The following is a 72,089-nucleotide window of genomic DNA, read 5'->3' on the forward strand; positions in this document are numbered from 1 at the left end:
TGAACTAGAATGTATCGGCCTGAACGTTACACTGTCTCCCCAAATGTCTTTTACCCTCATTGGAATGTATAGGCCACCTTCCACCAAAAGTGTGTTTTTTGATCAGTTTAATACCATGCTTAGGGAATGTGATTTTGGGAAAGAGGTCATCTTAATGGGAGATTTTAACATTAATTATGAAGACAAGTGTTGTAGGAAAACCCTCAAACGGATCACTAATACCTTTGACCTTACACAGCTAGTTAAAGGGCCAACCAGGGTGACTTGTTGCTCTAAAACACAGATTGATTTGGTGTTCAGTAATAAACCAGAGAGAGTGACTAAATCATTCAATATGGTTACTGGGCTGTCTGATCATAATCTGACACTTATAGCCAGAAAGCTGTCTAAGAGCAGGTTTAACCTCTCTACTGTTAGAAAGCCGGATCAACTCAGAATACCTAAGAGTGAATTAAATAATTTTGAAAAAGCAATTAAGGGAATAAACTGGAATGATCTCTTGTCCTATACAGACGTGGAAGCTGATAGTCAGGTTTTTCTATCCACAATCCAGACTACAGTAAATGGCTTCCTAAAGAAAATTTAATCCAAACCTGGCCAAAAGAGCACTCTTCCTTGGCTAAATGGAGAAATCTGGAAATTGATGAAAGAACGAGATTATGCTCTAAAAATAGCCCTAAAATCTAAATTAGAGCATGACAGACGTAGGTTTACCATGTTGAGAAATAAGGTGATGAAAGAAATCAGACAGGCCAAGGCAAACTTTTTTATTAACATAATTGGTGAAGCAAAGGGAAATTCTAAATTGATATGGGAGAATATAAAAAAGTTAACAGGGAAAGACCATAGTAACACTGCAAAAAGACTAGAAATCATGGTGAATAACAATCTAACACAGGATGCAGTCGAAACAGCAATAGCCTTCAATTCCTACTTTATTGACTCTGTCAGGGTACTGACACAGAACCCCTCCACTTGTTTCTTGGGCTCAGTGCTAGTGAATGACACTCAACCTGTCTTCATCATAAGGGAGGTTTCTGAGTCAAAGGTGAACAAGGTGATTAGCTCACTAAAGAACTCTAAAGCCAAAGATGTGTTTGGGATGGACTCTACCTTTCTTAAAAACTACAAAGAGTCACTCATTGGCCCCATTACTAAGGTCACCAACACATCTATTGGTCTCGGTGTGTTTCCAAGGGTATGGAAGTCGGCCATAATAACGGCCATCTTTAAATCAGGCGACCCTGCTAACGTGAGTAACTACAGGCCCATTAGCATATTACCTGTGGTGTCAAAGGTTGTTGAAAAGTGTGTAGCAGAACAACTGATTGCCCACCTCAACAACAGCCCCTTCACATTACACTCCATGCAGTTTGGCTTCAGAGCGAAACACTCCACAGAAACGGCCAACTGCTTTCTTCTGGAAAATGTGAAGTCCAAGATGGACAAAGGGGGTGCTGTTGGGGCTGTGTTTCTGGACCTAAGGAAGGCTTTTGATACTGTTAACCATGAGATTCTCATCACAAAATTGTCCAAGTTCAACTTTTCCCCTGATGCCTTGAGATGGATGAAATCATACCTTGAAGGCAGAACTCAGTGTGTCAGAGTGAGCAATGAGCTGTCGCCCACTCGTAGCTATGATGTGGGCGTGCCCCAAGGGTCAATACTGGGGCCCCTCCTGTTCAGCCTGTACATTAATGATCTGCCTTCTGTCTGTACTGGGTCTGAAGTTCAAATGTATGCAGATGATACAGTGATATATGTGCATGCAAAGAGCAAACAACAAGCTGCACAAGAACTCACTACTGTAATGGTCCAGGTTACAAAGTGGCTCAGTGACTCGTGTTTGCATCTCAATGTGAAAAAAACTGTTTGCATGTTCTTCACAAAGAGGGCAACAGATGCTACTGAGCCAGATGTCTATGTGTCAGGGGAGAAGCTCCAGGTGGTATCCGATTTTAAGTACCTTGGCATCATACTTGATTCCAACCTCTCTTTTAAAAAGCATGTGAAAAAGGTAATTCAAATAACCAAATTCAACCTAGCTAATTTCCGATTTATACGAAATTGTTTGACTACAGAGGTAGCAAAACTGTACTTCAAATCTATGATACTCCCCCACTTAACATACTGCTTGACTAGTTGGGCCCACGCTTGCTGTACAACATTAAAACCTATTCAGTCTGTCTACAAACAGGCTCTCAAAGTGCTTGATAGGAAGCCCAATAGCCATCATCATTGTCACATCCTTAGAAAGCATGAGCTCTTGAGTTGGGAAAATCTTGTGCAACACACCGACGCATGTCTTGTATTCAAGATCCTCAATGGCCTGGCTCCCCCTCCACTCAATATTTTTGTTAAACAGAAAACCCAGACATATGGCAGCAGATCCACAAGGTCTGCCATGAGAGGTGACTGTATAGTTCCCCTAAGGAAAAGCACCTTTAGTAAATCTGCATTCTCTGTGAGAGCTTCCCATGTCTGGAATACACTGCCATCAGACACACATAACTGCACCAAATATCACACTTTCACAAAATGCTTGAAGACATGGCTAAAGGTCAATCAGATTTGTGAACATGGTCCCTAGCTGTGTGTTGCCACTCTCCATGTTGTCTGTTGTCTGTAGCTTGTGAGGTGTGGAAACACTTTGTTGCTTTTATGAATTTTGTCTTGCTGCTTTTTGTTTTATGCTGCTCTGTCTGTATGCTACGTCTTGCTTGTCCTATGTTGCTCTGTCTGTATGCTATGTCTTGCTTGTCCTATGTTGCTATGTCTTGCTTGTTCTATGTTGCTATTGTCTATATTGTAATTGTTTTTAATAACCTGCCCAGGGACTGCGGTTGAAAATTAGCCGGTTGGCTAAAACCGGCACTTTTACTGAAATGTTGATTAATGTGCACTGTCCCTGTAAAAATAAAAAATAAACTCAAACTCAATGCCGAGCTGTAGTCGATGAACAGCATTCTCACATAGGTATTCCTCTTGTCCAGATGGGTTAGGGCAGTGTGCAGTGTGGTTTAGATTGCATCGTCTGTGGACCTATTTGGGCGGTAAGCAAATTGGAGTGGGTCTAGGGTGTCAGGTAGGGTGGAGGTGATATGGTCCTTGACTAGTCTCTCAAAGCACTTCATGATGACGGAAGTGAGTGCTACGGGGCAGTAAATCAAATAAAATCAAATTTATTTATATAGCCCTTCGTACATCAGCTGATATCTCAAAGTGCTGTACAGAAACCCAGCCTAAAACCCCAAACAGCAAGCAATGCAGGTGTAGAAGCACGGTGGCTAGGAAAAACTCCCTAGAAAGGCCAATACCTAGGAAGAAACCTAGAGAGGAACCAGGCTATGTGGGGTGGCCAGTCCTCTTCTGGCTGTGCCGGGTGGAGATTATAACAGAACATGGCCAAGATGTTCAAATGTTCATAAATGACCAGCATGGTCGAATAATAATAAGGCAGAACAGTTGAAACTGGAGCAGCAGCACAGTCAGGTGGAAGTTGAAACTGGAGCAGCAGCATGGCCAGGTGGACTGGGGACAGCAAGGAGTCATCATGTCAGGTAGTCCTGGGGCATGGTCCTAGGGCTCAGGTCAGTTGAAACTGGAACAGCAGCATGGCCAGGTGGACTGGGGACAGCAAGGAGTCATCATGTCAGGTAGTCCTGGGGCATGGTCCTAGGGCTCAGGTCCTCCGAGAGAGAGAAAGAAAGAGAGAGAAGGAGAGAATTAGAGAACGCACACTTAGATTCACACAGGACACCGAATAGGACAGGAGAAGTACTCCAGATATAACAAACTGACCCCAGCCCCCCGACACATAAACTACTGCAGCATAAATACTGGAGGCTGAGACAGGAGGGGTCAGGAGACACTGTGGCCCCATCCGAGGACACCCCCGGACAGGGCCAAACAGGAAGGATATAACCCCACCCACTTTGCCAAAGCACAGCCCCCACACCACTAAAGGGATATCTTCAACCACCAACTTACCATCCTGAGACAAGGCTGAGTATAGCCCACAAAGATCTCCGCCACGGCACAACCCAAGGGGGGGGCGCCAACCCAGACAGGATGACCACAACAGTGAATCAACCCACTCAGGTGACGCACCCCCTCCAGGGACGGCATGAGAGAGCCCCAGCAAGCCAGTGACTCAGCCCCTGTAATAGGGTTAGAGGCAGAGAATCCCAGTGGAAAGAGGGGAACCGGCCAGGCAGAGACAGCAAGGGCGGTTCGTTGCTCCAGAGCCTTTCCGTTCACCTTCCCACTCCGGGGCCAGACTACACTCAATCATATGACCCACTGAAGAGATGAGTCTTCAGTAAAGACTTAAAGGCTGAGACCGAGTTTGCGTCTCTGACATGGGTAGGCAGACCGTTCCATAAAAATGGAGCTCTATAGGAGAAAGCCCTGCCTCCAGCTGTTTGCTTAGAAATTCTAGGGACAATTAGGAGGCCTGCGTCTTGTGACCATAGCGTACGTGTAGGTATGTACGGCAGGACCAAATCAGAGAGATCGGTAGGAGCAAGCCCATGTAATGCTTTGTAGGTTAGCAGTAAAACCTTGAAATCAGCCCTTGCTTTGACAGGAAGCCAGTGTAGAGAGGCTAGCACTGGAGTAATATGATCAAATTTTTTGGTTCTAGTCGGGATTCTAGCAGCCGTATTTAGCACTAACTGAAGTTTATTTAGTGCTTTATCCGGGTAGCCGGAAAATAGAGCATTGCAGTAGTCTAACCTAGAAGTGACAAAAGCATGGATGAATTTTTCTGCATCATTTTTGGACAGAAAGTTTCAGATTTTTGCAATGTTACGTAGATGGAAAAAAGCTGTCCTCGAAATGGTCTTGATATGTTCTTCAAAAGAGAGATCAGGGTCCAGAGTAACGCCGAGGTCCTTCACAGTTTTATTTGAGACGACTGTACAACCATTAAGATTAATTGTCAGATTCAACAGAAGATCTCTTTGTTTCTTGGGACCTAGAACAAGCATCTCTGTTTTGTCCGAGTTTAATAGTAGAAAGTTTGCAGCCATCCACTTCCTTATGTCTGAAACACATGCTTCTAGCGAGGGCAATTTTGGGGCTTCACCATGTTTCATTGAAATGTACAGCTGTGTGTCATTCGCATAGCAGTGAAAGTTTACATTATGTTTTCGAATAACATCCCCAAGAGGTCAAATATGTAGTGAAAACAATAGTGGTCCTAAAACGGAACCTTGAGGAACACCGAAATTTACAGTTGATTTGTCAGAGGACAAACCATTCACAGAGACAAACTGATATCTTTCCGACAGATAAGATCTAAACCAGGTCAGAACATGTCCGTGTAGACCAATTTGGGTTTCCAATCTCTCCAAAGAATGTGGTGATCGATGGTATCAAAAGCAGCACTAAGGTCTAGGAGCACGAGGACAGATGCAGAGCCTCGGTCCGATGCCATTAAAATGTAATTTACCACCTTCACAAGTGCCGTCTCAGTGCTATGATAGGGTCTAAAACCAGACTGAAGCATTTCGTATACATTGTTTGTCTTCAGGAAGGCAGTGAGTTGCTGCGCAACAGCCTTCTCTAAAATTTTTGAGAGGAATGGAAGATTCGATACAGGCCGATAGTTTTTTTATATTTTCTGGGTCAAGGTCTGGCTTTTTCAAGAGAGGCTTTATTACTGCCACTTTTAGTGAGTTTGGTACACATCCGGTGGATAGAGAGCCGTTTATTATGTTCAACATAGGAGGGCCAAGCACAGGAAGCAGCTCTTTCAGTAGTTTAGTTGGAATAGGGTCCAGTATGCAGCTTGAAGGTTTAGAGGCCATGATTATTTTCATCATTGTGTCAAGAGATATAGTACTAAAACACTTGAGCGTCTCTCTTGATCCTAGGTCCTGGCAGAGTTGTGCAGACTCAGGACAACTGAGGTTTGGAGGAATACGCAGGTTTAAAGAGGAGTCCGTAATTTGCTTTCTAATAATCATAATCTTTTCCTCAAAGAAGTTCATGAATTTATCACTGCTAAAGTGAAAGTCATCCTCTCTTGGGGAATGCTGCTTTTTAGTTAGCTTTGCGACAGTATTAAAAAGGAATTTCGGATTGTTCTTATTTTCCTCAATTAAGTTAGAAAAATAGGATGATCGAGCAGCAGTAAGGGCTCTACGGTACTGCACGGTACCGTCCTTCCAAGCTAGTCGGAAGACTTCCAGTTTGGTGTGGCGCCATTTCCGTTCCAATTTTCTGGAAGCTTGCTTCAGAGCTCGGGTATTTTCTGTGTACCAGGGAGCTAGTTTCTTATGAGACATTTTTTTTGTTTTTAGGGGTGCAACTGCATCTAGGGTATTGCGCAAGGTTAAATTGAGATCCTCAGTTAGGTGGTTAACTGATTTTTGTCCTCTGGCGTCCTTGGGTAGGCAGAGGGAGTCTGGAAGGGCATCAAGGAATCTTTGTGTTGACTTTTGATGTTCCTTGGTTGGGGTCTAAGCAGATTATTTGTTGCAATTGCAAACGTAATAAAATGGTGGTCCTATAGTCCAGGATTATGAGGAAAAACATCAAGATCCACCACATTTATTCCATGGGACAAAACTAGGTCCAGCGTATGACCTAGAGACATGTTGGACAAAACCCACTGAGTCGATGATGGCTCCGAAAGCCTTTTGGAGTGGGTCTGTGGACTTTTCCATGTGAATGTTAAAGTCACCAAAGATTAGAATATTATCTGCTATGACTACAAGGTCCGATAGGAATTCAGGGAACTCAGTGAGAAACGCTATATATGGCCCAGGAGGTCTGTAAACAGTAGCTATAAAAAGTGATTGAGTAGGCTGCATAGATTTCATGACTAGAAGCTCAAAAGACAAAAATGTCTTTTTTTTTTTTTGTAAATTGAAATTTGCTATCGTAAATGTTAGCAACACCTCCGCCTTTGCGGGATGCACGGGGGATATGGTCACTAGTGTAGCCAGGAGGTGAGGCCTCATTTAAAACAGTAAATTCATCAGGCTTAAGCCATGTTTCAGTCAGGCCAATCACATCAAGATTATGATCAGTGAGTAGTTCATTGACTATAATTGCCTTTGAAGTAAGGGATCTAACATTAAGTAGCCCTATTTTGAGATGTGAGGTATCATGATCTCTTTCAGTAATGACAGGAATGGAGGTGGTCTTTATCCTAGTGAGACTGCTAAGGTGAACACCGCCATGTTTAGTTTTGCCCAACCTAGGTCGAGGCACAGACACGGTCTCAATGGTGATAGCTGAGCTGACTACACTGACTGTGCTAATGGCAGACTCCACTATGCTGGCAGGCTGGCTAACAGCCTGCTGCCTGGCCTGCACCCTATTTCATTGTGGAGCTAGAGGAGTTAGAGCCCTGTCTATGTTGGTAGATAAGATGAGAGCACCCCTCCAGCTAGGATGGAGTCTGTCACTCCTCAGCAGGTCAGGCTTGGTCCTGTTTGTGGGTGAGTCCCAGAAAGAGGGCCAATTATCTACAAATTCTAACTTTTTCAACCAGCGATTGAGTTGTGAGACTCTGCTGTAGAGCTCATCACTCCCCCTAACTGGGAGGGGGCCAGAGACAATTACTCGATGCCGACACATCTTTCTAGCTGATATGCACGCAGAAGCTATGTTGCGCTTGGTGATTTCTGACTGTTTCATCCTAACATCGTTGGTGCCGACGTGGATAACAATATCTCTATACTCTCTACACTCGCCAGTTTTAGCTTTAGCCAGCACCATCTTCAGATTAGCCTTAACGTCGGTAGCCCTGCCCCCGGGTAAACAGTGTATGATCGCTGGATGATTCGCTTTAAGTCTAATACTGCGGGTAATGGAGTCGCCAATGACTAGAGTTTTCAATTTGTCAGAGCTAATGGTGGGAAGCTTCGTCGTCTCAGACCCCGTAACGGGAGGAGTAGAGACCAGAGAAGAATCGGCCTCTGACTCCGACCCGCTGCTTAATGGGGAAAACCGGTTGAAAGTTTCTGTCGGCTGAATGAGCGACACCGGTTGAGCGTTCCTACAGCATTTCCTTCCAGAAACCGTGAGAAAGTTGTCCGGCTGCGGGGACTGTGCCAGGGGATTTACACTACTATCTGTACTTACTGGTGCCACAGACGCTGTTTCATCCTTTCCTACACTGAAATTACCCTTGCCTAACGATTGCGTCTGAAGCTGGGCTTGCAGCACAGCTATCCTCGCCGTAAGGCGAGTACAGCGGCTGCAATTAGAAGGCATCATGTTAATGTTACTACTTAGCTTCGGCTGTTGGAGGTCCTGACGAATCGTGTCCAGATAAAGCGTCCGGAGTGAAAAAGTTGAGGAAAAAATAAATAAATATATGAACGGTAATTAAAAAGTGAAAACCGTAAAGTTGTCAGGTAGCAAAACAAGTTGGCAACAAAACGCACAGCAACTCCGTAGTCGTTTAGCTCAGTTACCTTAGCTTTCTCACATATTATTTAGATACTGACTGTTAGCACTTGGTGGCCTATAGCAACACCCCAAAAGAAAAGGCTTTAGATGTGCTAAGTGAACCTGCAACCACAACACTTCAATAACACTTGACATAAGTTATTCTCTAAGCATTACAGGGATATGGCTCTGAATAGATACATCAACTCCTCCCCATAAGCATTTCTGTCTCTTCTTTAGATGTTATATCCTTGTATTGCTACTGATGTATCATCAAATTAATTATCTAAGTGAAATGGCTAATATATGAATGTTATCTGATGTTAGCAAGTTATTGATTTCATGAATCTTATTTCTAAGGCTATATATATTAATATGGGCTATTTTCAGCCCTTTCTTGGGTAGCTTATCAGAGATAGACATAATGTTGAAAAGCGCAGACAAAGCAAGAAAACAAAATATATACATTCAGCAGTCCATTAATCAATTGGTGTGTGTGTGTGCTGCGGGGTTGAGGCTACGAACCCATAGGGTTGGCTCTCTCATCCCTTCCAGGCTTCTGGGAAGGAGGGTGGACAATGAGCCTGTCGTAGCGGACGCATGTCCCCATGCACTCTGGCAGCTTTCATGCCTGGGATCAGTTCTTTCCACTTCTGGCGCACAGGTCCTGGACTCTCTGGTCAGGTCGTCCATTATTTTATTAGTAGAATCCACGAGTATTTGGACAAAACACTATAACCTCTCTGGTACAAGACGGTAGCGTCCCACCTTGGCAACAGCCAGTGAAATTGCAGGGCACCAAATTCAAAACAACAGAAATCCCATAATTAAAATTCCTCAAACATACAAGTATTATACACCATTGTAAAGATAAACTTCTTGTAAATCCAACCACAGTGTCCGATTTCAAAAAGGCTTTACTGTGAAAGCACACCATGCGATTATGTTAGGTCAGCACCTAGTCACAGAAAACCATACAGCCATTTTCCAGCCAAGGAGAGGGCTCACAAAAGTCAGAAATAGCGAATAAATTAATCACTAACCTTTGACGATCTTCATCAGATGGCACTCATAGGACTTCATGTTACACAATACATGTACGTTTTGTTCAATAAAGTTCATATTTATATCCAAAAATCTCAGTTTACATTGGCACGTTATGTTCAGAAATGCATTGTCTTATTAAACAAACTTCCGGTGAAAGTGTAGAGAGCCACATCATATAACTGAAATGCTCATCATAAACATTGGTAAAAGATACAAGTGTTAAAAATATGAATAAAGATAAACTTCTCCTTAATGCAACCGCTGTGTCAGATTTCAAAAAGGCTTTACGGTTAAAGCACACTTTGCGATTATGTTAGGTCAGGGCCTAGCCACAGAAACCCATACAGACATTTTTCAAACAAAGAGAGGTGTCACAAAAGTCAGAAATAGCATTAAAATGAATCACTTACCTTTGATGATCTTCATCTGGTGGCACTCCCAGGTCTCCATGTTAGACAATGAATGTTTGTTTTGTTCGATAATGTCCCTCTTTATGACCAAAAAAACTCATTTTTGTTCGCGCGTTTTGTCCAGTAACCTGAATGCACAAGTCCAGACAAAAAGTCGGGAAAAAAGTTAGTAGAAACATGCCAAACGATGTTTAAAATCAATCCTCCGGTTGTTTTTGTCATAAATAATCAATAATAGTTCAACCGGACAAAAGCTTCGTCAGTAGGAAAGGAGAAACAAGAAAGGTGCGTTCCCGATCAGGCGCATGGCTGATGTCTGGAAATTTCCACTATCCACTGATTGAAAGTGCTGTATCTCCCTCATTTTTCAGAGTAAAAGCCTGAAACAATGCCTAAAGACTGGCCACATGTAGAGGAAGCCACAGAGCTCGTGAACTGGGTTCTTTGTCTTTGTATGGTGCATAGGCTTTCAATGGAAAAACAGCATTTCAAAATAATAGTGCCATATCAGTTCTGTTATACACACAGACATTATTTTAAACAGTTTTGGAAACATTAGAGTGTTTTCTATCCAAATCTACTAATTATATGCATATCCTAGCTTCTGGGCCTAAGTAGGAGGCACGCTTTTCATACGAAATTCTGAATTGCAATTGTTCCCGAATGAGTGAGCATTCATGTGCAAAGAATTAGCATTTCAATTGTTATAATTTTCAACTCTGTAGTGACTTCTCAGCTGACCCCCACTCCCCTTTTGTCTAACAAGCCCCCATGCCGGTTTAGCCCACTAGGGCACATCTGCTATCATTTCTTTGTAAACATATCTATTTTGTTTGTTCGTGTTATGCATTTCTGTGAATTACTTAGTTAGTAAATAAATGTTTTAAGACAATTTATGTATGGATGACTCATAGTGAAGACTGGGTTCGTGCAGATAACCAACCATTTACAACGTTTGGAATGAGACTAACGTGAGGTCAAGAAGAATTCATTCATCAGAAGTCTATTGATCAGATATGAAAATATCTGAAAGTTATATTAGGAAAATTATAACTTTATAATCTGAATATTTTCCTTGGTGCCCCGACTTCCTAGTTAATTACAATTACATGATTAATCAGTTTAATCGCGTAATAGTAATTACAGAGTTATTTGATAAAGATTAATCTTCAGTTTAATGATGCGAAAGACACGACAGTAGCTACCAAGAACTTTCCAATATACTTTTAAAGAACAAACTTTGCAAACAAACAAAACCGAGCTCTTCCTCATTCTGCGTTGAATCTTTTTTTCATCAGACCAGGGAATCTAGTTTGTCATGGTCTCAGAGTTAACCTCTTGAATCTAGGGGGCACTCTTTTCATTTTTGGAAGAATAACATCCCCAAAGTAAACGGGCTATTTTGTCAGGACAAGGTGCTAGAATATGCATATAATTGCTTAGGATAGATAGCTTAGGATAGAAAACACTCTAAAGTTTCCAAAACTGTAAAAATATTGTCTGTGAGTATAACAGAACTGATATTGAAAGAAAAATCCAATCAGGAAGGGACTCTTATTTAGAAAACTCTGCGTTCCTATGCGTCCCTATTGAGCAGTGAATGAGATATCAACCAGATTCCTTTTTCTATGGCTTCCCTAATGTGTCTAGTGTCACAATACATAGTTTCAGGCTTTTATTTTGAAAAATGAGCCTAAAGGTCAACATTGCGTCAGTGGTCAGCTGAAGTCTCTCAGAGTGCGTAAAGGACAAATGCGGCCATTGTTTCTCTCTTTCCTACTAAGAAGCCACCAGTCCCTGTTGATATATTATCGAATAGATATTTGAAAAACACCTTGAGGATTGATTATAAACAACGTTTGCCATGTTTCTGTCGATATTATGAAGCTAATTCGGCGTTGTCGTGACCGCAATTTTCGGTCGATTTCTCAGCCAAATGTGAAGATCAAACTGGAGCTATTTCACCTACAAATATAATATTTTTGGAAAAAGGGAACATTTGCTATCTAATTGGGAGTCTCGTGAGTGAAAACATCCAAAGCTCATCAAAGGTAAACGATTTAATTGGATTGCTTTTCTGATTTTCGTGACCAGGTTGCCTGCTGCTAGCTAGGCATAATGCTATGCAATCAATAAACTTACACAAATGCTTGTCTTGCTTTGGCTGTAAAGCATAATTTCAAAATCTGAGATGACAGGGTGATTAACAAAAGGCTAAGCTGTGTTTCAATATATTTCACTTGTGATATTTCACTAGTAATATTTATGTCCGTTGCGTTATGCTAATTAGTGTCAGTTGATGACAATGCTCCCGGACCCGGGATGGGTAGTATCAAGATTAAGGTGCCTTTTGGCAAACTCCAATTGGGTTGAGGAGTGACTTTGGTCTGGCCACTCTACCATAAATGCCTGATTGGTAGAGTGCTGTAGAGATACTGTAGTCCTTCTGGAAAGTTTTCCCATCTCCACAGAGGAACTCTGGAGCTCTGTTAGAGTGACCATCAGGTTCTTGGTAACTTTCCGGACACTGTGTTCTTGGGGACCTTCAATATTGCAGAAATGTTTTGGTACCCTTCCCCAGATCTGTTCTTTGACATAATCCTGTCTCGGCGCTCTACAGACAATTCCTTTGATCTCATTGCTTGGTTTTTGCTCTGACATGCACTGTTAACTGTGGGACCTTATATAGACAGATGTGTGCCTTTACAAATCATGTCCAATCAATTGAATTTTCCACAGGTGGTAGAAACATCTCAAGGATGATCAATGGAAACAGGATGTACCTGAGCTGAATTTGGAGTCTCACAGGGTCTATATATTTATGTAAATAAGGTATTTCTGTTTTTTATTTTAATGAATTAGCAAAAATGTAAATAACCAGTTATTCCTTTGCCATTATGGGGTATAGTGTATAGATTGCTGAGGATTCTTTCTTTTAAAATACATTTTTGAATAAGGCTGTAACGTAACAAAATGTGGAAAAAGTCAAGGTGTCTGAATACTTTCCAAAGTTAAATTCACTTCAATCATTGTAGATGAAGGGTAGGAGACAGGTAAAAAAAACATGTTTAAACCTTCATACAACTGAGACATGGATTGAGTGTGCCATTCAGAGGGTGAATGCAAGACAAGAAGTGCCTTTGAACGAGGTATGGTAATAGGTGCCAGGTTCACCGGTTTGAGTGTGTCAAGAACTGCAACGCTGCTGGGTTTTTAATGCTCAACAGTTTTGCGTGTTTGTCAAGAATTGTCCACCAACTAAAGGAAATCCAGCAAACTTGACACAACTGTGGGATGCATTGGAGTCAACATGGACCAGCATCCCCGAGGAATGCTTTAGACACCTTGTGGAGTCCATGCCCCGTCAAATTGAGGCTGTTCTCAGGACAAAAGCGGGTGCAACTTAACATTAGGAGCACTTTCTAATGTGTTGTACATTCAGTAGCAGCATTGTATATGATGATTTTATGTAAGTTGGTCTGCGTGTGTCTAGAATCAGAATAAATGCATATTTTGTGTGTGACATTATGGCGTGAGTGTTTGTGTGTGTGTTGGAGTGTCAGTGTGTGTGTGTGTGTGTGTAGGGCCCTGTCAGTGTGCAAAAGTGAAAATAAAATAGAAGGGTCAACACACATAGTCCGTGTAGAAATGTTGTTATTTATTCAGTTAGCTATTTAGCAGTCTTATTGCCTGGGGATAGAAGCTGTTCAGGATCCTGTTGGTGTCAGACTTTATGCACTGGTGCCGCTTGCCATGTGGAGGCAGAGAGAACAGTCTATGGCTTGGGTGGCTGGGTGATATAGTGGTCCTGGGTGGCAGGGAGCTCGGCACCAGCGATGGACTCGGCTGTCCGCACTACTCTCTGTAGCACCATGCGATCGAGTGTTGTTCTATTGCCATACCATGCAGTGATGCAGCCAGTCAAGATGCTTTCAATGGTACAGCTGTATAACCTTTTGAGGATTTGAGGTTGTTGTTCCGGCACCACACTGCCAGGTCACTGATTTCCTCCCTGTAGGCTATCTCATTGTCGCCGGTGATAAGGCCTACCACCTTTGTGACGTCAGAAAACATATTGATGGTGTTGGAGTTGTGCGATGTTGCCTACCCTCACCACCTGGGGTCGGCCCTTAACCTCTAGTGACACCCCATCCCGTGAACGGGACCGTTGTCATCATCTGACACTAATTAGCATAACGCAACGGACATAAATCTTCCTAGAAAATCTTCCTATTCATGAAAATCACAAGTGAAATATATTGGAACACAGCTTAGCCTTTTGTTAATCACCCTGTCATCTCAGATTTGTCAGCCAAAGCTAGACAAGCATTTGTGTACGTTTATCGATAGCCTAGCATAGCATTATGCCTTGCTAGCAGCAGGCAACCTTGTCACGAAAATCAGAAAAGCAATCAAATTAAATCATTTACCTTTGATGAAATTTGGATGTTTTCACTCACGAGACTCCCAGGTAGATAGCCAAAGCTCATTTTCCCCCAAATATTATTTATGTAGGTGAAATAGCTCCACAACTCCAAAAAATATTCCAAAATAGCTCCATAATATGGACAGAAACATGGCAAACATTGTAATCAATCGTCAAGGTGTTTTTCAAATATCTATTCGATAATATATAAACCGGGACAATTGGTTTCTCAGTAGAATTGGAATAATGGCTACCTCTGTATTTTACGCAAGAATTTCTCTGGGAGCATCAGGTGACCACTTGCGCAATGAAGCCGCCTACGGGTATTCTTCAACATAAATGTGTAGAACTACATCACAATGCTGTAGACACCTTGGGGAATACATAGAAAGCATAATCTGGTTGATAGGGCATTCACAGCTCAATAGGGACGCATCGGAACGCAGGGCTTTCAAAAGATGAGTCACTTCCGGATTGGATTTTTCTCAGGCTTTCGCCTGTAACATCAGTTCTGTTATACTCACAGACAATATTTTTACAGTTTTGGAAACTTTAGAGTGTTTTCTATCCTAAGCTGTCAATTATATGCATATTCTAGCATCTTGTCCTGACAAAATATCCTGTTTAATTTGGGAACGTTGTTTTTCCAAAAATGAAAATACTGCCCCCTAGTACCAACAGGTTTTAAGGAAGTCCATGATCCAGTTGCAGAGGGATCCTGGTGTTAAACGCTGAGCTGTAGTCAATGAACACCATTCTCATGTTGAAATGTATTTTATCTAGGTCGGTGAGTGCAATGTGGAGTGCAATTGAGATTGCGTCGTCTATGGATCTGTTGGGCCAGTATGCAATTTGGAGTGGGTCTAGCGTGTCTGGGATGATGTTACCAGCCTCTCAAAGCACTTCATTACTACAGATGTGAGTGCTACAGAGCGGTTGTAATTGTGGCATGAAACCTTAGAGTTATTGGGAAAAGGAATGATGGTGTCACACCCTGATCTGTTTCACCTGTCTTTGTGATTGTCTCCAGCCCTCTCCAGGTGTCGCCCCTCTTTCCCATTATCCCCTGTGTATTTATACCTGTGTTCTCTGTTTGTCTGTTGCCAGTTCGTCTTGTCAAGTCAACAAGCGTTTTTGTGTCTCAGCTCTTACTTTTTCCAGTCTCTTTTTTTCTCGCCCTCCTGGTTTTGACCCTTGCCTGTCCTGACTCTGAGCCCGCCTGCCTGAACACTCTGCCTGACCCTGAGCCTGCCGACCTGCACCTTTGCCCCACCTCTGGATTATTGACCTCTGCCTACCCTGACCCTGAGTCTGCCTGCCGTCCGGTACCGTTGCCCCACCTCTGGTTTACTGACCCCTGCCTGCCTTGACCTGTCTATTGCCTGCCCCTGTTGGATTATTAAACCATTGTTAATTCGACGTTGTCTGCATCTGAGTCTTACCTTCGTACCTGATAGATGGTGGTCATTTTCTGTTCTGCGCATGGTGATGACCTGATAAATGACTTTACTCACATCAGTTCGGACATCGAGATCACCCAATCCTCTGGGTCGGTGGCGGCCCTAACACCAGGCGTGATGTTGTTATTGTCGAAGTATGCATAAAATGCATTGAGTTCATATGGTAGGGACGCATCGTGGGGCAGCTAAAGGCTATGTCTTCTTTTGTAATCCATAATGGATGGTAGTCCCTGCCACATATGGCGGGCGTCGGAGCCTGTGTAATATGATTCCATCTTATTCCTATTTTGTCCTTTTGCTCATTTGATGACTCTGCTGAGGTCATAGTGGGACTTCTTGCACTTGTTCCTGTCCTCAGCTGTAGCCTCACGGTTGTCTGCTATAGTCCTGTGTGCAGTGCCATGTCCTTAAGTTTAGCACCAATGAAGATAATGAAGGAGGTGGTTAGCTCGTCGATGTTATCGGTAGAGTCTTAAAACATATTCCTATCAGCGATAGCAAAGCAGTCCTGTAGTATAATCTCTGATTCTGGTGACCATTTCTCGATGGAGTGAGTCATAAGTACTTCCTGTTTGAGCTTCTGCTTGTAAACAGGAAGCAGGAGTACAGAGTCATGATCTGTTTTGCCAAATGGCAGATGACAGAGGGCCTTGCATGCTTGTTTGTTGTTAGAGTAACAGTGGTCTAGGACTTTATCGTCCATAGTGGCGAGGGAGATGTGTTGAATTAAAATCGCTGGCAACCAGAAAAGCAGCCTCTGTATGTAAGGTTTCCTGCTTGTTTATAGCCTCCTACAGTTCGTTAAGTGCTAGTTTGTTATTGTTATTGTCCTGAGGTGGAATGTATACAACTGTCAATAACAGCTGAAAACTCCCTCTGGAGGTAGAAGGTCGGCATTTGACCATCAGGTATTCCAAGGTGGGTGAACAATGGGTTGACACTTGGGACACAATGGGTTGACCACTTTCGAGTCAGCTCACCAGTTGTTATTGATGAAGAGGCAAACCCCTCCCCATCTAGGTATCCCTGACTCCACTGTCCTGTCCGTGTGTGTGTGTATAGAGTCGACTGTCCCTGTCAGCACGTCTTAATTAGCAGTAGAGGTCTGACAACAGGATCTGTGTGTTTGTTTACAGGATGATCTTCTGACACTGTGTCTGTGATTACACCCTCTACACGCACACACACACATTGTATTTGTTTGAGGAAGAACCCCTCATCCTCCAGAATCTCGCCATCTCACTCCCCTCTTCTCTTGCTCCCTCATTTCTCATCTGCCTTCCTTTCTCCTCAGGCCTGGTGGGTCACTCCAGGTCTGAAGAGAGAGAAGAGAAAAGAGGGAGTGAAGAAGAGAAAAAGAGGGAGCAGAGAAGAGAGTGAAAGAAACAGAAAGGGATGAAGGGTAAGGGTCAGCTTGAGGTCCAGATAATTTATAGCAGATGAAACATGACCTTTGTGTGCATGCACACGCACACACACACACACACACACACACACACACTGCCCTGGTGCCTGCAAATCTGGAGGAAATCAAATGGACCCCTCTGCCCTAGCACCCCTTCTCCGCAATTGAAGCCCAGTTCCAAACCAACCTTTTAAGAATCAAATAAACTTTTGTCACATGCTTCGTAAACAACAGGTGTAGAGTAACAGTGAAATACTTACATGCAGGTCCAACAACGCATAGTAAAGATGACGATACAAAATAAATGACATAGAATGTGCCTGCACCGTTATTAACTCCTAAATGTGGCAGGATGAACTGGATGGTTACAGAGTGCATGTGGAGGAGCTGTTAAGTGGACATTCTTAGCCATATCTTACAGAAACAAAACAAACCAAGGTGCTGAACACTAAATCGTGGAGTCTTAAATGGTTCCAGTGGTATGTAACAGAGCGCTACCAGAGCTCTAATCTCAGTCTAATATCTGAAAGCACACACACACACATGCTTCTATCAGATCGTTAGATTGAACTAATGGAGTTTTACTCAACCCAAAGCATGTGAGTGATCTGTACACATCTGCTTCTAGTTACGAGGGTATGAGGGTGTGTGTGTGTATGTGTGCACGTGTGTGTGTGGTTATGAGAGTGAAAGTCCCTGATTCATTGGCAGGGATTGTTTATTATCATGGAGAGTGACTCTGCGGTTTCTTTCTGAGTAACATTTTTTTTTTATTAGTCATCTACAAAAAGAGAGAGATAAAAATGAAGATGCATAGTGTGTGTATGAGATCGATTATAAAGGAGGCGAGGTGATTCCACAAGTCCCAGGAGATATGGAGGAGAGGAGGTAGTTCATTCTGGTTGAGGATGATGTGTGTCACCCATCAAGACAGAACTGTTTATAGAAGCTGAGATAAACTCTGATACTTTTGCTCATGTGTATCATGCTGTCATCACTGGGACTTATCCACTGATATTCCACTGATATACCTACCCAACGTATTGTTCAACAGTGAGTGAGTGGGGGAGAGGAATAAAGTGGGAGGAGAACTGACAGTGTGTAATATGGCTGGCGCTGAGAGAGAGAGAGAGAGAGAGAGAGGTCCACACAGTGTGTTTCTACTCAGAGGCATCTCTGCTGTAGCTGAGTGAAAATCCCCAGTCTCTTCGTACCGTCGTCTGGACTTTATCGACGGGGGCAATACCTTTACTATTATTGGGATATCATATAGGTAATAGTTTGGATATCGTGAACAGCCTTTGAAACAACCATGTGGATTTACAACATCATTTTTATGCTCTTAATTGTCCACTATTCTGGTAAGTTGAGGAGACAGTCGTAATAGGAATTCAGCCTTGCAGCTTGTTATTGAGATTCAGTATAGTTGTTTAACTTTTCTCCAGCCTGGTCCCACCAAACTTATCTCAGCCTACATTGCATTTGTGATTTAATAAAATCTTATTTTACGAAGGTAGGTCCTGAGCCTAATGTCGAATGGTGGAGTTTATTGATTTTTTTTTTTTTTGCAGCACAGCACAATAACCTGTGTAAAATCTCTTACCTTGCAGTCAGCTGAGCAAGTTTTCCATTCTAACTGAGTACCATCTCTTCGATCTTGCTAATGTAACATGTCAGGGCAGAAGAGCTTTGATTAGATAAAAAAAACTGTCCTCCTACAAAATTAAACTGTAAAAATAAACAACAAAAACATTTTGCGACGCTCTCTGTGGTGAATGGAGAAACTGTGAACCCCATCTCTATAGACTTTCAGTGATGATTCTACAGCAAACTTGCATAACATTATTTTATTTTTGAAAAGCCCAGAGAACCCTGTGTGCTTGGCGGCCCGCCTATTTTTATATATATTAAACTGCGTCTAACGGTCTGTAGCACGAGACGCAGCCTCTCAGGTAGAAGCACGTGCACCATCTCCAGCTCTCATCTCTCCATTCAGCTATAGATGTGCTGGTGGAAATTTAGACGATGTAAATTTGCGGTTTTCTCTCATGATAATCACTCATTCTAAAGCTTCTAGAAGAGTCTGACGTGGACTCTGATCCCCGTGCTTTCACTATTTAGAAGGAAAGTATATCATGTTTGTTACAGGCTATTGATAATACTTGTGTAGACTAGGTATTTGTCCATAATATGGTTCATATTAACTTAGACTTTTTTCTCTATTACTTTTATTGAGGAAGAAAATACAGGCGTTTTAAGAAACATACACATAGCCTGACTGTCTGCTACTGGGCTGTTTATGTATTCACGTATGAGTCAACACAGCATGGTGTGGTGATGAGAAACAACATAATTAGTCTATCAATCCCTGCTGGAGAGAGGAAGGGGGATTGAGAGAAACTGTGTGTGTGTGTGTGTGTGTGTGTGTGTGTGTGTGTGTGTGTGTGTGTGTGTGTGTGAACGTGAGAGAGAGAGAGAGAGAATGCATCCCATTAAGTCATGTGGCAGTGGAACCAGGCTAATTGACACATCATGATGCTGCTGGTTTTGTCTCAGTCCTGATGGGAACATCAACACAGCCTCACTGGCCATGGGACACTACATTCAACACCTTTATTTCATGCTGTGTATGTGTGTGTGTGTGTGTACACTAGAGTGCAGGAGGAATGCATTGCAGGACTACCAGAGAAGCGATAGTGTGCGATTGGTCCAGCTGCCAGACTCTGCCCTCCAGACTATAAGCAGGAAGTTGAGCGTAGTGAAGTGTGCCCGGGGCTGCAGCCGCAACAAGCGACTACTCTTCACCTGCAGGTACGTGTGGTACATCTGTGAAAAAACTCCTGGGGTTCTGTGCCTGTAGCTTCACCTGCTGTGTTTCTATAACTTTCCCATCTCCGTATGATGTTTTGGCTACTCTGGGGATTGTTTTTCACCTGTAGGTAAATATATGTATTGTCCATGCCAGTATGACATCATCCCCTGGCTTTCCTTGGCAGCAGTCCAAACTCTCCATTGTAAATATGGCAGCTCTAACTCTTACTATAGTCTAATACCCTCCCATTCTCCAATGAGAAGTCTGGTTTCTCTTAGTGTCGTTCAGCAGCAGCAAGCTTGAGTCTGGTGTGCAGGACTAGGTTTCCCCTGGCAAACTGAGTCCTCTCTGATATCTCCTCTCAGCAGTAGCAGGCTAAGGGTCAATCCTATTTCAATTCAGGACACATACTGTATAGTCTCAGCCAGATTGCTCAAGATCCACTTCGAAATCTGACGTCCGTCCAGGTAAGCAGGACGTTGAGAGATGACTTCAAAACTGGCCACTAGGGCCAATGGTGAGCACTATTATCATCAAGTAGCTTGGGGTTTGCTACGGTGTTCTGCACGGGGACGGTGGATAGACGCAAGCCATGAGTTCCGGCTCTGAGGTTCGCATGTTCAATCTCAGTGCTAGGCACTCATTTTTTTATTTGTTTGTTTAAAACCTATCCCAAAATGTAACCCTTACCTTTACCATTCCAAATGAATGCCAAAACTTAACCATTATGTCAATTTTTTTTCCTTATCCCAAAACTTAACCCTTAATTTAACCATTCAGAATGAATGCTTAAACTTAGCCTTCGAAATGTGACGTTTCTTCAGTGAGACTGAGACCATGTTAATAGTCTACTATCTGCATGTTAATTGTAAGTTGCTTTGGATAAACATGCCTGTTAAATTATTATATTACGTAAATCGATCAATATCTCTCTCTTTCTCTCTCTGTTTCTCTCTCTAGAGCATTTCTGTACGATCAGAAAAACAGGAAATGCCAGTGGCTTTCATTCGACAGGAACTCACCAGGAATCCATAGCCAACACGACTTCAACTACCAACTCTACCAGAAGAAATGTATTGTACTATATTCTCTCTCTCTCTCTCTCTCTCTCTCTCTCTCTCTCTCTGCGTCAGTAGAAAGGCACTGCAGTGCTTACACTATGTGTCTAAAGCAGGGCTGCATCTCTTTCTCCTTGTATCATCAGAGTTTGGTTGCTGGGTTAGCATTCTCACATATTGGAACAGTGAAATGAAGCATTATGGTAGATGTGAGACCTGTCTTAACATGCTCTGTCAGATGAGTAAAACAGAAAAACATATTTTTCAGATTCTGTTCTTTCAAACACTCACAGTCTGTTTTTCCATTCCTTTGTTGACTCTTTCTCTCTCTCTGTAGCCTATGTGCAGGAGTGCATAGTAGGGACAGGAGTGAACTACAGAGGGAGGAGGTCAGTAACAACCAGTGGAATAAAGTGCCAGGCATGGGCCTCTCCTATCCCTCACGAACACAAGTAAGCTAGAGCATGTGTTTGTGTGTCATGTGTGTGTGTGTGTGTATGTATATATAAGTTGGTGATTAGACCTAAGGGACCAGTTATTCATCAGTACTAGTCCTCTCTGACCTCACTCTAACACTACACAGTCAGGGATCATTTCCTGTTGTAGTCACACTGTTTATATATGTGTGTGAGAGAGAGAGAGTTTACACTGTAGTAAAACCTAATTAATTTAGTGATAAAGTATACAACCTGTGACAAACAGCAGCCCTGATACAGAGATAGTAGCAGAGGATGATGACATGCAGCCTTGTTACGGGAACAGAGAGAGAAAGTGAGTGAGATAGAGAGGGACAGGGAGGAGAGGACAGCGAGAGAGAGATAACAGAGACATCTCGTGCCAGAAGTTCATTAGAGCAGCACAACCAGAGGACAACCAACCATAACAACCCCCGCCTTCCTCATCCTTACTCTTCCTCCCATGTCTTCTCGTGTTCCCCTCTTACCTCCCCATTCTCATCTTTTCTCCTCTTCTCCTTCCTCCTCTCCAGTGAGCTCACACTGGGACAAGCACACACACCTCCATCACACCGTTACCATATGTTGCATTATGTTGCCTAACTCTGTGCCTTCCAAACGGTTTCAGCTGTGACCCATATAAACCAAATGATCATGTGACTCAGCAAACAAAACCACAATCTAGTGAGGACCTCAGTCAGTACGTAGATGTGTATGACTCAGTGTTGTTTAACTACCACATGTTTCACAACACATGGAGCAGGCCTGGTCTACACTACGCAATGGAGATTTCCCTTCTGCTTCTCAACTTTCTGCACCAGATAGAAAGGGAATATTGTCCTGATGTTGGGAGGTATTGATTAACACTAACTGAAGTCCTTCTTTCGCTCCAGTTTCCTACCAAGGAGGAACAGGAAGAAGGACCTGAGAGAGAACTACTGTCGTAACCCTGACAATGCTACCTCAGGACCATGGTGTTTCACTACAGACCCCAATGTCAGACACCAGGACTGTGGAGTACCTCAATGCTCTCAAGGTAGGACACATACACGCATGTCCATTTCCTTTTTCAGAATACCATTTAAGTGTACTGTCAGATATGAGCTCTCCCTTCTCCCTGTGGCACTGGACCATAGCCTGCTGTGGTATCTACAACTGAAGGACACAAACTGTCACAGGATAAATGATCCTCTGTGGATATTTTTTTATGTATGTATAGTGATGTGATTAGGTGTGTATGAGAATATACAAGACTATCAGGGATGTGTGTGTGTGAGTGAGGAATCTACTGGGTTGTTTTCAGTCTGAGGAAATGTAGTGGGTCTGTCCAGAGAGAGTGTGTGTTCTGGTCAAAGGAAAAATGACTGGTTAAGTTGATTTCAAAACAGGTTTCCAGTAATGACGAACACTGGAACATGAGATAACCAAACCCACAAACAGACGGAGAGACGGACGGACGGAGAGACGGACGGACGGACACACACACACACACACTAATTGTTGACTCATTTTACATTACATTCTAAATAGATAGACGGGACAATTATCCGGAAACATTTGTGGTACAGCACCGCATGTTGATTATGTATATTACAGTATATGCAAAAATAATGTCCATGGCATGTGAGAATATTAAAATATCACCCTTGTGTGTGTCCAGTGGAGTGTGTGAGCTGTAACGGGGAGAGCTACAGAGGTCCCATGGATCACACAGAGACAGGATGGGAGTGTCAGCGCTGGGACCTGGAGGAACCACACAAACACCTCTTCCAGCCCAAGAGGTAACACACACATATGCACGCACACACACACAGAAACACACATACTCACTTTCTCTCAGTATGAGGCTCTGGGGCCTTTTCATTACAGAAACAAAGGGATGATTAAAGACGTGTTAACAAGTCTAACACTAATCCACACCACCTGCTGCTGGGGCAGGACACACACAATCACGCACACACGCACACACCCTTCACCTCTGTGATGAAGATGCCCTCAGCACCTCTGAATCTCTGTTAGTATTACATTAAAAAAAAAAATATATATAGATATGTTTTTTCAGGGGAGCCTAATTGAGACCATGGTCTCATTTCCAATGGTGCCCTGAGACCATAAAGTAAAAGAACAAGCACACTACACCAGAACATCACCAACATCACAGCCATCATAAACAAGTTATTACATCAATGTTTCAAAACAAATGCACACCTCGGTGAACTCATTTATCATCAGGGTTTTAAAATGCCCTAGTGGCACCAGGGAATCCAAATGTAATTAATTGTATAAGTGATTCCAAAAATGTGGCGCATGAAAACTAAAAGCTGATTTCCCAAATTCCATGGAGACTCAAGGAATCTGAATAGTTACCAAACCCGTTCACAGGGTTGGTTATCTCATTCTTTTATATGTTAGCAATGAAGTTAGGGAAGTTGGAAGCTTGTGTAGTAGGGCCATTACAAATGGAGTAATGCATTTATCTAAGGGACTTTAATGAGGGCCAGCCAACCTTTTGATACGGGATGCAGTGGTGAATATTAAATCTATCACCAGGAGGAATGAGATGGAGAACACCTGCACTATAAAAAGTCATCACTTCTGCTAACATTTTTGTCTGGGAACCAGTTGCCTAGAACCATTCAGGTAACCCAACTCAATGTTCAATATGCACAAAAAGATTATTTCTCTCAAACGTTGTGCACAAATTTGTTTTCATCCCTTTTAGTGAGCATTGATCCTTTGCCATCTACCTGATATGTGTGGCATATCAAGGGCATAATCATTACACAGGTATACATTGTGCTGGGGAGGATAAAAGGCCATGCTAAAATGTACTGTTTTGTCACACAACACAATGCCACAGATGTCTCAAGTTTTGAGGGAGCATGCAATTGGCATGATTACTGCATTTTAGAGAATTTGGTAGTACGTCCAACCGGCCTCACAACCGCAGACCACGTGTATGGAGTCATGTGGGCGAACAGTTTGCTGATGTCCACATTGTGACCACAGTGCCCCATGGTGGCGGTGTGGTTATGGTATGGGCAGGCAGGCATAAGCTACGGACAACGAACACAATTGCATTTTCATCTATAGCAATTTAAATGCACAGAGATACCATGATGAAATCCTGAGGCCCATTATCGTGTCATTCATCCGCCGCCATCACCTCATGTTTTAGCATGATAATGCACGGCCCCATGTCACAAGTATCTGGAAATAATTCCTGGAAGCTTAAAATGTACCAGTTCTTCCATGGCCTGCATACTCACCAGACATGTCACCATTGAGCATGTTAGGGATGCTCTGAATCGACGTGTATGAGAACGTGTTCCAGTTCCCGCCAATATCCAGTAACTTCGCACAGCCATTGAAGAGGAGTGGGACAACATTCCACAGGCCTCAATCAACAGCCTGATTAACTCGATGCAAAGGAGATGTCGCGCTGCATTAGGTAAATGGTGGTCACACCAGATACTGACTGGTTTTCTGATACACGACCCTAGCTCTTGGTATCTGTGACCAATCGATGCATATCTGTATTCCTAGTCATGTGAAATCCATAAATTAGGGCCTTATAATGTTTTTCAATTGGCTGATTTCCTTATATGAACTGTAAATCAGTAATAAAAACTGTTGCATGTTACATTTGTTTTTGTTCATTAATACTTTTGATGATCTGAAATATTCTGCTTTTAAAAATGTTTATGCTGTTTTCAAATGAAACACAATACCTTGCTCTTTTTAAAGTTTTTTGAATTCATTTTTTCTATGGCAAGACCTGAAAAGAGTTGTCTAGCAATAATCAACAACAAATTTGATAGAGCTTGAAGATTTCTTTAAAGAATAATGGGCAAATGTTGCACCAGGTTTCGAAAGCTCTGCTGACTAGACCGGGCACGCACGTGCGTCTGCGTGCGCTAACACGCACATATTGATTTTGTTCATTCACACTAGACACGATCAGGACACACAGGTTGAAATATCAAAACGAACTCTGAACCAACTATATTAATTTGGGGACAGGTCGAAACACATAAAACCATCATGGACATTTAGCTAGCCAGCTTGCTGATTCTAGCTAATTTGCCCTGGGATATAAACATTGGGTTGTTATTTGTGACCGACGGCCTTGATTTGGTCATATGAGGCAAAAATATGAATAGTGTTTTTTACATTTGATAAAAGCAGAGACACAGAGCTACAAAATGGTATATCATACACTGCATTTGAGGACCAATGTGAAAGTAATTCTGCTTTGAAAGTTGATAACCTCTACGGGATTTGTGTCCCTATACCAGGACTGTTGAGCTAAAGTGCACTAATGTGATTAGCATGATTTTGTAAGTAACAGCAAACTTTCCAGGACATAGACATGTCTTATATGGGCAGAACGCTTAAATTCTTGTTAATCTAACTGCAGTGTCCAATTTACAGTAGCTATTACAGTGAAAAAATACCATGCTATTGTTTGAGGAGAGCGCACAACAACAAATAACTTTTATCACGGCAACTGGTTTGATACATTCGCCTCTGAAGGTATATAATGTACTTACATTCAGTAATCTTGCTCTGATTTGTCATCCTGAGGCTCCCATCGATAAAATGTAGCATAGTTTTGTTTGATAAAATACATTTTTATATTCAAATGTAGGAACTGGGTTCTACAGTTTGAATACCTGCTGTCTTTGGCTCCACATCCACCCCGCCATCTAGATTTGTGAAAGTTAGTGTAAGCTTGATCCAAGCTTACACTAATGATCCATAATGTAAGACATTCCTGGGAGTGTGTAAACTTACATGTTTTATTACCATATGATTTTTGTATGTTCTCTGTAGTTATTAACTTGAAAATGTATAAATTGACCAATTCGGCACATTTGGGCAGACTTGATACAAAATAGTGTGCAGTATTGCAATGCTCCACTGGATCAAACTTTGCACACACACTGCTGCCATCTAGTGACCAACATCTACATTGGGCCTAAACTGCAATATTATATTATGTCCTTCAGGTCCTGAGCAACAGGCAGTTAGATTTGGGTATGTAATTTTAGGCTTTTTTTAAAATGGTCAGATCCTTGTAACCTCAGTTTTGAGAAAATGGTCTATGAATGTTTTGGTATGCACTGGAGACCTCATAGTTGTCTACACCCATTCAGCATTTTTTTACACCCTCTTAAGCTTTAGCCCCACCCATCTCTTTAAGGGTTGATCCAAGTGTTCTGTCCTAACAACAGCAGTCAAGCACCTAAGCCAGCTAGCTTTTTCCAGACACAAATGAGAGCTCATTGACCATTATACTCACCCTAGCAGAGCTGGTTAGGCTATTTTTTTATGTTATCCAGAGCGTTGGTGACTGCAGCTGCGCTCCTTGCAACAATTAACACTTTTTCCACAACATTTACTGACACCGGCCATATTCAAAGGGTGTTGAGCGTTCATTAATTTGTCAGTTATTCTGCACTCTGGCACAATCAGAGTGCACTGAAATTGGAGAAGATAGCCAAAGCGACTTTACCAGCTATGTCTATCAACAGTTACGAATAATAAGATCATGCACGTAATGTTAGCTGGTGAGCCAGCCAGCTAACGTTAGCTAGCTAGCTAACAGTATACTTTTAACAATTAAAAATAAAAACAATTTTCTGCCAAAATTAGAAATGTGTATTATCTAAAAATGTAGCTTGCTAGACTATCGTATACATCATCCCTGTCACAGATGCCAATGTTGCCCTTTGTTTGAAGATGTAATCCATAGACGGGTGTTTTCTTCATCTCCTTAGCTATCATACTCTAATTCCACTGATTTCAAAACTCGGTCCTCCAGAAAGTGGAGAGCAACACTTACGCAGTTCTAAAAGCTACGTTAGACAGGATTATCTATGCAAACTGACCAGCTCAAATAGACAGAAGCGTGCTACAGTATATGGCAGACCAATCCAAACTCATCTCTCGTCATGTCCAGCCCACTCATTATCTCAGCCAATCATTGCTGTCTTTTTCTGTGGCTAAACCAACTAGGCATTTAATTTAACAATTTTACTCATATTTACAGATATTAAGCCACGGGAAGGTTTGCCTGTTCCAGAAGTAGTTTCTGCCAAAAAACAAATGATTTAAAAAAAAGTTTACGTTCTAATGGCTCTGCTGTGAAGTAGTGACCAGAGAACTATGCCTAGTTTCCTGAAATGAGTCACATTTTACCTGACATGCACAAGGTCCTTTTTTTCTGGGTCTTTGTAGAATTTGGACCCATTTTGAGTCATATAAAATTGCGTGTTCTCTACTCAGACAATTAATCCACAAATTAAAGGGAAACCTAGTTAGTTTCTAGTAATCTTTCTTCCTTCAGTCTTTTTCTTCTTCTTCTGTGGACTAGGGCGGCAGGTAGCCTAGTAGTTAGAGCATTGGGCCAGTAACTGAAAGGTTGCTGGATTGAATCCCGGAGCTGACAAGGTAAAGATCTGTCTTTCTGCCTGTGAACAAATCAGTTAACCAGTTAACCTCATTGCTCATGTGTATCTCTATCTGTCCCAATGACTTGTTGATATCCTACTCTTCCCTCTGTATGTTGTGTTGCAGGTATCCTGATAAAGGCCTGGTTGATAACTACTGTAGGAACCCAGATGGACGTCAACGACCGTGGTGTTTCACCACGGACCCACACACACTCTGGGAGTACTGCAACATCACAGCCTGCTGTGAGTGTCTGTGTGTGCATGCATGTGTGTCTGTGTGTGGTGTGAGTAACTACTCCAAATGTACAGCGTCCTTTACCTGTCATTCCGCCCCCTCCTCTCTCTGATTGGCTATGGGTGAGGAATGCTGTTTGAAGGAACACACACCCTCTCATTTTACTCTGGTGTCCTGCTTCATTCACTGTTTATTGTTCTAAACAGGCCCTTGCAACTGTCCTGTAATTCTAGTACTTTTCACACACACACGCACAAGCACACACACATGCATGCACACACAAAGACACACACATACAGTACATGCGTACACAAACACAAACGTATGTGCACACACACTTTAGAAAGCTCAGGTACTCTGCTATATAAACCTCATATCAGACACACAGAAGTCACATATTATGCTCCAGTTATATACAAGATGAGGGGGGGTGTGTACCTGTTTATACAAGAGAGGAAGAGAGAGAAATACATCTCTATAGTCATCATATTTCTGCTTGTTGAGGGCTGAAGTGAAGAGAGTCTATCTATAGAAGGTTGACAGAGAACAGCACTTAAACGCTGCAAGTGTGTTTTGTTTTTCTCTGTCTGGCTCTTCACTGCTCTGTTTGAGTAATCAGGAGCTATGGAAGTCGGTCTTTACAAGATGGTGTCTTTTCAGTTGGACTCTTTCTTTGTCTCATTGTAGTATCTGATACAGGCCTTGGAAGTCAACCCAGTCTAGTTTTATGGTCTAACCCTTAAAAGTGGTGTTATTGAAACCAAGGCAGAAAGAAAGACATGGAAACAAAGAGTTATATTGTTTTGGCCTGTTCTACTCCCTGTACCTGTCTTTATTATCCTTACTAGTAGCAGTCTATTTTCAGACAGATCCACAGAAAACTGTCAGTTTCGATTCTGGACAGCTAATATGCTACCGTATATTTCTGGGAAAATTGAGTCAGAATTATGTCCTTCTTATTGCAACTTAATTCATCAGCTAATTGAGTACAATGTATTGTATAGAGCAGTTAAGTCCAAGTCAGCCTTGTCCTTGTTACAGTCTCCGAGTGGCACGTTGGCCTCAAGGAGAAACTATTTCAGTATAACAGAGGGTATAGGTGATATGGCTATGTTTAATCTGTCTCTGTCTCTTTCTCTCTCTCCCTTTCTCAGCCACAGACAGTGTGGTAGAGTTGGAAGTGACTACTATGTGTTTCTGGGGTCAAGGTGAGGGCTACAGAGGGTCAGTAGCAGTAACACCCAGTGGGGTGATCTGTCAACGCTGGGACTCACAGTACCCCCACAACCACTCATACGTTCCCCAGAACTACCGCTGCAAGTGAGTGAACCGCACTTGTATCGACAGCCCTACACACAATATGTTTGTCTTTGTGTGAATCTATCTTTGTGTGTGTGTGTGTTTCAGAGACCTGACGGAGAACAACTGCAGGAACCCAGATGGACGTGACCTCCCATGGTGCTTCACTTCAGACCCTAACGTTCGCACAGCGTTCTGCACTAACATCCCCCGCTGTGGCAAACAGAACACTGAACCTCAAGGTGAGAGCCTATTGTAACATAGCTCCAGGAGATGATACAAGTCTTCAGGTCTCAGACAATCATAGCTCAATGAGTGCTGTAGAGTGTGCAAAGCTGTCAAGGCAAAGGGTGGCTAATTTGAAGAATCTATTTTGATTTGTTTAACACTTGTTTGGTTACTCCATGATACCATATGTGTTATTTCATAGTTTTGATGTCTTCACTATTATTCTATAATGTAGAAAATAGTACAAATAAAGAAAAACCCTGGAATGAGTAGATGTTTCCAAAATTTTGACTGGTACTGTATATTTAAGACCAAAAACTTTTAGACTTTTACTGAAGTAGTATTTTACTGGGTAACTTTTACTTGAGTAAATGTATATTAAGTTATCTTTACTTTTACTCAAGTATGACAATTGGCTACTTTTTCCACAACTGTGAATTATTTTGCTGTAACAATATTGGTCAAATGAAGATCCCACATCTGTAGGACTCTGGTAATGATAGCCCACTACACATAAACAAACTAGCTCTGACACATTGGACAGTGAGGTGAGGCTCTGTCCCATTGGATAGAAGCTATAAACCATGGGATAGAGATGAGAAAGAAGCTACTGTATGTCCCATTGGATAGTATCAAAAAGGAGGAGCTGTGAGGGACTCTGTGGGATTCATATTATGTAGGGTTGTGCTTTTCTCACACTCAGATGGGAACCTCGTGCCTGGGACAGTTTTGTGACAGTTGTTTTATGGTCATACTCGACTCGCTAAAAGTACAGTAGCCCTTATTCAGCTATCCAGTTAGCTAAACACTCATTCAAATAACTCTGTGAGAAGCAGGGTGCTGTTTTGGAAGTTTCTTGAATCACAGTGTGAAACTGCAACAAACACAAAAGTACATGTTTTCAGTTACAGTAATATAGAGCACAGAATGTCTTCCACAATAACTGTACTAAATGTATGAAATAAGGAATAAGAGTATTCACTCGAGAGCGAAGTATAAAATAAAGTTACTAGAATGCAACTGTATGCTTGATATTGCTCAGCTACGTGTCCCTAGGGAGAAATAGCATTGAAGCTTATGCAAAGTACTTTTAAACTACCACAAGGGGGTGCTAAACAACTAACAGGTCCAGAACACTCCACGCCTGGGGTCTTTAACGATCCCACATAAACCTAACTCTGACCACTGGGGTCTTCTGAAGAAAGAAGGATAACCACTTCAGAGGTAGGCCGGGAGAAGACCTTCAGAGTTCCCTCCTTGACAATTCTCACATTGACTTTCCTCACCATCCCATCCCAGCTGTTAAGGGTGTTCACAACGATGGCCATAGGCCATTTATTTATTTTAAGCTGACTGTCCTTCATTAAGACAACTTCCCCTTCTTTAAGATCTGTGCTCTTGTCCTGCCACCACCGTTTCCAAAAGGTGTCAGCAAGACTTTGTACCTGCTTCCACTCTTGCTTGTAGAGTTCTACTTCCCAGAACATGCCTGGTGGAGGAGGGGGGACACCAGTCTTCTGTGTCAAGAGCATAGCTGGGATGAGGGGTGATTCCGGGTCTGAAGATACTTGGATGAAAGCCTGGCATTCGTGACAGCAGTGACCTCAGCCATCAGTGTTGTCAGGACTTTGTGTGTAAGGCGTGAAGTTCCACTTTAGAGGATCATGCAGTCGAGGATGTGACGTGCAATACCAATCATCTGCTCCCATGCACCACCCATATGGGATGAGTGAGGAGGGTTGAACACCCAGGTACATTTCTGTTCTTGGAGATACCTCTCCATGCTCTCTGAACTGGAGCTTGATCCATCATCCTCAGTAAGCACCAACAAAGTTTGTACCGCAATCTGAACGTATCTGCTTTGCTATACCTCTGATTGAGAATAATCTTCTCAGGAAATGTATGAAGCTGGAAGCACTTAGTGATTCAATTACTTCTTTGTATACAGCTCTTGTGCATAAGCACAAGAACATCGCCACCCACCATTTGCTATTGGCATGTCCTCCTCTGGTGCGGCGTGAGACCACCTCCCATGGTCCAAAAACGTCCACACCGACGTAGGTGAAAGGTGGTGCTACCTTTAGCCGCTCAGCTGGCAGTTCTGTCATCTGCTGGTGTTCCGTCTTCCCGTGGAGCTTCTTGAACACGACACACTTGAAGAGTGCACTCCTGATACATCTCTTAGCTCCAGCCAACCAGAGTCCATCTGCTCGCATGGCATCCTCTGTGAAATGTCTCCCTTGATGTTTCATGGCGGTGACACACAAGTAAGGTTGCCAGGTGGTGATGAACTGGATTGATGATGGTGTTGACATGGTTTGTTCCTAATTTAGATTGCTTGATTTGGTCTCCAACTCTGAGCAGCCCGTCACTGTCAACGATAAGATGCAGACTTCGTAGACTGCTGTCAGTGGGAAAACTGTGTTCTGCTGTTATGCACCTAAATTCCTCTGCATAACACTCGTCTTGGACACTTTGGCTCTTTCCAGCTCTTCTTCAGTGGGATTCTTCAGACAGATGTTCCATCCATGGCAGCTGCTCTCTTGTGCAGACTGAGAGAAGATCCGAGCTATGTGGATTAAGCGTGCTACTGTCCTTATGAGACTGTTCCATTTGGAGAAACACTCAAAAGCGTTTGGAGCTCAGCAGGATCTTGGAGACTTGAGTGACATTAGAAGTCACCTGTGGCCGTATCTCAGAGTCGGAAGCAGAGTTGATAAGGCCAAACAACTCTAGATATTTGGAGGAGTGCAGGGCAGGATTCTGAAGAAAAGCTGGTCCAGACAGCCATGTCGTGTTGCTGAGGAGGGCTACTGTTACGGATCTAACTAAACTCATGGTCAGCTGGGTTGAGATCTGCGGGCACGTACCTCCATTGGTCTGGGGACATGGATTGCCAAATACGCTGAACTCTGTTGCTCACGTAGCCATAGCACCGCCTTGTTTGGTTGTGGATGTACACAAGCACCACTTTGCTGTCCGAATAGTATGTGATGCTGTCAAACTTCAGATCCATCTCCTCAACTATCAACTCTGCGATCTGGACTGCCACCATGGCTGCACATAGTTCCAGTCTAGGGATAGTGAGTTCTGACTGGGGAGCCAGCTTGGCCTTTCCAAAGACAAAGCCACTTTCACTTTTTTTGCTTTGGCAATAACTATACTAGCCCTTGAACTGGCTGATGACCTCGAACTGATTGATGATTTGTAAGAGCGCGAACTTATAGACTGTGAATCGAATGCTCCATGTTTCTCTTTAATGTTTTCATCTTTCTGCGTAGAATTGTCCTTACTGATTTCCTCCATGATGTGAGGTAAGCGTGGCATGTATGGGAAGACTTAAGCTGGCGATGTCGTGATGGCTTGTTCTGCGCCGAGATGACAGCCCATTAAATCTTTAATCCTTACTGCTAAACATGGAGGTTCCTCTCTTACAGTAGCCGTGCCTGTCTTTTCACTATACTGGACTCGCTAAATGTACAGTAGCCCATAGCCAGCTATCCAGTTAGCTAAGCATTCATTCAAATAACTCAGTGAGAAGCAGGGTGCCGGTTTGGAAGTTTACTTGAATCACAGTGTGAAACTGCAACAAACACAAAAGTACATGTTTTCAGTTACAGTAATATAGAGCACAGAATGTCATCCACATTAACTTTACTAAATGTATGAAATAAGGAATAAGAGTACTCAATCTAGAGCCACATATAAAATAAAGTTACTAGAATACAACTGTATGCTTGATATTGCTAAGCTAGGTGTCCCTAGGGAGAAATAGCAGTGAAGCTAATGCAAAGTAGCTAACAGCTAACTCAATTATTCATATTTTACAGAAACATGAACATTATATGTGATAAACATTTATCTTGTGTTAATAAACACATGTACTTACAGACATTGCATCATATGAAGCTTATAAAGAATGATGTTGAAGGATTGTAACTACTCTGTCACACTTACACATTGCTTCACATCTGAAACTGCTTCCTGTCACATGACACAAACAGGTAAATTCTACACTGCTGCACATAAACTGCCACTAGGTGGTGCTAAACAACTAACAGGTCCAGAACAGTCATGTTGTGGACTACCAGTCAGGACAACAGAGATCAGTATAGTTTTCCTAATATAGGGGCTGGTTCGTAATATTAGGGGCTGGTTTGTAATATTTTATTACATTAACATAAATATGTTTTCATATTTCATTAGCTTGGTCTCATGTATGTGTTTCAGACTGCTACACGGGTAGTGGAGAGAACTACAGAGGCGAGGTTTCCAGGACCAGGTCAGGTCTTCCCTGTTCCCTCTGGAGTGACCACAGCAACAGGTAACAAAACCACACACTACACATCTTTGTGTGTGTGTGTGTGGGTGGATGCCAGAGGGAGTGCCCTACCTATATGGAAAAACCACATGCATTTCGCATGTAAATGGATGAAGTGTCCCAAAAACACTTTTTGTTTTTGCATGACCTGACATATCAAACAAAATGGATGACGTAATACACAATTTGATGACGTAGTAAACATGTGAGCACTACTGTCTGAAATCATACAAACGTTTGAGAGTGCGTCTTTAACCTGTAGTTGACCCCCTCGTTGGGACATTCCCCACGTCCCCATAAAGACAAAGGCTATTTTAAGCTTACAGTAGGTGTTAGGTTTAGATCTAGGGTTACAGTTAGAATTAGAGATAGGGGTTAGGGAAAACATATGCTGTGTGTGTGTGTGTGTGTGTGTGTGTGTGTGTGTGTGTGTGTGTGTGTGTGTGTGTGTGTGTGTGTGTGTGTGTGTGTGTGTGTGTGTGTGTGTGTGTGTGTGTGTGTGTGTGTGTGTGTGTGTGTGTGTGTGTGTGTGTGTGTGTGTGTGTGTGTGTGTGTGTGTGTGTGTGTGTGTGTGTGTGTGTGTGTGTGTGTTTGTGTGTGTGTGTGTGTGTGTGTGTGTGTGAAAGCATCTGGGGGACATGCTTCAAGCCTCACCTCTGAACCTCACCTCTGAACCTGAGCCTCCTCATTTTTCGGGAACACTTAAAATCCAAACAGCTCCTCTGCTTGGCTCCCACCCAGGGGTTAGATGTCAGAGGTCAGGAATAGAGTTTAATATTTTCCCGTTATTTACAAATGTTTCATCCCGAGAATGAATCACTTTTCCCCCGGGTGATCTGGTATTTCCAGTCAAAACCGGAAGTGTCATTCTAAACATATAAAGCATATAAATATGTCTAAATTTGATTAGAGCATGAATCAGCATGAAAATTCAAGCATGATGCTACCTGAGCTTGATGAGCCATACATTAAAGACATTTTAAGAGTCCATTCCCAAAAGAGTGTAAAAGATTGTGCAGTTATCCAAGACAGCATTTACGGTGCATTCGGAAATTATTCAGGCACGTTGACCTTTTCCACAATTTGTTACGTTACAACGTTATTCTAAAATGGATTAAATAGTTTTTTCTCCTCATCAATCTACACACAATAGCCCATAATGACAAAGCAAAAACAGGTTTTAAGACATTTTTGCAAATGTATTAAAAATAAAAAAGGGAATTTACATATTTCCCTCAGTATTCAGCCACTTTACTCAGTACTTTGTTGAAGCACCTATGGCAGCAATTACAGTCTCGAGATCCTCTCAAGCTCTGTTAGGTTGGATGGGGACTGTTGCTACACAGCTATTTTCAGGTCTTTCCAGAGATGTTCGTTCAGGTTAAAGTCCAGGTTCTGGCTGGGCCACTCAAGGACATTTAGAGACTTGTCCCGAATCCACTCCTGCGCTATCTTGGCTATGTGCTTAGGGTCAATGTCCTGTTGGAAGGTGAACTCTCTCCCCAGTCTGCGGTCCTGAGCGCTCTGAAGCAGGTTTTCATCAAGGATCTCTCTGTACTTTGCTCCGTTCATCTTTCCCTCGATCCGGACCAGTTTCCTATTCTCTGCAGCTGAAAAACATCCCCACAGTGTGATGCTGCTACCACCAAGCTTCACCGCAGGGATGGTGACAGGTTTCCTCCAGACATTACTCTTGGCATTCAGGCCAAAGAGTTAAATCTTGGTTTCATCATACCAGATAATCTTTTTTTTCATGGTCTGAAAGTCCTTAAGGTACCAACTTGGCAAACTCCAAGCAGGCTGTCATGTGCATTTTACTGAGGAGTGTATTCCGTCTGGCCTTTCTACCTTAAACGCCTTATTGGTGGAGTGCTGCAGAGATTGTTGTCCTTCTGGAAGGTTCTCCCATCTCCAAAGTGGAACTCTAGAGCTCTGTCAGAGTGACAATTTTTTTCAACCTCATGGCTTGGTTTTTGCTCTGACATGCACTGTCTACCGTGGGATCTTATATAGACACGTGTGTGCCTTTCCAAAACATGACAATCATTTGAATTTACCACAGGTGAATACCAATCAAGTAGTAAAAACATCTCAAGGATGATCAATGGAAACAGGATGCACCTGAGCTCAATTTTGAGTCTCATAGCAAAGGGTCTGAATACTTACGTAAATAAGGTATTCTGTTTTTTTGTGTTTTTTTTACATTTGCAAACATTTCTAAAAACCTGTTTTTGTTTTGTCATTATGGGGTATTGTCTGTAGATTGATGAGGATTGGATTTGATTTAATGCATTTTAGAATAAGGCTGTAACATAACAAAATGTGGAAAAGGTCAAGGGGTCTGAATACTTTCCGAATGCACTGTATAATATACTGTTTATGCTACCGCACATTAAGCATGACAGAAAAACATAAAAGGCCATAAATGTAGCTATGCTCTCTTTGGTTTATAAATGTGTTAAGCTCCAGTAGGCTAATATTTTTGAGTGTGGATTGTATTACTGTACTGTATTGTATTGTATTATACTGTATTATAGGACTGGAATTACTAACCTCTTTCAATGAAGCTCGGAGAGAACATGCGATGCTGGTGCAGGATATGTGTTCAACAAGTCGGTTTGTGATATTTCTGCCCTGCTAGAGCTGCCCTGGTCAACTGTAAGTCCTGTTATTGTGAAGAGGAAACATCTAGGAGCAACAACGGCTCTTCCGCAAAATGGTAGGCCACACAAGCTCACAGAACGGAACCGCCTAGTACGGAAGCGTGTAGCGCGTAAAAATAGTCTCACTCACTACCAAACTGCTTCTGGAAGTAATGTCAGCACAATAACTGTTTGTCTGGAGCTTCATCGAATGGGGTTCCATTGCTGAGCAGCCGCACACAAACTTATTATCACCATGCGCAATGCCAAGAGTCGGCTAGAGTGGTGTAAAGATCGTTACCTTTGGACTCTGGAGCAGTGAAAATGCCTTCTCTGGAGTGATGAATCACGCTTCACCATCTGGCAGCCCTACGGACTAATTTTGGTTTGGCTGATGCCAGGAGAACACTACCCGCCCCAATGCAAGATGCCAACTGTAACATTTGGTCTGTGGCTGTTTTTCATGGATCGGCTAAAGCCCCTTAGTTCCAGTGAAGGGAAATCTTAGCGTTATAGCATGCAATGACATTCTAGACGATTCAGTGCGTCCAACTTTGTGGCAACAGTTTAGGGAAGGCCCTTTCCTATTCCAGGATGACAATGCCCGTGCAAAAAGAGAGGTCCATACAGAAATGGTTTGTCGGGATCGGTGTGGAAGAACTTGACTGGCCTGCAAAAAGCCCTGACCTCAAACCCATCGAACACATTTGGGATGAATTGGAACACCAACTGCAAGCCAGCTTAATCACCAGACATCAGTGCCCGACCTCCCTAACACTCTTCTGGCTGAATTGAAGCAAGTCCCCGCAACAATGGTCCAACATCTATTGGAAATCCTTCTCTGAAGAGTGGATGCTGTTATAGCAGCAAAGGTGCCTGAGTGCCTTAGACTGATGTGCCACTCAAGGATTTAGCATGCAGATAGAAGGCCATAGAGAAGACAGATTTAGACATGGCATACAATTGAACAGTTCCATTTCACATCATGCTGTTCATAGAAATAATGTATTATAATATACCGGTTTTCTCGCAGTTATTTATCCCATGAAAAGGAAGTGGGTTTGGGCAGGAAATCTCGGTAACCCGTTTCCCGGTATTCAACCCTAGTCAGGGATCAGCGGTTTATTGTTTATGTTAAAGAGACTCAGAGGGATCATCCCTCTCTCACACTCAAACTCACACTCACACACACACTCGCTGTGCGTCAGTGATGGGTCCTCCTCTGAATTCCCCTCTTCTTATCATCCAGGAATGTCTGGGAAAGAATTCTGTTGGTCACGTTCCAAACATTACGATAATTTCTCTGTCAGTGGAGGTGTGAGGGTGTATGTGAGGGAGAGAGAGAGAGAAAAAGAGAGAGAGAAACCATACACACCTGTGGTAGGCTCAATATGCTAGGCTGACTATCTCTTACACTGTTATATAAACTCTACGCTTCTTCTTTGCGTGTGTTTAGTGGTGACAGAGATGCGGCGGTGCTGACTGTCAGACAGGAGGGGAGTTTCTGTAGGAACCCAGACAGAGATACATACGGCCCCTGGTGTTACACTAACAGCACTGCTATACCCTGGGACTACTGCAGCATCAAACTATGTGAGTCACACACACACACACACACACACACACACACACACACACACACACACACACACGCACACACACACACACACACACACACACACACACACACACACACACACACACACACACACACACACACACACACACACACACACACACACACACACACACACACACAACTGCTGTAGTGGCATCATCACTGTGTTGTCACTGAGACCTGAGAGACCTGAGACCTCCATCTTGTGTTTCATCCTCTGTCATACAGGTGAACCATCAGAGAACACCATTCCACAGAGAGGTCAGTCCTTCAACTCACGCCTTCTGGTTTTCATCTTGTGCCTCTTCGGGTAAACCATGTTTTTTCAACATAGTTTCCTCTTTCTCAACTTGTCAGTGGAGGTGTCCAAGGTGTTGTGTTTCATCCATAAGAGGACCAGGATAGTAGGAGGAGCTCCAATTGCCATTACAGACGGAAGCTGGATGGTCAGCATACAGAAAGGGTAACCGCACATAGAGACACAATTGGCTTTGCATCTCTGTATTATATAGGTGTAAACTGCTCTTGTGGCAGATGAATAGACCATCTGTCCCAGTGTTAGAGTTGGCAAAGGTCCATCCCCAGTGTGTGATATCATGTGTGTTGTGTTTCTTCACCAGGTCCAGTCACTGGTGTGGAGGTTCTCTTATACGGGAGGAGTGGGTTCTCACTGACAGACAGTGTTTCTCCTCATGGTAACTGGACCTCTCTCTCTCTCCCTCTCAATATTCAATTTTAGCTCTATTCCTTTCTTCCTCTGTACCTATTTTTTTCTTATACTTACATCTACCTGTCTCCAACCAGTGTTCCAGACCTGAGTGAGTACCGTGTTTGGTTGGGTGTGTCAGACCTCCGTGGCTCGTCTCCTAACGGCTCCTTCAGACAGGAAGTCTCCATCTCCCATGTGGTCTGTGGTCCTGAGGGCTCCAACCTGGCCCTCATACGGCTGGCCAAGTGAGTGCATAAACAGAAATATACAAACACAGCTGGTCGTTTTACATAGTTCTACTCCTGAAATAACTTTTTGTTGATATGATTATGTCTTTGTCTCTGTAAGGCCTGCCCTCCCTGCAGACAGTGTTCACACCATTCAGCTGCCGGTGGCTGGGTGCTCTATTGCTGAGGGTACGATGTGTAGCATGTATGGATGGGGCGAAACCAAAGGTACACACACATACCGTCATACCCATCAGGATTTTATCATCTAGATAAGGAACTGGTTATTCATTAGCTCTACTGATCAAAATCTCCCCCCTTCTCTCGCTCAGGGACGGGTCATGAGGGTGTTCTGAAGGTGGTCCATCTGCCCATGGTCAGTAATGAGAGGTGTAGAGAACAACACAGAGGGAACCTCCACATCACAGACACCAAGATCTGCGCTGGGGGGAGGAGGGATGAGGGGGTCTGTGAGGTAAGGAGGCCGGTGAACTGCTAATGAAATGTTCTGCACTGAAACACTTGAACAGAGTTTGCCCTCACCAGGAGAGTACTGTATGTCCTTATTAACATATGTTTTATGTCTCTCTCCGTCAGAGGGACTATGGCGGCCCCTTAGTGTGCCAGGAAGGAGAGAGCAGGGTCATAGTGGGAGTCAGTGTCCATGGCAGAGGCTGTGCCCGTGCCAACCGCCCTGGCATCTTCATCAACATCCCCTTCTACACACAGTGGATCCACAAGGTGTTCAGACACTACCCTGAACCTCAGATCAACTAGAGACAAACCTTTATCCCATCATCAACTAGAGACCCAACCTTGAGACATCCTACAACCAGTGGATCCATAAGATCTTCAGACACTATCCTGACCCTTACCCTGATCTGACCAACTAGAACCACCTTGATATAGATACGTGTAAGTCCAGTAAGGGTCCTTGTGCTTTTGAAAGGGGGGGAAATCCAGCCGTATTGTAGATATCAGACGCAACTCCAGACTTGATGTTGGACTGCTAAAAGACTCATCATGGGCTGTGGAGTGGAACATAATTGCGTTGATAAGACTGCTGGATTGATCTTTAGATAATATAAATATGTTTTGTTACAAACATGCTACTAAGGACAACAGAGGTGTGGATATGTTGTCGGCCAAAGACCATGTCCTGAAGCTGGTAAGGTTTGGAGTCAGAAAGACGCTGTAGATAAGATGGTAAAAGTGGGAAAACACTTGATTCCGGACGTTACTTGAATGTACTGAAAACCAAAAGGCAGCAGCTCTCCACTTCTGTAGTGTGCTTCTGTAGGGCACTGTCAAGGGAACTAAAATACAGCTGGGTCGTTCCACCAATTCGGTGCCTTTTGAGAAGTGTAAAACATTTCATTTGACCAAATTTTAACATTCGGGCACAACGAGCACATGTTCAACTTAAAAAATTAAAAAATTCCCCATCTCAAGAGGTTAAATAAAAAAAGGGGTTGATGATTTCATCTTAAATCAGCCATAAAACCCTTGTGAAAGGGGGATGGAAGCGTCAATTGAATGCCAGCTTCACAAAATGTTTTAAATTGTTAAAAGATTTCTAGCCTGTCTATCTATGGGTAACACGTGTTATGCTTGACCGGCTCAGTTTTCCACCACAAAACACCAGAAAATTGCCAAAAAGAGTATAACCAGCTCACCTGCTTTTACATTATGATTTGACTATTAGATGTTCAATGTTTCTGTTGATTAAAATATTTATGTAGGAATAGTTTCACCATATTAAAATTAGAGTTCAATTCACATAACAGGTTTGACCTTAAAATGAGGGACAGAGGTAAATGAATCACAAATGACATGAAATGAATAATAATCTTCAGAAATGACTTTACAAAGCAACAAAAATAACTAGGGCTTTACAATGATGGTGAAAACATGGAGAAATGTGGTTAAGGGGGTTAAAATCATCCTAGAAGTCACAGAGGGTTCATGAAAAAACATGTAAAAAGGCTGACTTTATCAAGTCTTTAATTCATATAAAAATCTGATATATTGAATATATTGACATATGGAATTCTCCATGTGGTCTATATTAAAGGGCACTTCATTTAATGTAACAGACTTTCAAAATGCAATATTGGTGCACAATTTCTACTTTAATATCAAAGGGAAGCAAAAGGCTCTCTTTTCGTGGAACAACCCAGATCTGTACATCTGAGGGCATTTTGCTGTACTATGCCTATAAGTGTCTCAGTGTAAATAGTTGTCTGAGTGTAAATCTGACAGGCTGAATGTGATATGGGTCTTATAGACCTGTGAGAGGATGGGGACGTTGGCCTTTTTAGGAACACGGAAAGATCAACATGAAGCCATTGAAGGTAAATACATGTATGTGTAAATATGTTTTATTTCTGTGTATGTATTGTAAAGGTGAAAGGGTATGCAGCTACAAGGCTTTCCAGTTTCCACTGACCCTCTCCCTCTCCTTTCTATCAATTTTAACTCTCCTTGTCATCTATTCTCCCCTTCTCTCTTCCTGCAGTGATGTATTCTGTTTGATACACACACAATCAGTATGACTGATTATGTGTGTGTGTGTTTGTATGTGCGTGTGTGTCCGAGTGGGTTCTGTGAATTCTATCAGAGTGAGTTATATTCCCTCACCTCCCTCAGCCTCTGGCAGACATCCAGTAACTATCTACTCTGGAAATGAATTTTCACAGAATCTGTCACTGCAAACTGTTATCAAAATGGAGCTGTTGGCTACTGTATGTTCAGTGTTATTGTGAGAGTATTAGCCTCTATCTCTATCACACATTGATCTGACTATTTCACCTGTGAATGTGAGTGGTCCCTCAAACAAGTATAGCTTTAATTCTTTTTTGTGTGTGTATTTGTAAATGTAGTGAAGTTGCATTCTGTGTCTGTGTGTATATGTGTGATGTGAATTTTTTATGCTGCTATACAAGGTTGTAAAATATTACATTATATGTACATGTATACTATAGGCTACTGTTCATATATTGTTTTTAATTTGAATACTCCATGTCAATATTACAGTACTATGATATACCTGTAGTACACCGTGTTCCTATCTTAATGTAAGTTAATCATTGAATACTATTTTAATGTGTTTATATTTTAGTGTTACAGTATATTACGTCATGGTACCATACCCACATACAATGAGTTTGTTCATTTAATTTGCATTAGGTGGTTGTGAGTGCAATCATTAGGCGTAATTTCAATTTCAATGTTTCAGCGAGAATTTGATGCGTTCATCACCAGGCGTTATAACAGTAGACCTCTAGGCTTCTAACAGGTGTCTATTCAATTCCATTCAGAAAGCATCCATCGAGGGATGGCAGGAAGATGTATTTGACGCGTATCTCACATAGGTCTGTCATGCATATTGAAAACTCCAACACTGACATACATGGGACAAGAAAATAAAAAGGTAGGCACTAATGTCTATAAAAAAGTATGGAAATGTATGCACTCACTATAAGTCAAATAAAATAACAATAATAATGGCGCCGGAGGGGAGGGCTGCCATTTTACGGCCTCCTAACCAACTGTGTTATTTTGTTATTTTGTACATACTGTTGCTTCTACCGTCTCTTATGACCGAAAAGAGCTTCTGGACATCAAAATAGCAATAACTCACCTCGAACTGGACAAAGATTTTTCTTTAATATGTCCGATGCAAAGGATATACTGCTTTGTCAAGAAAAAGCCCAAATCCTTGTCAGTGTGAAGAAAAAAGTAGAAAAAGGGTGAGGAGGGCGGTGTGCATTGTATAAATTCGCAGATGAGTAGGTAAACCACCACTACCCTCTGAATTATTGGCCAATGTGCTATCATTGGAAAACAAACTAAACAGTCTGCGATTAAGACTATCCTACCAACGATACATTAAAAACTGTAATATCTTATGTTTCACCGAGACTTTACTGAACACCGATAATAGATAAATGAATAATAAAAAATAAAAAAAGGAATTAAGGATTTTTTGTGGATGTTTGCTTTTGTGTTGAATTTGTAGCCTACTGTAGAAGAAGCCTGGTGGCCAGCCTCAAGGTCTGTCAGAGGGCGCTATTATTCCTTACAACATTCACCCTCTGATGTCCCAATGCAACAAAATAAAAACATAGAAAATATGTCTTAATATAACACAATGCTAGTGGCTATTTCTACTTCCTGAGGTTGCGTATGGAGCTCAGTCAGGTTGCAGCAGTCTGTTGTTTACCCATAGCTTTAGATGGAGAATTCTAATGTCCAAAAAGCATATTTTAGCATGGGCTGCACCATTGAGGACTTTCACCATTTTGAAGTACTGGGTGGGACTTCCTATCGACGGGTTGGTTGATAACGTCACAAAAATTATACAAGCTGCCATGTGAGGAATCTATGGTGGCTCGTTTCAACTCATTGTCATTGCTACCATGTCTGGTTTGTGGTGTTTTGACTCATGTGAAGTCTATGCTAATATGGAAAAAATATTGTTAGCTAGCTAACAAAGAACTGTAGCAATGTATTTGAGAGACAACAAGTGCTCATTGTGAAAATGTGTTTCCGTTTTCAATAAATATGTGGAGACAAAATATAGTTTACATGTTGTCAACAATCTAAGCCAACCCCATCTGTTTTGCCACATAGTTGTGCACGCATTGGTTTTCTTGCACGGGTCGGTTTTGTTGCTAAACAACCCACCCGTCTAGTTGTTAAGGAAGGATCATATAATTCCATCCAATTATACTTGTGAGAAAACATTCCAGAACTGCAGCTGGCTGTAAACAGCCAACCTTGGCTTTATACCCATTCAAACAGCACACTCCAGGTTGCACTATGCATCTGCTCAGTTTGTTTTCCAACACATAGAAGTAGTAAAAGAAGAAACTCAGTTTGCAGGATGCACCCATTCAATTTGTTTTCCAACTCAGAGTACAATAAGAAACTCAAGGTGGCAGGATGCACCCATTCAATTTGTTTTCCAACTCAGAGTACAATAAGAAACTCAAGGTGGCAGGATGCACCCATTCAATTTGTTTTCCAACTCAAGAGTACAATAAGAAACTCAAGGTGGCAGGATGCACCCATTCAGTTTGTTTTCCAACTCAGAGTACAATAAGAAACTCAAGGTGGCAGGATGCACCCATTCAGTTTGTTTTCCAACTCAGAGTACAAAAAGAAACTCAAGGTGGCAGGATGCACCCATTCAATTTGTTTTCCAACTCAGAGTACAAAAAGAAACTCAAGGTGGCAGGATGCACCCATTCAATTTGTTTTCCAACTCAGAGTACAATAAGAAACTCAAGGTGGCAGGATGCACCCATTCAATTTGTTTTCCAACTCAGAGTACAATAAGAAACTCAAGGTGGCAGGATGCACCCATTCAGTTTGTTTTCCAACTCAGAGTACAATAAGAAACTCAAGGTGGCAGGATGCACCCATTCAATTTGTTTTCCAACTCAGAGTACAATAAGAAACTCAAGGTGGCAGTATGCACCCATTCAATTTGTTTTCCAACTCATAGTCAAATAAGAAACTCAAGGTGGCAGTATGCACCCATTCAGTTTGTTTTCCAACTCATAGTCAAATAAGAAACTCAAGGTGGCAGGATGCACCCATTCAATTTGTTTTCCAACTCAGAGTACAATAAGAAACTCAAGGTAGCAGGATGCACCCATTCAATTTGTTTTCCAACTCAGAGTACAATAAGAACCTCAAGGTGGCAGGATGCACCCATTCAGTTTGTTTTCCAACTCAGAGTACAATAAGAAACTCAAGGTGGCAGGATGCACCCATTCAATTTGTTTTCCAACTCATAGTCAAATAAAAAACTCAAGGTGGCAGGATGCACCCATTCAATTTGTTTTCCAACTCATAGTAAAATAAGAAACTTCAGGTGGCAGTATGCACCTGTTCAGTTTGTTATACAACTCATAGAAGTGGTAAAATAAGAAACTCCAGGTGGCAGTATGTACCCATTCAGTTTGTTGGCGAACTCATAGAAGTAGTAAAAGAAGAAAATGAACTACTTCAAAATGGAGATAGCCTCAATGGTGCTGCCCAAGCTCTCACATTTGCTATAATGGAACAGATACAACGATGCAGTGTATGTGTTTAGAAAACCAGTCAGTATCTGGTGTGACCACCACTTGCCTCATGCAGAGTGACACATCTCCTTTGCATAGAATTGGTCAGGCTGTTGATTGTGGCCTGTGGAATGTTGTCTCACTCCTTTTCAATGGCTGTGTGAAGCTGGTGGATATAGTTGGGAACTGGAACACGCTTTCGTACACATCGATCCAGAGCATCCCACACATGCTCAAGTGATGATATGTCTGGTGAGTATGCAGCCCATGGACAAACTGGGACATTTCAGCTTCCTGGAATTGTGTACAGATCCTAGCGACATGGGTCCATGCATTATCATGCTGAAACATAAGGTGACGGCGGCGGATGAATGGCACGACAATGGGCCTCAGTATCTATTCACGGTATCTCTGTGAATTCAAATTGCCATCGATAAATGCAATCGTGTTCATTATCTGTAGCTTATGCCTGTCCATACCATAACCCCACCACAATCATGGGGCACTCTGTTCACAACGTTGACACCAGCAAACCGCTCGCCCACACGACATCATCTGCCCGGTACAGTTGAAACCGGGATTCATCCGTGAAGAGCACACTTCTCCACATGCCAGCGAAGGTGAGCATTTGCCCACTGAAGTCGGTTACGACACGGAACTGCAGTCAGGTCAAGACCCTGGTGAGGACAACGAGCGTGCAGTCGAGCTTCCCTGACAGTTTCTGCAGAAATTATTTGGTTGTGAAAACCAACAGTTTCAGCAGCTGTCTAGGTGCCTGGTCTCAGACGATCCCGCAGGTGAAAAAGCCAGATGTGGAGGTCCCAGGGTTTCTTGGTTACACGTAGTCTGCGATTGTAATGCCGGTTGGATGTACTGCCAAATTCTCTGAAACAATGTTTGAGGTGACTTATGGTAGAGAAATTAACATTAATTTCCCTGGCAACAGCTCTGGTGTACATTCCTGCAGGCACCATGCCAATTAAACACTCCCTCAAAACTTGAGACATCGAGTGGCGAAGTGGTCTAAAGTACTACATCGCAGTGCTTGAGGTGTCACTACAGACCTGGGTTCGATCCCAGGCTGTGTCACAACCAGCTGTGACCGGGAGTCCCATGGGCCATGCACAATTGGGTTGGATTAAGGGAGGGTTTGGCCAGGGGGGCTTGGCTCATCAATTGGCTCATCACGCTCTAGCGACTCCTTGTGGTGGCCCGGACTCCTGCAGGCTGACTTCAGTCATCAGTTGAATGGTGTTTCCTCCAGCACATTGGTGGAGCTGTCTTCCGGGTTAAGTTGGCGGATGTAAAGAAGCATGTTTGGGGGATCATGTTTCGGACGATGCATGACTCAACCTCCGCCTCTCCCGAGCCCGTAGGGATAGTTGCAGCAATGACACAAGATTGTAATTGGGGAGAAAAAGGAGGAGAAAAAAATAAAAACTTGGGGCATTGTGTTGTGTGACAAAACTGCACATTGGTCTTTTATTGTACCCAGCACAAGGTGCAACTGTGTAATGATCATGCTGTTTAATCAGATTCTTGATATGACACACCTGTCTAGTGGATGGATTATCTTGGCAAAGGTGTAAAAGGGGTTTAAACAAATTTGTGCACGGAATGTTAGACAAATAAGCTTTTTGTGCGTGTGGATTCTTTTTGGAATCATTTATTTCAGCTCATGAAACATGGGATCGACACTTTACATATTGCATTTATATTTTTGTTCAGTATAGTAAAGGGGAAAACCGACATCTTTGCACCGTGAATGGAGGATGTTTTATGTACGAGCTGGTCGCGGGGGACGCAATGTATAACCCACTGGGCAGGCTGAGTTGGGACGTCAGAGGTCAAACAATGTCAGGAATAATAGCGCCCTTTGGTCATATCTTGGGGCTGGTTGTTGGCTGAGTAAGCTAGTCTACAGTTGGTCGTGAATCAGCTGCCTGAAGTGTACCTCATCATTAGCCTACACCCAGTATGGAAATGACATATTTCATGTTTCACCTCAATGGCGGACGAGCTGCAGAATCTGGTCAAACCCTCCTCAGATGCATCCTAAATGATGGTATTATTTCTAAGCTAGTTAGACTGAAATGCTGTGATAAGGATCACCCGTCTAGCCTATTTATAGGCCAACAACTACTGTATGTGTGGAGTCATTATGGAACTCTGCTGTAGAGACACTGGTTGGCCACTGGGCTGTGCTAGCGTACAGACAATATGTGGAGGATGAATAAGACCTAAATATCTATGAGCCACACACACAGGAACACACATTCAGGGCTCTCTTTGGCTCAGGACTGTGTGTTTGTCACAGCAGTGATGTTGAGCTAGAGCAGGGTTCTCTCCCTAACGGTGTCTTTAATGTTGGCTGCTCTTATAGCCCTGCACCCACATCATGGCCCACATAACCCACTCTGTATCCAAAAAACGCTTAACAGGGACATGACTGAGAGACACTGAAACCCAAGGGAGAAAGAGTGGAGGAGGGGTGGAAAGGGAAGGGAGAGATAGGGAGAGGGAGAGGGGATTAAATACTGAAACCATTGATGTAGCATTAAAGGTCCAACGCAGCCATTTTTATCTCAATATCAAATCATTTCTGGGTAACAATTAAGTACCTCACTGTGATTGATTTAAAATTAAATTGTCAAAATAGCTTCTTAGCAAAGGGCAATTTCTCAAGCAAGAATTTTGCCAGCACTGTCTGGGAGTGATCTGAGTGGGTAGGGGAAAACAAAAAAATAGTTGTTATTGGCAGAGAAGTTTGGAACTCTCTTTATATTGGTCGATTAAACCTCCATCCCAACCAGGTCATACACTAAAAGGGCATTATTGTCATTTTCACAATTTCACAGTATTATTCCAACCTCATATTGTGACCTGGCCAGTTTACTAGGAACACTCCCCTAGTATGGATTGGACCCCCCTTTGCATCCAGAACAGACTGAATTATTCAGGGAACGGATTCTACAGGGTGTCGGAAACCTTCGTTGCTCAATTGGTATCAAGGGACATAACGTGAGCCAGGAAAACATTCCCCACGCCACCGCCCCCCCTTGGGTTGTGCTGTGAGGGAGATCTTTGGCTATAGTCGGCCTTGTCTCAGGATGGTAAGTTGGTGGTTGACTCCTTGCTGTCCCCAGTCCACCTGGCTGTGCTGCTGCTCCAGTTTCGACTGTTCTGCCTGCGGCTATGGAACCCTGACCTGTTCACCGGACGTGCTACCTTGTCCCAGACCTACTGTTTTCAACTCTCTAGAAACAACAGGAGCGGTAGAGATACCCTGAATGATCGGCTATGAAAAGCCAACTGACATTTACTCCTGAGGTGCTGACCTGTTGCACCCTCGACAACCACTGTGATTATTTTTATTTGACCCTGCTGGTCATCTATGATGATTTGAACATCTTGGCCATGTTCTGTTATAATCTCCACCCGGCACAGCCAAAAGAGGACTGGCCACCCCTCATAGCCTGGTTCCTCTCTAGGTTTCTTCCTAGGTTCTGGCCTTTCTAGTGAGTTTTTCCTAGCCAACGTGCTTTAACACCTGTATTGCTTGCTGTTTGGGGTTTTAGGCTGGGTTTCTGTACAGCACTTTGTGACATCAGTTGATGTAAGAAGGGCTTTATAAATACATTTGATTGATTGATACACCACCGCCACCAGCTTGTACCGGGCAGGATGGGTCCATTCGACAAATACTGTCTACTCCAAATCCTGACACTGCCATCAGCATGGCAGAGCAAAAACGGGGATTCGTCGGACCAGGCAATGTTTTTTCACTTCTCAATTGTCCAGAATTATTGATTACGTGCCCACTGGAGCCTCTACTTGTTTTTTTCCTGATGTGAGGTCATCTGCTGCAATAGCCGTTCCATAACATGGATCGACGAGTTGTCCGTTCCAAAATGCCGTTCTGCACACCACTGTTGTACTGCTCCGCTACTTGTCTATTTGTGGCCCGCCAATACTTGCCATTCTTCTTTGACCTCTCTCATCAACATGCTGTTTTCGCCCCCCACAGGACTACATCTGACTGGACATTTTGTGTTTGTCACACCATTGTTGCTAAACCCTAGACACTGTCATGCATGAAAAGTCCAGAAGGGCAGCCATATCTAAGATACTGGATCCTGCTCGCCAGGCACCAAAGATCATACCACACTCAGTGGCTTAGGTAACTTGTTTTGCCCATTACTGTTATATACAGTTGAAGTTGGAAGTTTACATACACTAGGTTGGAGTCATTCAAACTAGTTTTTCAACCACTCCACAAATTTCTTGTTAACAAAGTATAGTTTTGGCAAGTCGGTTAGGACATCTAATTTGTGCATTTCCAACAATTGTTTACAGACAGATTATTTCACTTATAATTCACTATTTCACATTTCCAGTGGGTCAGAAGTTTACATACCCTAGTTGACTGTGCCTTTAAACAGCTTGGAAAATTCCAGAAAATGATGTCATGGCTTTAGAAGATTCTGACAGGCTAATTGACATAATTTGAGTCCATTGGAGGTGTACCTGTGGATGTATTTCAAGACCTAGCTTCAAACTCAGTGCCTCTTTGCTTGACGACATTGGAAAATCAAAAGAAATCAGCCAAGACCTCAGAAAAAAAAATTGTAGACCTCCACAAGTCTGAATAATTCTTAGGAGCAATTTCCAAACGCCTGAAAGTACCGCGTTTATCTGTACAAACAATAGTACGCAAGTATAAACACCATGGGACCGCTCAGGAAGGAGACGCGTTCCTAGAGATGAACGTACTTTGGTATGTTCACAGAACAACAGCAAAGGACCTTGTGAAGATTCTGGAGGAAACAGGTACAAACGTATCTATATCCACACTAAAACGAGTCCTGTATCGACATAACCTGAAAGACCACTCAGCAAGGAAGAAGCCGCTGCTCCAAACCCGTCATAAAGAAGCCAGACTACGGTTTATAACTGCACATGTTGACAAAGATCGTACTTTTTTGGAGAAATGTCCTCTGTTCTGATGAAACAAAAATAGAACTCTTTGGCCATAATGAGGAAAAAGACTTGCAAGCTGAAGAACACCATCCCAACCATGAAGCACGGAGGTGGCAGCATCATGTTGTGGACAATGGACAATGGACAAGCATACTTCCAAAGTTCTGGCATAATGGCTTAAGGACAACAAAGTTAATGTATTGGAGTGTCCATCACAAAGCCCTGCCCTAAATCCTATAGAACATTTTGTTTGGCAGAAATGAAAAAGCATGTGAAAGCAAGGAGGCCTACAAAATGACTCAGTTACACCAGCTATGTAAGGAGGAATGGGCCAAAATTCACCCAACTTATTGTGGGAAGCTTGTGGAAGGCTACCTGAAACGTTTGACCCAAGTTAAACAACTTAAAGACAATGCTACCAAATACTAATTGAGTAAACTTCTGACCCACTGGGAATTTAAAATAAATCGTAACTGACAAAACACAGAGAATTTTTACTAGGATTAAATGTCAGGAATTGTGAAAAACTGAGTTTAAATGTATTTGGCTAAGGTGTATGTAAACTTCTGTCTTCAACTGTATATATATTTTGTGTATTTTACCCCCTTTTTTCTCCCAATTTAATTTACGATCTTGTCTCATCGCTGCAACTCCAAAACAGGTTTGGGAGAGGCGAAGGTGAAGTCAGTCCGAAACATGACCTGCCTAATCGTGCTCCATAACACCCGCCAGCCTAACCTGGAAGCCTACCGCACCAATGTTTCAGAGGAAACACCATTCAACTGGCGACCGGGGTCAACCCAGGTCTGTAGTAATGCCTCTAGTACTGCGATGCAATGCCTTAGATGGCTGCGCCCCTCGGCAGGCCCGTTCTACTCATTCTATTGTTCAATCAAACAGTAACTGAATGTCTCGATACCTGTCTGTCTGCTTTTTAGCAAGCCACGGCCACAATCCATTTTTGTGAACAGTGTTATGTACCTAATAAACTAGCCAGTGAGTGAATATATAAAACAGGACAATCATGTGTTTTACTGCACTGGGTCTTTAAAGAATTTAAAGCCAGCAGAAAATAGACAGAATAGACATTTTATCTGTTATGTGTAAGTTCTTCAGTATGCCACGTCGGCGGTAACATATGACTTTTGGTGCATTTTAGACAAATGGGAACTCAGAGCTCAGACTGGGGAAAGTGGAGGCCTCCTCGAGCAAGCCCATCAGTTGTATGGTCACTCTTATTTTCACCAATGCGTTCAACTGAAATTGTTGCAGAAGAAGAATGCTGTCCATGCCATGAGGGGTTTTTATTTTATTTTTATTTCACCTTTATTTAACCAGGTAGGCTAGTTGAGAACAAGTTCTCATTTGCAACTGCGACCTGGCCAAGATAAAGCATAGCAGTGTGAACAGACAACACAGAGTTACACATGGAGTAAACAATTAACAAGTCAATAACACAGTAGGGCAAAAAAAAGAGTCTATATACATTGTGTGCAAAAGGCATGAGGAGGTAGGCAAATAACTACAATTTTGCAGATTAACACTGGAGTGATAGATGATCAGATGGTCATGTACAGGTAGAGATATTGGTGTGCAAAAAAGCAGAAAAGTAAATAAATATAAACAGTATGGGGATGAGGTAGGTAAAATTGGGTGGGCTATTTACCGATAGACTATGTACAGCTGCAGCGATCGGTTATCTGCTCAGATAGCAGATGTTTGAAGTTGGTGAGGGAGATAAAAGTCTCCAACTTCAGCGATTTTTGCAATTCGTTCCAGTCACAGGCAGCAGAGAACTGGAACGAAAGGCGGCCAAATGAAGTGTTGGCTTTAGGGATGATCAGTGAGATACACCTGCTGGAGCACGTGCTACGGGTGGGTGTTGCCATCGTGACCAGTGAACTGAGATAAGGCGGAGCTTTACCTAGCATGGACTTGTAGATGACCTGGAGCCAGTGGGTCTGGCGACGAATATGTAGCGAGGGCCAGCCGACTAGAGCATACAGGTCGCAGTGGTGGGTGGTATAAGGTGCTTTAGTAACAAAACGGATGGCACTGTGATAAACTGCATCCAGTTTGCTGAGTAGAGTGTTGGAAGCTATTTTGTAGTCAGTAGTCAGGATAGTCAGTTTTACTAGGGTAAGTTTGGCGGCGTGAGTGAAGGAGGCTTTGTTGCGGAATAGAAAGCCGACTCTAGATTTGATTTTAGATTGGAGATGCTTGATATGAGTCTGGAAGGAGAGTTTACAGTCTAGCCAGACACCTAGGTACTTATAGATGTCCACATATTCTAGGTCGGAACCATCCAGGGTGGTGATGCTAGTCGGGCGTGCGGGTGCAGGCAGCGAACGGTTGAAAAGCATGCATTTGGTTTTACTAGCGTTTAAGAGCAGTGATGGCGTGATGTAAAGTTGCTGTTTTCGTTGTTCAAGGTAAGATGATCCAGTCACTGAGGTAAGGAAGGATCTTGATCCCCTCTAGCTGGAGGAAGCTCAGGGCTGCACTCAAGCATCTTGGAGCCAGGGAGCCGAGTCACAGGAAACGTCTGTGTTCAGGTAACACAGGAATGTGAAAGTAAGCATTCTTTAAGTCCAGGGACGTGAACCATTCCCTTGTGGCTACGGTCAACCATCCGCAACATGTGGAAGGGGAGAACTTTTAGGAAAACATTGAACCGTTTTAAATTCAGAACTGGACGGAAGCCTCTGTCTTTCTTGGAACCAGGAAATAGGTTAAGTAAAATCTGTTATGATGCTTTTAATCTTGTGACAGCACTCTTCTCCAGGAGAGATGTAATATTCTGGTTGAGGGTGTAAGCTTTCAGGAGGTCTGTGGTCATTCTGACCCGTGAGAATGGTGGGGGTCAGCGTCGGAACAGCAGCCTGTACCCTTGAAAGAGTCACGACTACCCATGGGTCTGAGGAGTGAGATGCCCAGTTGGTCAGCTGCTGCTGTTTGGTAAACTGGCCGAATCACGCCATAGCTTCTACCCCTACGAGTGTTTGTGGCTGCGTCACCACCTGGGTCTGGCAAGCACCTGCATTAGGCTGGTGATAGGGCCAGGTGTGTGTGTAATGAGAGCGGCAAGGTTCACGCACATCAGGCCTCCCTCTGCCACAAGTCTGTGATACCTTGTTTCTGGCCCGACTCGGCTGTTTTCTACGCTTGATGGCTCTCTCAGTCAAGGGGCTGAAGAGCTGTCCAGGGACCACTGGGAGCATTCTCAGCATCCGTCTGGAGTGGTCGGACATGGTGGCTTAAGCGAATCAGGCCTGCCGAAGAGTCACAAACGTGTCATTCAGGTTGCAGAGGTCCAGGTCTGTGTGCACTGGTTGGAGCATCTTTTTATTTTCTAGCATAAGCACTGGGAGAGAATTCCCAATACGGGCCATGCGGGCTGCTGTGTCGTAGACCCATGACAGTAGTTAATCAGTGGACCTGCACTGAGGTCTGGGGCAGCGGACGTCATACTTCCGGACTTCATCTGGGGAGATCATCAGCTATGCTATGCATTCATCCACCTTAGGCATATAGTAGAGCCCATGTTGTTTTGCGTCGCTCATGGCAGATGGAGTCTAACTATCCTTGCCGTGGTGGGCAAGAGCACGCCGGTCTGCCAAGCATCTTTGAAGCCCGGTAAGAAAAGCTGGTGAAGGTGGCACACCTTCAGGGGCTGTGGCTTGAGGGTCATTAAGCTCTAGCCGAGCTAAGGCCGCACGCAAGACAGTATGTAGTGAGGCAGAGATTTCTTCTGACTGTGATCAGAGCCTTGGATTGACTCCTCTGACCATTCTTAGCGTTGATGTTGAATGGGTCCACAATACTAGTTGGCAGTTCCCTAGCCATGTTGGCTGAGTCCTCATCCTGTTCAATAAAGGCCGCCATCGGTTTCATGACTTTTCCCTATTTTGGTGGCCGTGGAAAGGGTCCTGGTGAAAAATGCCAGACGCTGGTAAATTATCTGTGGAAACCAGGCCCTCAACTCTGGCTAGCCATGCTTCACTCCTCCACAGGCAGGATGGCCAAAATAATGCAGGGGTAAGAGAGGGCCTTTCACAGGTGACCAATGCCTAGGAAGGTCAGGCACAGGTCATGACCATCTTCCATCTTCCACTTGTAGTTTAGCTCCACAAGAGGAGCAGCCATGCACAGCATCATGGTGATGTTTTGTTCTCGCAGCACTTTTAATTCTATCACACTCACTGTATATTTTTTAAATTCCAGATTTGTTTCATTTGGAGCTGCGAGAACAACTAAATAATAATTCAGAAACATAATATGTACCAGTATGTAATATGCTGTTCATTTATCTAAATGTTGATTATACGATCTGTCTGTTCTATTGATGTTTGATCTGAGTTTGATTGGTTATATGTAGGAATTCCTATAGGGGCACACTTGGCTTCCCAGCTCACCCATTACAAGTGATTGAAGCCGAAGCTACAGTGCCTTGCGAAAGTATTCGGCCACCTTGAACTTTGCGACCTTTTGCCACATTTCAGGCTTCAAACATAAAGATATAAAACTGTATTTTTTTGTGAAGAATCAACATCAAGTGGGACACAATCATGAAGTGGAACGACATTTATTGGATATTTCAAACTTTTTTAACAAATCAAAAACTGAAAAATTGGGCGTGCAAAATTATTCAGCCCCTTTACTTTCAGTGCAGCAAACTCTCTCCAGAAGTTCAGTGAGGATCTCTGAATGATCCAATGTTGACCTAAATGACTAATGATGATAAATACAATCCACCTGTGTGTAATCAAGGCTCCGTATAAATGCACCTGCACTGTGATAGTCTCAGAGGTCCGTTAAAAGCGCAGAGAGCATCATGAAGAACAAGGAACACACCAGGCAGGTTCGAGATACTGTTGTGAACAAGTTTAAAGCCGGATTTGGATACAAAAAGATTTCCTAAGCTTTAAACATCCCAAGGAGCACTGTGCAAGCGATAATATTGAAATGGAAGGAGTATCAGACCACTGCAAATCTACCAAGACCTGGCCGTCCCTCTAAACTTTCAGCTCATACAAGGAGAAGACTGATCAGAGATGCAGCCAAGAGGCCCATGATCACTCTGGTGAACTGCAGAGATCTACAGCTGAGGTGGGAGACTCTGTCCATAGGACAACAATCAGTCGTATATTGCACAAATCTGGCCTTTATGGAAGAGTGGCAAGAAGAAAGCCATTTCTTAAAGATATCCATAAAAAGTGTCGTTTAAAGTTTGCCACAAGCCACCTGGGAGACACACCAAACATGTGGAAGAAGGTGCTCTGGTCAGATGAAACCAAAATTGAACTTTTTGGCAACAATGCAAAACGTTATGTTTGGCGTAAAAGCAACACAGCTCATCACCCTGACCACACCATCCCCACTGTCAAACATGGTGGTGGCAGCATCATGGTTTGGGCCTGCTTTTCTTCAGCAGGGACAGGGAAGATGGTTAAAATTGATGGGAAGATGGATGGAGCCAAATACAGGACCATTCTGGAAGAAAACCTGATGGAGTCTGCAAAAGACCTGAGACTGGGACGGAGATTTGTCTTCCAACAAGACAATGATCCAAAACATAAAGCAAAATCTACAATGGAATGGTTCAAAAATAAACATATCCAGGTGTTAGAATGGCCAAGTCAAAGTCCAGACCTGAATCCAATCGAGAATCTGTGGAAAGAACTGAAAACTGCTGTTCACAAATGCTCTCCATCCAACCTCACTGAGCTCGAGCTGTTTTGCAAGGAGGAATGTGGAAAAATTTCAGCTCTCGATGTGCAAAACTGATAGAGACATACCCCAAGCGACTTACAGCTGTAATCGCAGCAAAAGGTGGCGCTACAAAGTATTAACTTAAGGGGGCTGAATAATTTTGCACGCCCAATTTTTCCGTTTTTGATTGTTAAAAAAGTTTGAAATATCCAATAAATGTCGTTCCACTTCATGATTGTGTCCCACTTGTCGTTGATTCTTCACAAAAAAATACAGTTTTATATCTTTATGTTTGAAGCCTGAAATGTGGCAAAAGGTCGCAAAGTTCAAGGGGGCCGAATACTTTCGCAAGGCACTGTATCTCCATGTGATTTATTTATGTATTTATACCCTTTCGGGTATGAATGCAATTTATAATGTATTTGTTCATGTCAGAATGTTACAGATGTTATTTAGTCAGCAGCAAAGATGTTTACAACAGAACATTTCTATAGTTAGACCACTGAAATTAGCTGTTTTGCTAGCGAGCTTTCTAGAAGGTTGCTCACTTGCATGAGGTGACTATAAATATGGAAGGATAGACTAGCCAAATTGTTTACCCTGAGCATAACCCCAAAACTAAGGACTTATTAGCCAGCTCTACTTTCTTGTTTATGATTTGTTGTCATGGAGGACTGATTGGGCTCATTGATTCGAAAATAAACTAAAATAAACGCTGCGCTCATGGAATGGCATGCTTGATCATTACTGAAAAGTGCTATTTACAGTGCCTTCGGAAAGTATTCAGACACCTTGACATTTTCCAAATTGCGATACGTTACAGCCTTATTCTAAAATGTATTACATTTTAAAAAATCTACACACAATACCCCATAATGACAAAGCAAAAACAAGTCTTTAGAAATGTTTGCTAATTTATGTATATATATATTTTTTTAATCACATTTACATAAGTAAACCCTTTACTCAGTACTTTGTTGAAGCACCTTAGGGCAGCGATTACAGCATTGAGTCTACAAGCTTTGGCCACCTGTATTCGGGAAGCTACTCCCATTCTTCTCTGCAGATCCTCTCAAGCTCTGTCAGTTGTAGGAGAGCGTTGCTACACAGCTATTTTCAGGTCTCCCCAAAGATGTTCAATCGGGTTCAATCCTGGGCTCTGGCTGGGCCACTCAAGGACATTCAGAGACTTGTCACGAAGCCACTCCAGCATTGTCTTGGCTATGTGCTTAGGATCGTTGTCCTGTTGGAAGGTGAACGTTCGCCCTAGTCTGAGATCCTGAGTGCTCTGGAGCCGGTTTTCATCAAGGATTCTCTGCACTTTGCTCGTTAATCTTTTCCTCAAGCCTGACTAGTCTTCAAGTCCCTGCTGCTGAAAATCATTGCCACAGCATGATGCTGCCACCACCATGCTTGGCCAGATGATGAGCGGTGCCTGGTTTTCTCCTGATGTGATTCTTGGCATTAAGGCCAAAAAGTTCAATCTTGGTTTCCTCAGACCAGAGAATATTTTTTCTCATGTGCTGAGAGTCCTTTAGGTGCCTCTTGGAAAACTCAAAGCCGGAAGTCCATCTGGAAGGTTCTCCACAGAGGAACTCTGCAACTCTGTCAGAGTGACCATCAGGTTCTTGGTCACCTTCCTGACCAAGGCCCTTCTCCCCCGATTGCTCATTTTGGCCAGGTGGCCAGCTCTAGGAAGAGTCTTGATGATTCCAAACTTCTTCCATTTTAGAATGATGGAGATCACTGTGTTCTTGGGGACCTTCAATGCTGCAGACATTGTTTGGTACCCTTCCCCAGATCTGTGCCTCGACACAATCCTGTCTTGGAGCTCTACGGACAATACCTTCGACCTCATGGCTTGGTTTTTGCTCTGACATGCACTGTCAACTATGGGACCTTATATAGACAGGTGTGTGCCTTTCCAAATCATGCTCAAGCAATTTCATTTACCACATGTGGAGTTGTAGAAGTTGTAGAAACATCTTAAGGATGATCAATGGAACCAGGATGTAACTGAGCTAAATTTTGAGTCTCATAACAAAGAGTCTGAATAATTATGTAAATAAAGTATTTCTGTTTATATTTTTTTCATACATTTGCAAAAATGTCTAAAAACCTATTTTTCATTTGTCATTATGGGTTATTGTGTGCAGATTGATGAGGGAAAAATTTATTTAATCCATTTTCGAATAAGGCTGTAATGTAACAAATTGTGGAAAAGGGGAAGGGGTCTGAATACTTTCAGAATGCACTGTAAATACATTTTGTATTTGTATCGACAGTTCATAGTATTATCACAGATGTGTCTTTTTTCCGGAAAGTAGGCATATGTTGCACGTTACTACATTACAGGAGAGGCATTTGAACATAAAAATTATATTTTATCAAAATGAGTTTTTTTGCAGAAATGCCTTCTGGAACATGTGAAATTTCATCTGCCTTAATAACAAACTTGTATGCCATCTGTAAATATGAATACATTTTGTTAAATTATGAGCCTAGTTGGTTTAACCATGAAAAAAGTCAGGAACCTTTCCGCTAGCCATGATTGGCTGAGATAATGGATGGGCTGGAGATGCTGCGAGATGAGTTTGGCTGGTCTGCCATGTAGCACGCTTCTGCTCAGTATGTGTAGGTAATCATTTCTAACATGGCTATTTTGAAAGATATCACAAGGAACTGCATAAGCGTTGCTAATGCTCTCCAATTTCTTAAGGACCGAGTTTTGAAATCAGTGGAATGGAGTGTAAGCAGAGTAAGATTGCTAAGGAGATACATTTCTGGCTTTTTATTGCAAATAATGTGATGGGAGTCAAAAACTTTACGTTAGTTAGCTAGCTAACAAGCTAGAAATGAACCAAAACATTGTTTAGAAAGTTGCTTTTAGTTGCCTGGTTTGCTATATAGATATATACTAAATTCATTTTTACACTGATGGGTTTATTGGTGTTAAAATACACCAGTTATGCTATTTTAAACCTGCTGAGGTCATGCAGCCTGTCGTTTTTGTGTTTATACTTTTTCATAACGACAACGACAAGTTTGATGTTGGACGACAATAGAATGTTCATGATGTCACTGCGACAACTGTCTACAGACATGTCGATAAGTGTAAACCAGCCTTTAGTCATGAAATCTTTGGTTGTTAAGTGTACTACCATACTCACTGTGTTTAGCACATGGACTCGCATGTGAATCCTTAAAGATATAGGTGGGGCTAAGGCTTAAGATGATGTGAAAGATGCTGAATGTGTGTAGACAGGAGGGGCTCTCCAGTAGGTGCACCAAAAAATTCAAGGGCCATTTTCTTAAAAGTGGGGTGACAAGTTGATCAACTTTCAATTCATAATTACTTTCCCATTGCTCCTCAACTGTAGTGGGTGATATACCATTTTCTAGCTCTGAGTCTGTACTTTTATCCAATGTATAAAACAACATTTCAAGTTTTGCTACGTAAGCCAACCAAGTACTTCTGGACATCAGATTCACTAACCTCGATCACTAACCTCGATTTCAACTTCAAATCCGACTTCAATTCTGACTCAGCTGTTCCTTTGTTACCATACCAGACCCCATTCCTTTGCTTCATGGGCTACCAAAACGCTATAGGCGTAGATATGGTAGATGAGCCAGCATCCTGGTGAGACTGAGGCAAAGAGAAAATTGACCGGCACTCCCCTCTGTTCTGTTGGCAAACGTCCAGTCACTCGAGAATAAGATGGATGAGCTTAGTTTGAAAGTCTCCTATCAGAGAGACTTGAAAATCTACAATATTATGTGCCCAGCAGAGACGTGGCTGGATGACTCCATATACGTAGAACTCAGTTGTTTCTCAATACACGATTGGACAAAACCGTCCTCGGGCAAGTCCAAAGGAGGATGGGTGTGACTTTTCATAAACAACAACTTCCAGTGTGAATGAAATCTCAAGCTTTTGCTCACCTTATATAGAATAGCTCGTGGTAAGCTGCAGACCATTTTATCTAACAAAAGAGTTCTCATCTGTAATTATCATGGCTGTCTACATCACCCGCACAGTCGTTAAGATGGCCTGATAGCGCCTCTTCCCCCACAGGAGGCTGAAAATATTTAGCATGAGCCCTGTGATCCAGAGGCTTTTATCTATCAAGAGAGTTCTCATCTGTTATTATCACAGCTGTCTACATCAGGGGTTGCCAACCTTGGGGGTGCACCCCTCAAAGGGGGCTCCAATGTTTCATGTCGGGGGCGTGGGACCTTCCTTGAACAAACATATTTACATTTTTATACTGATCTAAAACTATGCATATAGTCGTGATGACTATATAAGAAACAAGCGGTAAAATGCCAGAGGAAGATGCAACTCTAAAGCACATGGGAATGTGGTATGGCTCTATGACATTCTGAAAGCTGAGCTATAACTTTCTAAAGTCAAAGAGTCAAATTAATTGAACTTTGCATGGGAAGTAATCTTATACAACGTGTGACTCTGTCGCTATCAATTGATCTATCCACTTTATGTAAAACAGAATATGTATATTTAAATTGAGAGTTCATTTAAATTATGATAATAAATCACATATGTCAAGAGTGTAGTTACACTATGTAGAATTACAAAAACTAGCTTCAAAACAACATTTTCCTAGGTCCCTTTAGTGACATTTTTCAACTGTTAAAAAGGGAGCCCTGGGAAAAAAAGATTGGGAACCCCTTGTCTACATCCCTCCACAAGCCAACATCACTTTGGTACTCAATGAACTGTATGGGGCCATAAACAAACAAGAAACTTCTCAACCAGAGGCAGTGCTTCTGGATGATGGAGACTTTAACGCATAGAGACTTAAAACTGTTCTACCACACTTTGACCAACACTTCCTGCATCACTCTGGGCACTAACATTCTATACCACTTGTATTCTACACACAGAATTGCATACAAGATCCTCCCTTGCCCTCCTTTTGGCAAATCTGACCACAACTGTATTCTCCTGCTTCTTCTTTACAAACAAAAGCTCAAATTGACTTTCCAGTGTCGTGCTCAATACGGAAGTGGTCTGATGAAGCAGACGCAAGGCTACAAGACTATTTTGCTAGTACAGACTGGGATTCCATCCAACAGCATTGAATTGGATTCCATCCAACAGCATTGAAGAGTTTAACACATCAATAAGTACCTACTAGCTCAGCATTTAACAACATAGTCCCCTCTAAGCTCATCACCAAGCTGGGGACCCTGGAATTGAATATCTCTTTCTGCAACTGAATCCTGGACTTCCTGATGGGCAGGCGACAGGTGGTGAGGGTAGGCAACAACACCTCTCCCACGCTGACCCTCCACGCTGCCCCTCAGAGTTGTTTGCTTTGTCCCCTCCTGTACTCCCTGTTCAACCACAACTGCACACGACTCCAACACCATCATCAAGTTTGCTGACAACACGATAGTGGTAGGCCTGATCACCGACGGCAATGAAACAGCCTACAGGGAGGAGGTCAAAGACTTTTCAGTGTGGTACCAGGATAATAACTTCTCCCTCAATGTCTGTGAGACCAAGGAGGGCATGTCAGCGCCTCTTTCCACACAGGAAGCTGAAAAGATTTGGCATGGGCCCTCAGATCCTCAAAAAGTTCTACAACTGATCCATCGAGAGCATCTTGACGGGCTGTATTACCGCTTGATATGGCAAATGCACCACCCTTGAAGACAAAGCGCTGCAGAAGGTGGTGTGGACAGCCCAGTACATCACTGTGGGTCGAACTCCCTGCCATCCAGGACCTCTATATCAGGCGGTGTCAGAGATAGGCCCAAAAAATTGCCACCCAAGCCATACTGTTCAGTCTGCCACCATCTGGCAAATGGTACCGGAGCATCGGCTCTCGGAACAACAGGCTCCTAGACAGTTTCTACACTCAACCCATAAGACTGATAAATAGTTAATTAAATGGTTATTCTGAGTATCTGCACTAACCCTATCTTGAACTGACTCTATGCACACTCACAAAACTATATATGCACACTATATACACACTCACACACTCTCACACAAAACCCACACACATTCACATACACTACATACACACGCACACACATAACACACACACACATAACGACACAACACAAACACATGCACACGTACACACGCATGTATACACACAGAAACACACACACACACTTTTACACTCATCATATGCTGCTGCTACTCTGTCCTTTATTTTACTCTTATTATTATCTATGCTAAAGCCCAGTTGCTTCCTTCAAGTACCTACAGTTGAAGTCGGATGTTTACATACACCTTTGCCAAATACATTTAAACTCAGTTTTTCACAATTTCTGACATTTAGTCCCAGTAAAAAGTCACTGTCTATGGTCAGTTAGGATCACCACTTTATTTTAAGAATGTGAAATGTCAGAATAATAGTAGAGAGAATTATTTATTTAAGTTTTATTTCTTTCATCACATTCCCAGTGGGTCAGAAGTTTACATACACTCAATTAGTATTTGGTAGCATTGCCTTTAAATTGCTTGACTTGGGTTAAACCTTTCGGGTAACCTTCCACAAGCTTCCCACAATAATTTGGGTGAATATTGGCCCACTCCTCCTGACAGAGCTGGTGTAACTGAGTCAGGTTTGCAGGCCTCCTTGCTCGCACACGCTTTTTTAGTTCTGCCCACAAATTTTCTATGGGATTTAGGTCCGGGCTTTGTGATGGCCAATACCTTGACTTTGTTGTCCATTAGCCATTTTGCCAGAACTTTAGAAGTATGCTTGGAGTCATTGTCCATTTGGAAGACCCATTTGAGACCAAGCTTTAACTTCCTGACTAATGTCTTGAGATTTTGCTTCAATATATCCACATAATTTTCCTCCCTCTATTTTGTGAAGTGCACCAGTCCCTCCTGCAGCAAAGCACCCCAACAACATGATGCTGCCACCCCCGTGCTTCACGGTTGGAATGGTGTTCTTCGGCTTGCAAGCCTCCCCCTTTTTCCTCCAAACATAACGATGGTCATTATGGCCAAACAGTTCTATTTTTATTTAATCAGACCAGAGGACATTTCTCCAAGACATACAATCTTTGTCCCCATGTGCAGTTACAAACCGTAGTCTGACTTTTTTTATGGCGGTTTTGGAGCAGTGGCTTCTTCCTTGCTGTGTGGCCTTTCAGGTTATGTCGTTATAGGACTCGTTTTACTGTGGATATAGATACTTTGTACCTGATTCTTCGAGCATCTTCACAAAGTCCTTTGCTGTTGTTCTGGAATTGATTTGCACATTTCGCACCAAAATACGTTAATCTCTTGGACACAGAACGCGTCTCCTTCCTGAGCGGTATGACAGCTGCGTGGTCCCATGGTGTTTATGCTTGCGTACTATTGTTTGTACAGATGAACGTGGTACCTTCAGGCATTTGGAAATTGCTCCCAAGGATGAACCAGACTTGTGGAGGTCTTGGCCAATTTCTTTTGATTTTCCCATTATGTCAAGCAAAGAGACACGGAGTTTGAAGGTCGGCCTTGAAATAACTCCACAGGTTCACCTCCAATTGACTCAAATGATGTCAATTAGCCTATCAGAATTTTCTAAAGCTATGACATCATTTTCTGGAATTTCCCAAGCTGTTTAAATGCACAGTCAACTATGTGTATGTATACTTCTGACCCACTTGACCCAAGTGAAATAATCTGTCTGTAAACAATTGATGGAAAAATTACTTGTGTCATGCACAAAGTAGATGTTCTAACCGACTTCCCAAAACTATAGTTTGTTAACAAAAAATATGTGGAGTGGTTAAAAAACGAGTTTTAATGACTCCAAACTAAGTCTATGTAAACTTCCGACTTCAACTGTATCTATCTCAAACACCTCCTACTCCTGCATATTAATCTGGTACTTGTAACGGCGTTCTTCGTTTGTTGAGAGAGAGTCGGACCGAAATGCAGCGTGGTGGTTACTCATGTCTTTAATGAAGAAAAAGATGACGATACATGAAATAACTAATAAATACAAAAACAACAAACGGAACGTGAAACCTAATTACAGCCTATCTGGTGAAACTACACAGAGACAGGAACAATCACCCACGAAATACAAAGCGAACTCAGGCTACCTAAATACGGTTCCCAATCAGAGGCAACGAGAAGCACCTGACTGCTGATTGAGAACCGCCTCAGGCAGCCAAGCCTATACAACACCCCTAATCAGCCGCGATCCCAAATACTACAAACCCCAATACGAAACACAACACACAAACCCATGTCACACCCTGGCCTGAACAAATAATTAAAGAAAACACAAAATACTAAGACCAAGGCGTGACAGAACCCCCCCCCCCAAGGTGCGGACTCCCGGACGCACCTCAAAACCATAGGGAGGGTCCGGGTGGGCGTCTGTCCATGGTGGCGGCTCCGGCTCGGGACGTGGACCCCACTCCATAAATGTCATAGTTCCTCCCCTTCGCGTCCTGGGATAATACACCCTCGCCGCCGACCATGGCCTAATAGTCCTCACGCAGAACCCCACAGAACTGAGGAGCAGCTCGTGACTGAGGGGCATCTCGGGACTGAGGGACAGCTCGGGACTGAGGGACAGCTCGGGACTGAGGGGCAGCTCGGGACTGAGGGGCAGCTCCGGACTGAGGCAGCTCGGGACTGAGGGGCAGCCCGGAACTGAGGGGAAGCCCAGTACTGAGAGGAAGCCCAGTACTGAGAGGAAGCCCAGTACTGAGAGGAAGCTCAGGTAGGTAGTAGGCTCCGGATCTGGAAGATTCAGGTTGATTAGCAGATCTGGAAGATTCTGGTTGACTAGCAGATCTGGAAGATTCTGGTTGACTAGCAGATCTGGAAGATTCTGGTTCACTGGCGGATCTAGCTGCTCTATGCAGACTGACAGCTCTGACTGCTCCATGCAGGCTGACAGCTCCTTGCAGACTGGCAGCTCTTTGCAGACTGACAGCTCTGACTGCTCCATGCAGGCTGACAGCTCCTTGCAGACTGACAGCTCCTTGCAGACTGACCGCTCCTTGCAGACTGACAGCTCTGACTGCTCCATGCAGGCTGACAGCTCCTTGCAGACTGACAGCTCCTTGCAGACTGGCAGCTCCTTGCAGACTGGCAGCTCCTTGCAGACTGGCAGCTCCTTGCAGACTGACAGCTCCTTGCAGATTGACAGCTCCTTGCAGACTGATAGCTCCCTGCAGACTGGCAGCTCCTTGCAGACTGGCAGCTCCTTGCAGACTGACAGCTCTGGCTGCTTCATGCAGACTGACAGCTCTGACTGCTCCATGCAGGCTGACAGCTCCTTGCAGACTGGCAGCTCCTTGCAGACTGACAGCTCTGACTGCTCCATGCAGGCTGACAGCTCCTTGCAGACTGACAGCTCCTTGCAGACTGGCAGCTCCTTGCAGACTGGCAGCTCTTTGCAGACTGACAGCTCTGGCTGCTTCATGCAGACTGACAGCTCTTTGCAGACTGACAGCTCTGGCTGCTTCATGCAGACGGACAGCTCCCTGCAGACTGGCAGCTCTGGCTGCTTCATGCAGACTGACAGCTCTTTGCAGACTGACAGCTCTGGCTGCTTCATGCAGACTGATAGCTCCTTGCAGACTGACGCTGGCTGCGCTGAACAGGCGGGAGACTCCGACAGCGCAGGAGGGAAGGAAGGCTCTGGCTGTGCTGAACAGGCGGGAGACTCCGACAGAGCAGGAGAGGCGAGGCGCACTGTAGGCCTGATGCGTGGTGCGAGCACTGGTGATACTGGAGCGAGGACACGCACAGGAAGCCTGGTGCGGGGAGCTGCTACCGGAGGACTGGTGTTTGGAGGTGGCTCTGGATAGACCGGACCGTGCAGGCGCACTGGAGCTCTTGAGCACCGAGCCTGCCCAAGCTTACCTGGCTCGATGCCCACTCTAGCCCGGCCAATACGAAGGGCTGGTATGAACCGTACCGGGCTATGCACCCGCACTGGAAACACCGTGCGCTCCATAGCATAACATGGTGTCTGCCCGGTCTCTCTAGCCCACCGGAAAGCACAGGGAGTTTGCGCAGGTCTCCTACCTGGCATAGCCATACTCCCTGTAAGCCCCCCCCCCAATAATTTTTTGGGGTTGCTTCTCGGGCTTCCTTGCCAACCGTGTTCCCTCGTATCGCCGGCTCCTATCTCCTGCTGCCTCTGCTTCCTCCTTGGGGCGGCGATATTCACCAGGCTGAGCCCAGGGTCCTCTTCCGTCTAATATCATCTCCCAAGACCAGAAGTCCTTATATCGCTGCTCCTCATGATTAACAGGGAGAGTTGGCTCAGGTCTGACTCCTGACTCTGCCACTCTCTCCCTGAGCCCCCCCCCCAATACATTTTTTGGGGTGACTTTCGGGTTTCGCTCTGCGCCACCGTGTTTTCCTTTTCGACTCCATTCGCCTATAGCCTTCTTCGCACTGCTCAAGTGAATCCCATGCGGGCTCCTGCACTCTCTCTGGGTCGGCCGCCCACCTGTCGATTTCTTCCCACGTCGTATACTCCATGCCATTGCTGTCCATAACGTCCTCCTTTCGCTTTTCCTGCCTGTTACCACGCCGCTCGGTCCGTATGTGGTGGGTGATTCTGTAACGGCGTTCTTCGTTTGTTGAGAGAGAGTCGGACCGAAATGCAGCATGGTGGTTACTCATGTCTTTAATGAAGAAAAAGATGACGATACATGAAATAACTAATAAATACAAAAACAACAAACGGACCGTGAAACCTAATTACAGCCTATCTGGTGAAACTACACAGAGACAGGAACAATCACCCACGAAATACAAAGCGAACTCAGGCTACCTAAATACGGTTCCCAATCAGAGGCAACGAGAAGCACCTGACTGCTGATTGAGAACCGCCTCAGGCAGCCAAGCCTATACAACACCCCTAATCAGCCGCGATCCCAAATACTACAAACCCCAATACGAAACACAACACACAAACCCATGTCACACCCTGGCCTGAACAAATAATTAAAGAAAACACAAAATACTAAGACCAAGACGTGACAGGTACTGGTACTAGTACTCAATATATATAGCCTCATTCATGTGTATTTTTTCCTCGTTTTACTATTTGAGTTTCTTACTCTGCATCGTTAGGAAGCGCTCGTAAGCAATTTTTTACTCTGCATCATTGGGAAAGCCTCGCAAGCACGCATTTCACAATAAAGTCTACACCCGTTCTGACAAATACAATTTTATTTGATTTGAAGCATGAAGCTAAAGTTATGGCAGGCAGCAGGCTGTCAATCTGTTTTCAAAGATGTACAATAAATTAGTAGTGATCATTTTAAAAGAACAAAAACTACTTACCCATACATTTGAACACCACCGCAGAATCTTTGCCAATCACCATCTTCCAAGTTGTTTTGTTGTTTACTTACAACAAAGATTCTGCGGTGGTGTTCAAATGTATGGGTAAGTAGTTTTTGTTCTTTTAAAATGATCACTACTAATTTATTGTACATCTTTGAAAACAGATTGACAGCCTGCTGCCTGCCATAACTTTAGCTTCATGCTTCAAATCAAATAAAATTGTATTTGTCAGAACGGGTGTAGACTTTATTGTGAAATGCGTGCTTGCGAGGCTTTCCCAATGATGATAGTGAATGGAAAAATGTCAATCTTTGTGTAAAAAATCTAAAGATTAGTAGTCAATCATGGTACCAGTAATTGCTTCTAATACACCAGATGTCTGTTTTTGTTTTTATTTCGCACCCAGAAGAAGTTAAATGGATACTTTTGTTGCTAATGGCAGCCTACAGTACCCTGGTCGGCCTTCGTCTTGAGTTACTACTCAATGAAAGGGGGAAGCACTGAGCCCCCGTCTCTTCCTGGAGTAGCTCAAACTGCCCATGTTATATCTTCATGAGACGCAATAATAACCCACTTCATTTGGCTTCAAAGCGTTATTGAGTCTTCACATTCATTCATATATATATTGTTATAGAGACACACACTCACTCACACACACATACACACACGGCCACCAGTCTCCCAGCAGACGTGTTGTGTCTTCTCTAAAGGCTCAGACAGCGTGACAACCCTGGCTCCCATCTGGTTAATGACCCGTAGCACACAGCTACTGTCACGGACCATCACGCCTGGTTGACTGCTGACTGCTCATACATGTAGGAGGGAGGGAAGGAAGGAGGGAGAGGGAAGTGAGAGAGGGATAAAGAGGGCCATAAGGCTGATGAAAATGCTCTCTGTCATTACGATATTCACTATTGGTTTTAATCTTACGGCTGTGTTTCTTAAAGAACAACTAAATGTGCTTTTAAAGGTTGGCTGTATAACATTTGAAATAGAATAGGAGTAAAAGTCCTTATAAGTTATGTGTATGAGTTCTCAGGCAGATCAGTCAGTGCAGTTCTCATGCATATCAGTCAGCTTTATATTCACTCTATAGAGGCCATGACTGCATGTAGAGCTTGAAGTACATTTAGAGATATTTACAGCCACGTACCACAGTCTGTGTGTTAAAACATGTTATTGGCATGTGCATCGGTACAGTGAAATGCCTTTCTTTCTTGCTCTTTCCCAACAATGCAGTAGTACAATTTTTTTTTAATCTAAAAAAGTAAAATAGAAGAAAAACACACAACAGAAATGTTGCATAATAAAAATATCCCCATAAAACTCACTCAGTTTAAGCTCAATCGACCAGATGCGCCTATGTCGCACTTCCACATCTGCGGTCAAAGGTGACAGAGCTAGAGCTGTGTTTATCAGACAATGAGACATCCGGAAAATCAGTCTACTCACAAAATGTCTGTAGCGTCTGAACGGTTTGGCCTACAAAACTATTAGGACCCCTCTATGGAAAAATGAGATGAACAAAAACACGTAGGTCTGAAGGTCCCCCAGTACCAGTTGAAAACATGAATGATAGTATATATAAAAACTGCTTAGATCCAAAAATAAGGGATTAAATACATGTAGAGAAAACAAACAAATGTTTCCTTTCTTATATCTCCCAGATATAGGACAGACACTTTAGATGTTCAATGTAGTGAATCTGTTAATCATTGCGTTTGTTTGGGCTTATAGCAGTAAGGCCAAAAATAAATGTAATGTTTTTTTTTATTCTTCAAGGGGTCTTGAAATTCTAAATCAAGCCTCTCTTCCTCACTCATCTCTGCAGCCACTCTCTCCATCTCTGTGGTCCCTCTCAGTTGTAGCCATCTAGGAAGGATGGGTGGAGGAACCCACATGAAACAAATACTACAGTACTTGCTATATAATTCTGTTATAAACTGTACAATACTGTAGAATACTACAGTATACTACGCACTGTGGTATCCCTTCATCATGTTTAGTGCCTACTATAGAATGTTGTAGTATACTGTAGAATACTATAGTAAATATTACAGTATCATCCACACAAAAAAACATACCTACAATTTATGGGAAATTTGCTATTTTAGTAGTTCTCCTCAAGGAGAAAGCCTTGTCACCTCTGTGTCAAAGATAATAAAACAAAACACTAAAGTAAATACTCCAGTGATGTCCTCAAAATCACTACAATAAAATACTACAGTATACTACCGTCTGCAAAAACACTACATTATATAATACGGTATACTACAGTCCAAAAACACTACAGTAATTACTATAGTAGATAATACAGTTGTTTTTACTACAGTATTATCTACTATAGTAATTACTGTAGTGTTTTTGGACTGTAGTATACCGTATTATATAATAATAATATACTGCAGTAAACTGTAAATACCACAATACTACAGTAAAGTCCACAAAAACACTCCAGTAAATACTGTAGTATTCACACAATTGTATATACTATAGTATTTTTTCATGTGGGGATGGAGGGGTTGGAGGTGTGTTTCTGTGTGTGACACCACTGTTATAGTGTGTGTGTGTGTGTGTGTGTGTGTGTGTGTGTGTGTGTGTGTGTGTGTGTGTGTGTGTGTGTGTGTGTAGGTAAGTCAGTGTGTCTGTGAGTTTCCTCACCTGTATGTGTATACTGTATGTATGTGTGTTTGCCAGCTCTCCTGCAGTCTGTGAGTATGTGTAGTGCGTCACCCTGCTCTCTCTGCCCCAGGTCCCCGGTAGGAATGGGCATATGGTAACCCTGGGATGCGGGCTGGACTTAATGACGTTACTGTCACCACAAACACACTTCTGACATCACTGGCCTCCTCCTGAAACTAAGGCAGAGAAACCAGAGCCCTGTAGGCATCCTAACGCTGCCAAAGAGGAGAGAGAATCCACACTCATGTACATGACTAAAGGTATGTGCACGTCGAACATCTCATCCTAAAATCATGGGCATTAATATGGAATTGGCACCCCCTTTGCTGTTATAACAGCCAATACTCTTCTGTGAAGGCTTTCCACTAGATGTTGGAACATTATTGTTGGGAATTGCTTCCATTCAGCCACAAGATAATTAGTGATGTCGGAAACTGATGTTGGGGAATTAGGCTAGGCTCGCAGACGACGTTCCAATTCATCGCAAAGGTATTTGATGGGGATGAGGTCAGGCCTCTGTGCAGGCCAGTCAAGTTCTTCTACACCAATCTCAACAAACTATTTCTGTATGGACCTTGCTTTTTGCAGCGGGGCATTGTCATGCTGAAACAGGAATGAGCCTTCCCCAAACTGCTGCCACAAAGTTGGAAGCACAGAATCATCTAGAATGTCATTGTATGCTGTAGTGTTAAGATTTCCCAACTAGGGGGCCAAGCCTGAACCATAAAAAACAGCCCCAGACCATTAGTCCTCCTCCACCAAACTTTACAGTTGGCACTATGCATTAGGGCAGGTAGCTTTCTCCTTGCATCCGCCAAACCCAGATTTGTCTTTCGGAATGCCAGATGGTTAAGCGTGATTCATCACTCCAGAGAACGCGTTTCCACCGCTACAGAGTCCAATGGCTGCAGACTTTAGACCACTCCAGCCGATGCTTGGCATTGGCAATGCTGATCTTAGGCTTCTGTGCAGCTGCTTTGCCATGGAAACCCATTTCATGAAACTCCTGACGAAAAGTTATTGTGTTCACGTTCCTTCCAGAGGCAGTTTTGAACTGGGTAGTGAGTGTTGCAACTGAGGATAGATGATTTTTACGTGCTTCAGGACTCGGTCCTGTTCTGTGAGCTCGTGTGCCCTACCACTTCACGGGTAAGCCATTGTTGCTCCTAGACGTTTCCACTTCCCAATAACAGCACTTACAGTTCACCGGGGCAGCTCTAGCAGGGCAGAAATTTAACAAACTGACTTTTTGGACGGTGGCATCCTATGATGGTCCAACGTTGAAAGTCTCTGAGATCTTCAGTAAGGCCATTCTACTGCCAATGTTTGTCCATGGAGATTGCATGGCTGTGTGCTCGATTTTATACACCTGTCAGCAACGGTGTGGCTGAAATAGCAGAATGCCCTAATTTGAAGGAGTGTCCACATACCTTTGTATATATTGTGTATCACAACACTGAGATTTTAACACTTGCAAATTTGCTGTGTGACTGTGTCTGTCTGTGTATCTGTGTGTCTGTTTATATGTACAGTATCAGTCAAAAGTTATAGACACACCTACTTATTCAAGAGTTTAAAAAAATATTTGTATTTATTTTCAACACTGTTGAATAGTAGTGAAGACTTCAAAACTATGAAATAACACTTATGGAATTCTGAAGTAACCAAATAATTGTTAATTGTTAAACAAATCAAAATATATTTTATATTTGAGATTCTTCAAAATAGCCAACCTTTGCTTTGATGACAGCATTGCACACTCTTGGCATTCTCTCAAACAGCTTCATGAGGAAGGCTTTTTCAACAGTCTTGAAGGAGTTCCCACATACGCTGAGCACTTGTTGGCTGCTTTTCCTTCACTCTGCGGTCCAACTCATCCCAAACCATCTCAACTGGGTGATTGTAGAGGCCAGGTTATCTGATGCAACACTCCCCCACTCTCCTTCTTTGTCAAATTATCCTGACACAGCCTGGAGGTGTGTATTGGGTCATTGTCTTGCTGAAAAACAAATGATAGTCTCACTAAGCACAATCCAGACGGGATGTTGTATCACTGCAGAATGCTGTGGTAGTCACGCTGGTTACGTGTGCCTTGAATTCTAAATAAATCACTG

The 72,089-nt window shown here is 43.0% G+C and overlaps 1 protein-coding gene across 1 annotated transcript; it reads left to right on the top strand.

The window, feature by feature from the left end:
* The first annotated feature begins 18,325 nt into the window (after positions 1 to 18,325).
* hgfb (hepatocyte growth factor b) lies at positions 18,326 to 43,201 on the top strand. Its single transcript, XM_020480817.2, has 18 exons — positions 18,326 to 18,518; positions 19,812 to 19,968; positions 20,930 to 21,042; positions 21,365 to 21,479; positions 22,376 to 22,518; positions 23,143 to 23,263; positions 28,065 to 28,183; positions 29,330 to 29,495; positions 29,583 to 29,716; positions 33,933 to 34,026; positions 38,122 to 38,258; positions 38,512 to 38,544; positions 38,641 to 38,746; positions 38,904 to 38,978; positions 39,088 to 39,237; positions 39,341 to 39,447; positions 39,552 to 39,694; positions 39,817 to 43,201. The coding sequence occupies exons 1-18, from the start codon at positions 18,470 to 18,472 to the stop codon at positions 39,994 to 39,996; spliced, it is 2,142 nt and encodes a 713-aa protein (XP_020336406.1). The 5' UTR covers positions 18,326 to 18,469; the 3' UTR covers positions 39,997 to 43,201.
* Positions 43,202 to 72,089: the final 28,888 nt, after the last annotated feature.

This window comes from Oncorhynchus kisutch, linkage group LG4 (assembly GCF_002021735.2).
Source record: "Oncorhynchus kisutch isolate 150728-3 linkage group LG4, Okis_V2, whole genome shotgun sequence".
Lineage (NCBI taxonomy): Eukaryota > Metazoa > Chordata > Actinopteri > Salmoniformes > Salmonidae > Oncorhynchus > Oncorhynchus kisutch.

Bases quoted from the DNA above. Each gene is read 5' to 3' on its own strand.
- hgfb (XM_020480817.2), top strand. From the start codon at position 18,470: ATGTGGATTTACAACATCATTTTTATGCTCTTAATTGTCCACTATTCT. The intron at 38,979-39,087 runs GTAACTGGACCT...GTCTCCAACCAG, and splicing joins AGACAGTGTTTCTCCTCATG to TGTTCCAGACCTGAGTGAGT. The intron at 39,695-39,816 runs GTAAGGAGGCCG...TCTCTCCGTCAG, and splicing joins GGGATGAGGGGGTCTGTGAG to AGGGACTATGGCGGCCCCTT.